Genomic DNA, 72,089 nt, shown 5'->3' with positions numbered 1-72,089 from the left:
AAGGCTATCGAATGGACAATAGCCGATATTCGTGGCATTAGTTTGTCTGTATGCATGCATGTAAACTGAAAAATATATAGGATTTTTCCTATATAATTCATCACCTTTTTACTTAAATTTGTTGTTAAAACCAAGTAATTGTTTAATAAATTAATGAAATATGTGACAATATGAAATTAGGACATGAAAATTATTAAAATGTGATTTTATGATTTATTATATAGGTTTCATGCATAAATGGCTTATTTTATATTAGTTTGAGCATATTATATTTTTAAGCTATAAAGTGGGTCATGCATGATTAAATTAAATAATAAAATATAAAGTTATATTTAATACTTCATTTTAAATATTTCATTAATAAATTGAGTTTTAATTAATTAAGTAAATTAATTAATTGAAGTGGTTAAAATTATATTATTTGGTCCTCTAAACTATCTACTATTTTTGGACAGGTCTGAGAGTTTTCTTCTAATTGCAAAACCGTCCAAATTGGGGACCAAGTCAACCCAATTTTTGACTGCACATGGTTGATCATAAATCAATTTTTGGTTTAATTACACAAGGCCCTTGAAGAGTTAAAGAAATCAGAGATTTTCCTGAAGATTTGTTGGTGACCGAGTCTTAGTCCTGAGTTGTGGTGGCACTCAAATTGACCAAGAATCAAACAGAATTAGCTACATTTACTCAATTCATGGCCGGCCATCCTTGGAAGAAGCTTCAAAAGATGGACACTCCTATTTTTAGCAAACTAGCTCCCTTGCCTCACCTATAAATAAGAGCTCATTTCTTACTTTTCAATCATCCCTCACTCATTCATCATTCTCTCCTCTCACAACTCTCTTAGCTATCTTTCCCCCTGACGCCTATGATCATCCTTGCATAAGGATTTTTAGCAAAATTAGCCTCTTAAAGAACCCTTGGTCGGCCACTTTGGAGAACCATCAGCAAAGAAGCAAAGCAAAGAAGCGAAGGAGCCTCGTCAGTCAAAGTCTTGGGTGACAGCCACTCTGAATTGGGTTTAATATTTCTTTTCTTTAATTTAATCTAAAGATGTTTTCTATGTGTTCTTTGTTCTTTTTTACAACAATGTTAGCTTAATTTTATTTAAGCTAGGATGATTGCTTTGATTAAAAAATATTTATTTGATTCATGCTTATAATGTTTGTGCCTCAATCGATCATGTTTTCAATTAAAATCAAGTCTGTATTTCGTTCATACGTAATTGGAATGCACCTAAATTAGCTGAGCGATCCTGACCAGACGACGGCTAATGAACACATAATTGAAATGTGCATGCTCAATTTAGACCCTGACCCGATTAAATTGTAGGTTGCATAACAACTCTGACCAAGCTCTATTATCTGCATAGTTTTTAGATTTGTGTGATTAAATTGTTTCAAACCTGACACGTCCCTGTTACTTCACACGAATAATAAGAAACCCTTAGTAAATAAGCATCAGTAAAATGCGTATTTACTAAGTAAAAGATTCTGAAAGGACCTAATATGGTTTCCAAACTCATGAAAGATCGAGTTGCCATGGAATTTTTTTCTGAATGTTATTAAACATGTTGATAATAAATTGAGTTTAATTAAAGTAATTGTCCTAGTTTATTTATGTTATAATTGTTGCAAAATTGTGTTTAATTTTACTAAAATATATTTCATTTAGTTTGCATACTTAGGATAATTTGCATTAGGGATCATTGCATTTAGTTTAATATATTTTAATCACCACTTTTCAACTATATTGTGTTTTTATTTACCAAATTATTAATATGATTTTACAAATTAAGTGACTTAGCACAAATACAATCCCTGTGGAGACGATAACTCGATACTTATTTATTACTTGATAACGACTGTGTACACTTGTACAAACCTACGTGTTACAATACATAAGATCATCCTGGAAGATGGCGAGAAAGGGACGATTGATGGAAAACGCAGACTGAACCCTATCATGAAGGACGTGGTAAAGAAAGAAATTATTAAGTGGTTAGATGCGGGTATAATTTACCCCATCTTAAACAGTTCATGGGTAAGTCTGGTCCAGTGCGTGCCAAAGAAAAGAGGTAGTACGGTCGTAGAGAAAGAAAAAAACGAGCTAATACCAACCAGAATGGTTGCGGGATGGAGAATTTGCCTAGATTACCTGAAGTTGAACAAGGCAACAAGGAAAGATCATTTTCCTTTACTGTTCTTAGACCAAATGCTGGATAAACTCGCGGGGTGAGACTATTACGGTTTTCTCAATGGATACTTGAGGTATAATCAGATTACAGTAGTGTTAGAAGATCAACACAAAACAAAATTCACATGCCCATACGGTACATTTGCATTTAGACGCATGCCATTTGGTTTATGTAATGCACCTGCTACATTTCAAAGATGTATGATGTCTATTTTTACTGGCATGGTCGAGAAGTATTTGGAAGTGTTTATAGATGATTTTTCAGTATTTAGAGATACATAGGATGATTTCTTAGAAAATCTTGCCAAGGTACTAAGGCGATGCGAAGAAACAAACCTCGTACTTAATTGGAAAAAGTGCCATTTCATGGTACAAGAATTTATTATTCTAGGGCATCGAATAACGAGACATGAAATTGAGCTAGATAAAACAAAGGTAGATGTTATTGAGAAACTCCCACCTCTAACATCTGTAAAGGGTGTTAGGAGCTTTTTGGGCCACGCCAGTTTCTATTGAAGATTTATCAAGGACTTCTCTAAAATTGCTAAACCTTTATGGAAATTATTGGAGAATTGGAGAAAGAATCATCGTCACATCGAACTGGAATTTGCCATTTGAACTGATGTGTGGCGCAAGTGACTTCGCAATAGGAGCTGTGATAGGCTAGCAAAGGAACAAATTTTTTCATCCCATTTACTACGCAAGTCAAATTCTAACGGGAGCTTAGTTGAATTCTACGGTAATAGAGAAAGAGTTACTTGCTATTTTGTTTTCTTTTGAGAAGTTTCAATATTATTTTATAGGTACCAAAGTGACTATTTATATGGATCATTTGACAATTAAGTATTTACTTGCCAAGAAAGATGCTAAGCCAAGATTGATCCAATGGGTACTTCTACTTCAAGAGTTTAATCTAGAAATTCAAGATCGAAAGGGAGTAGAAAACCAAGTAGCAGACCACTTGTCTAGATTGGAGCCGCAAGAAGGGAATTCTCCACTTATACCCATTCATAAGACATTCCTATATGAACATATATTGAAGGTAAATCATGTCCATAATGCCTCTTGGTTTGTTGATACTTCTAACTTTTTAGCTTGTGGTTTGATGCCGATTGATAAGACGTATCATAAAAAGAAAAAGTTTCTTCACGATGTGAAGTACTATTTCTGGGAAGAGCCATATTTGTTTAAGAAATGTGTAGATCAAATGATCAGGAGATGTGTGGCAGAAGATGAAGTACATAAGATTTTATATCATTGTCACACAGCTCTAACTGGGGGACACTTCGGAGGTACACGTACTGCGGCAAAAGTATTGCAAGCTGGATTCTTTTAGCCAACACTATTCAAAGACTCGTATGCTTACGTAAGGAGTCGTGATCGTATGCTTAAGTTTGTGATGTGAATTGATGAATATGAACAGAGATGATGTGTATTAAATTAGTAATTAAAATTGTGTAATTGTGGATACTTTGGCCCAGAGGTGCTCATGGGCCAGGCCCAAAAAAAAATTTTGGCCCGCGTCCTAGGCCCGGTCCTGGCCCGACCTGAAATATGGGCCTAAAATTTTGTTTAGGCCCTGTCCGAGAAAAAATTCCTAAGCCCGAACCCGGCCAGGCCCGGCCCATTTTTTTAATAAACACCAAAAATTTATTTTAAAAATAAAAAATAAAATAAAGTATTTTAAAAATATTTTAAAATTAAAAAAATAAAAAAGAAATATTTATTATATATTTGAGCCGGGCCGGGCCAGGCCTGGGCCAAAAAAGTGGTGCCTGGGGCCCGGCCCATTTTCTAAATGAGCCTCATTTTTTGACTAAACCCATATTTCGGGATATATTTTTACCCGAACCCTCTTATATTGCGGGTCGGTCGTCGGGCCTGGCTGGGCCGCCCGGCCCATGAACACTTCTACTTTGGCCTTCTGACCTTATGAGAGTGTTGGATATAGTTGGCATGCCATAGGAGTGTGAGTACTCACCTATATGTGTTTTGTGATTTGGGCATTGAGGCCTTGGGACATGTTTGGAGAGATAAGGGAATGTGAGCTAAGCTCTATTCAACGAGACATGTTTGGTATGTTGGAGAGTGTTAGCTTTATGCTTACTTTTTGGGATATGTTCAACTCTATGAGTCAATTGGTGTGTTGGAGAATGTTAGTTTTATGCTTCACTTATGGGACATGTTTGAATTTATGAGTCTATTTGCTGTGATGGAGATCCGTGTATCCGATGTGTGGTGATAGAGCCCACTTTTATGTTTCATAACCTCAAGAGCCAAACTATCATAAAATGTGAATGAATGTGATTGAATGTGATTAAATGTGATTTATATGTGCTGTGATATATGCTTAAATATTCATGTGATTAATGTGTAAAAGAATTCATGAAAGATGATTAAACGTGTGAAATATGATGTGTATCCGATGAGTGATGATAGAGCCCACTTTTATGTTTCATAGCCTCAAGTGCCAAATTATCTTAAAATGTTTATATGTGTAATGTGATGTATGCCTAAATGAAGATGTGGTTGGCATGACAATTTATTGTTTAAACATGATCTTATATTTTATGATAATACGACAAGAGATTGATGCTTTTTAATTGTGAATAATATGTTAAATGAGTTAAGTTACATGAAAATGTTAGTATGTTCTCATAGTAAATTGCGTATGTAATTGTGGATTGGGTTGTTTTCATATAACTTGTGAATGCCTGTGAATATATAAGTTAAGCTTGTGAGTTATTAAAGCTTGTATATGTTGTTTTAGTCTTGACGAATTATTGTTAAATGAATTAATGAATCATGAGCATATAACTTTGACTCGAATGGAATATGGTTGTGAATGTGTTGTAGTATGCTCTTGATTAACCTTTGATATTGTGTGTACATTGTGGTTACTTTGAGCATTCACTGAGCTTGTTAAGCTCACCCACTCTCTTTTTAAACTTTGCTGATAAGTTGTGTGCCGGTGTGGTTCTGAGGGGTGATCTAAGTAAGTCCATTTTCATTATTCGTAGGTGTTTTTTATTTGGTTACGTTTTGGGAATAAGGCAATGTGGTAGTCTTTGTGCTAGTATTGGATATGATATTCTGAGTTGTCTCCATTATTTAATTACTTTTAGAATTTTGGGATTTATTTCATAATATGTTGACTATTACTCGGATTTGCTTTTGATGCTTGAAACTATTATTATGGTCGTTTCGGTGTTTATTTGATGATGATATGATAGCATGTTGAACTGGTACGAGTTGGAATGACTTATATGCTTTAAAATGTTGTATTTTTCGAGTATGGAGTAGAGGTATTGATATTCGCATGTTAAAAATGATACCTCCAAAAATTTTGAAGTGCATGAGTCAGTCTTGCTAATCAGTATCGATACCTTGGCCAGAGTATCGATACTCGGGGGGTGAAATTAGTGATACTTTGGCAGTGGTACCGATATTTTTTGATAGTTGGGTTTTTGATTGAGAATCAGTAAGCAAATTTGGCATCGATTTTCCAAGCGGTATTGATACCTCTTGAGCAAAATATCGATACCATGTCTTTAGTATCGATACCTATGTTGATGTTTTGAGATTTTGCTAAAACGAACCATATGCATGTTTAATTATTATTTTAAGGATATTTGATATATGTTAGCATGTAACGATGATAACTAAAGCTTAAGATAGATTCCAAACCTGTACGAATGTTAAAATGGAAGACCTTTTGTTGAGAATGAGATTTTACTTGTTCTATTTGACATGAGACAGTGGTGTGACACCTTGGTATTCGGCTTGGTGACCAGGTTGGGTATGGGGTGTTACAGATAGAAAAGATGAATATGATGTGTAGAAGTCCTAAGAAGCCTTTGAAACCCGATGAATCCACAACCTCCTTCAAACGACTCTAATTTCCCTTCCAAGAAAGAAAACTTGGTAAGAAAAAGCTTGAAGATGATCCCCATAATCTGAAAAGATTGTTAAAACTATTCTAAAATAAAACTCAAGAGAATTATTAAAATGAAAACTCAAAGACGATTTTATTAACTCAAAGTGGATAATGAATAAAATGATTTTTGGGTACAATAAAAAGACCTTTATTTAGGCTAGCTAAGTAAAACCAAATAAAACTATTAAGTATAATGAAACTCTAATTAACCTAAATAAGAAGTAGTTTTAAACTAAACCTTTTGTTAACATAAAATTCCTAAATAACTTAAAATACTTAAAAATATAAAAAATCCAAATAAATAATAAAATAATAAAACTTAATAAATTCAATATTGGGCTCGTATATAATAAAAATTAAACACTGAAACATGAACTTAATATGATTTAAACTTGAATAAGAAGCCTAAAACTCGTAATTTTGTAATAATCCCGTCCAAAAATTTCGCTTCGACTAGTCTTGCAAACTCTAAATTATATAGGTTTTTATAATAGTTTTACCACTTTTTACTTAAAAATAATACTAATCACGAGTATTTGTTAATTAATTAAGTGAATTTTGCTTATATTCGACAATGGACATGAATTTATAAATATGCAAATTTGTTATTTATTATGTTAATTTTGTGCATAAATTAAATTATTTAATGTTATTTATTAATGTGCTATGTTTAATTAATGCAGTGGGACCATGAAGTTGATTTAATAAATAGCTTATTATAATTTATGAATGGACATGAGCAATTCTACCCTACTTGGATGGCAAAACCATACAAACTGGGTCATGAAGATGTTGGTTTTACCCAGTGAAAAATGGTGCTACATGGTGGACAAGTCTGACTATTAAATGGGTCACAAAACTGTCCAAATAAGGAGAAGAGAAGCCCAATTCGACAAGGATATTTGGGCAGCCAAAATTAGCATTTGGGATAATTATTTAGAGGTCCCTGCACTTGGAAAATTATTGAAAATCAGCACACGATGTTTGTTCAAGAAATTGTCCACCTTTTGCATGATTCAAGCATGATTTTATGCTTGAATCAAACAACCAACTCACCCTCCTTTCCACATATTACGGCCGGCCAAAGTGAGAGAAATCTAAGGGATCTTTGATGCCATATTTTGTAAACTCCTTCACCAACCTCAGGTATAAATACCCACTCCCAATCACATTTCAATCATCCCTCATTCATCATTCATTTAACTTTTTTCTTCCATTCTATCATTCTCTCGTTCCCTCTCTTCATTACCACACATAGCATCTCATATTTCCTTACTTTCTTAGCCAAAAAAACTTTGATAAGATCATCTCTTCGTTAGCCACCTTGAGGAGCCATTAGCAAAGGAGCAACATGAGGACGGGAGGAAACTTCTTCAATTGGAGTTCGCAAGGCTGCTGATTCAAACAGAGTTTATTCTTTCTTGATTTTAATCATGTTTGCAATGTGCTTAGTTATCTTTTCATCAACAATGGTAGTTTAAATCTATTTAGCTAGGATGATTGCATCAATTCAATGAAGTTTGTTTAAATCATGTTTATAGTGTTTGTGCCTCAAGCATGTATTTCATTCATACATGATTGGATTCATTGGAATTAGCTAAGTGATCCTAACCAGACGATGGCTAATGGACACAATAGTTGAAAATTGTATGCTTAATTTAGATCCTATCCCGACTAAATTAGAGGTTCATAATAACTTTAGCAAGCTCTATTATCTTGCAAAGTTTTTAAGTTTATGTGATTAAATTGTTTCAAACCTAACTCGTCCCTGTAACTTCACATGAGTTCTAAGAAACCCTTAGTTTAATATGATCAGTAAAATGCATGTTTTATAAGCAAAAGATTTCGAATAGACTTAATTTAGTTTCAAACTCATGAAAGATAGAGTTGCCATGGAATATTTTCTGAACATTGTTAAACATGAGAAAAATGAATTAAGTTGAATGATGTAATTATTCTAGCCTATTCGTGTTATTGATTGTTGAAGTTTGTGTTGTTGCTTCTAAATTCATCTTATACATTTTAGTTAATTATCATACTTAGATTAGAATCGCATTATGGAGCATCTTGCATCTAGATAATTCAATTTAGTTTAATCATCCATCACTTGGAATATTGTGTTCTTATCACCAATTTGTAAAATTTTAAATTTTCAATTGATTGATTAACATACACAATCCCTATGGAGACAATAACTTTTTTACTTACTTATTACTTGATAACGACTGTGTATACTTGCACAAACCTACGCATTACAAGTTTTTGGCGCCGTTGTCGAGGACTGTTGCCTTAATCATTTTTGTGAAATTATTCTTTGCAATTTAGTTTTTCTTTTATTTTTTATTTAATTTATAACATTAATAATTAATTAATTATTTTTTCTTTCTTTTATTTATTTCTAACTTTATTAATTAATTCTTTATTCTTTATTTTTTCTGATTTATTTCAGGAGTTTATGAGCATAGATCGAATTATCGATTTATTACCGATAGACCCTGAAATTGAGCAGAAATTTAGACAAAGAATACATGAACGATTAGCCCAGGGACAAGCTGAAATGGACCTTAGAAATCAAAATGATGGACAAGGAAATGGGGCCAATCATATTCGCAATCCCATCCTTTTTACTGATGATAGGGATCGTGCCATAAGACAGTACATTGTGACACTCTTTAATGAGTTAAATCTAGAAATTAGGAGGCTGGATATAGAGGCGCCCCAATTTGAATTGAAACCAGTGATGTTTCAAATGCTACAAATGATGGACCAGTTTAGTGGAATGCCCACAGAATATCGACACCTTCACCTTCGATTATTCATGGAGGTGAGTGATTCATTTAAAATAGTCGGTGTGACTGAAGATGCACTGAGGTTGAAGCTATTTCTATACTTGTTGTGAGTTCGAGCATGAGCATGACTCAATTTATTACCACTTAGCTCAATTTCTACTTTGCAAGAGTTAGCAGAAAGAATTTTTGTTAAGCATTTCCCACCTAGAAATAAATTTGATGATGAGTCCTTGTACGAGGCATGGGAGAGATTTAAAGAATTACTTCGTAAGTGTCTGTTGCATATGAATATGGTATGCGAGTTGTTAAAGTATACACGTCGGATCAAGTAATAAAGTGATAAGTGAGATCATCTCTATAGGGATCGGATTAGGTATACAAATCGTAAATTTATTATAATAAAGTTAGATTAATGTTATAGCAAAATAATGATAAGAGTGCAATGGTAAAAAAAAGGAATATTAATGTGAACAATATTTGTAACTGATGACTAATTGAAAATGTTATGGCAATGCAAGAGTAAAAATGCAATGGTAATTACGAAAATGTTTATATGAATAATATGTAACTAAACAAGTAAACAACTAAGGATGCGATGGCAAAGATAATACGGAAAAGGATACAGGATATATGATGTCGATTTGGAAGGTCGAGATTACTAAGAATCTACTTTCACTGTCAGTAATGTCTTGGAAAAATTGTAATCAATCTATTGCTCAGTAGAGTTCTAAAGTGGCCTGCTTCTTTCGAGCGCAGAAACCTCAAGTTACCTTACCCATGTCTATAGGCCTTTAATATGGCACCCTGGACTGTTTCCTTATGTATGAATGCTGCTATATGTCTATAGTCTACTACAAGTATCTATCGAGTACTTACTCGTATCATTCAATTTCGGTCTAGTGAATCCAACCTTTTCGGAATTAAATTAGTTTATGGGTATGTTGCACAGTCGTCTATGTCTAGGGACTGCACGCATAAAATTTAGAAATAAAAACAATTAAATGAAACAGTAAATTAATTCAAATCTATGCTTCAACCATTAAAGGAAATAAATGTTTCATCAAGTAATCCCAACCCTATGAGATTTAGCTCATGGGTTGGCAAATAAAATTCAAAACCAAAATATCATTCAACATCATTTTCATCAAATCAATTCACGGAGAAATAGTTAAGAAATAACAGAAGAACATCGGGAAAACAGCTTTCGCATGTCCAGTTCACACTCCAATGGCATAGTGTCCTGTGGTGGCTGAGAGGGAGTGCCTTCATCTTCCTCTCTCTGCCTCTACTCACCGCTACCCTCTAGTTTTGCCTATGGATCTCCACCCTTGTTCCTTTTTGGGTTTCCTCCTTTGGCTTTTTATAGGCTTTTCCCTAGGGTAAATCCAACAACCCAAGAAATATTCTCCTTTTTTTTTAGATTTTCTTTTGGGTTTAAAATCCCTTCCTTTAGGGTAAGTGGTTATCAGCCTATGATCTCATGATCCTTTTTCCTCTTTTTTAGATTAGTTTTTCTGGTACGAGTAGAGTTGGCTGAGACTTGGTATGCCTTGAGTGTTGACTCGGTCATCTTCTTGGAATTTTCATGGCTTATAAGTTGGAAAATTGTCTAACCTTTTGCCTCGGCAAACCTTCACTCCTTTATTTCTTTCTCCACATCCTTCATCTGCCAAACCACCAAACACAACCCTTCCACATGCAATTAAAAGTAACAAAAAAAGTAACAAATAATAATATTTAAGCACCGTCCAAGCTTCTTATGCAATGTTCTAAAAATGCTAAAATAATATCCTAAAATGTAACTAAGTTCACTTAAGTATAAACAGTTGACCCAGTCTAAAGACATGAATTATAACTCTTTTCAAGAGTTATCACACCCCTAAACCTGAGTTATTTCTTATCCTCAAGCAAGGTATGCATGAATGCATGAACGTAAGAATTGCCATAGCAAAATAGTTGCCTTTGCATTGTGAGACCCTTAAGAGAGCATTTTGTACTTTAGTTCTCAATGATTTTCTATGTCTAAAATTTGATCAAGTTTCATAAGCTTATTTAGCAAAGGCAGTGTAGAAAATATTGCCCTAAAAGAAAGAAAAATCCTAAGTATTCATACAATTTCCACTATAGCAAGTATCTCACAATTTACTTAGTTCATCTTTTAACTAACTCAGTTTTCTCTTATTTTTTTTATGTGGCCTTATACATACTCAATTACATACATATCCATTTATTGTGCCTATATTTTTTTACTAGAGGATTCAACTCGTCACATGATTCTTTGACTCAAAAATTACAATGAAGCATACACTAAATTGCCGAATACTCAACCATGTCATGATTTGAATACTTTGAAGCTAAGGCTTTTGACTAAAAAGATGGATAGAGCAAACAACTACCTCCTTAACTACTCAACTTGTTACTACAGATGAGTGCCTCTAATTTTCTTTTCTTTATTACACACTCTTACTTGGACTAACCGTTCTAGTCAACAGCACGATGGAGCAAACAAAGTGGTGCTAACTTACTTGACAATTCTAAGCATTGGAGTATTTATGGCATTTTTTAGATTTTTTCCTTTTGAATTTTCTTAAGCATTGCCACTTTATTCATTATTGAGTATTACCATTGTACTGAGTTTAGCTTCAAGAATCTCTAAGTTTATTAAAAGAAACTTACTATAGGTTAATTGTAATTGGAATTAGGACATCCTTATTTTAGGGATCAATTTACAAGCAAACTATCCTAAGCTAAAATCACCTAATCCACTGTCACAACTTTCTAAGTTTATAAAAGAACTAAGCTCCTCATCGAACATCGCAGACAAAAACATGCTCATCATAGTTTAAAAAATTCGTGGCAATTATGTATGCCATGGCAAAATGAATTCCAAATGAACCAAAAAAAAATACTAAAACAACATGCTCAACTAAATATCTAATGTAATCTAGATGCACAATACACCCCAAACCTAAAGGATGTATTGTTCTCAATACATGTACAAATATAAATCATGAATGCAAGAACATATATATATGTACATAATGAGATTTAATAAAGGGATAAAAACTTACCGAGCTTGGAACTAAATTGTGGTACTTTAATTGCGGCGAGTCATCTTTCGTGCACTTATCTTATAACGCATCAGCCTTTTAAGTAAATTGAGTGGTATATCCTCCTCTTCATTGTCAAATTTGGTGAGTTCATCAATAATCTGATCGATCTCACTATCCTGTTCAATCATCGGTTCAGTAGAAGGAGGTGGAACAACCGCAATGCTGTCCACTGGTGGTGCAATTGAGGGATTGCTTCCTCTTCAACCTCACGGTCAGTCTCAATGCTGATAGAATCGATTTTATCTGGTTCTTCCTGTGGTGCTTTGGGTGCATTCTCTTTATTGGAAGGATTCATTTTAATGGGCTCTATGTCACCGACCCCTTCCCCTCCTGTAGTTTATTAAATAAAAGAAATGAAATAATTAATACAAATTTAAATCAACAAAATGAAATAAAAATAAAAAGAATTTTTAAGATATTGAAGTTAAACATCTTGAAGATCAATGGACTATTTGTCTTGCTCTATATGAGCAGCCCAATAATGCTTCAAGCATTGTCCATTAACTTTAAATGTGGCCCCCGCTTTCATGTCTTTGACGTCAACAGCTCTATGCGAATACACATGAGCTACCAAGCATTGTTCATAAAAATTGAAATGTTTATTTTGCTCAAACAAAGTGCACAAAGGTCTTCGCTCAAATGAATTTTCGTCACTATCAGTTTTGCTGTGGAAAAATCTCATGAACTGTTCCTCGACTGTTGCTCCTATCAACTCAATGGCACGAAATTCTTGATTCTCATCAGCATGTTTTAGCGCATTAAATACATTGAACGTGACCTGCTAATTATTCATCCTCATGGTCAGGTCACCTTTCTGCACATCGATTAAAGTTTTACTTGTGGTAAGAAAAGGTCTTCCAAGAATAATCGGTACATCTTTGTCAGCTTCACATTCTAAAATAATAAAATCGGTAGGAAAAATAAACTTATTTACTCTTACCAATAGATTTTCGATTTTACCTTTCGAATGTGCGTAATTTCGATCATCTAGCTACAATGTGACTGTTATGGCTCTTGCCTTCCTAATTCCTAGCTTCTTGATAATAGACAGAGGCATTAGATTTATACTTACCCCTAAATCACATAAGCCTTACCAACATAATGAGTTCCAATTAAACATGGGATAGTAAAACTCCCTGTGTCCTTTAACTTTGGAGGTAATTTATTGGTCAACATTGCTGTGCACCCTTCAGTGAGAGTGACAGTCTCAAATTCTCCCAATCTGCGCTTTTTTTGACAATATATCTTTCATAATTTTCACATAGTTGGGCATCTGCTCTAAAGCTTCAACCAGTGGTATGTTGATGTGGAGTTGCTATAAAACATTTACAAACCTTTTAAACAAAATATCTTATTTAGAATTTTGGAATCGCTGAGGAAAAGGTAATGGTGGTCGTCCTTCAGGTTGTTGATATTGTTTTTCCATGGCATTTCTATTGACAATCTGATCTGATTCGGTCACAACATTTCTTTGTGTACCCTTTTTAGGTGCTATTTGTCATTCAGTAGGTTCTGTGATCTTTTCCTGATTGTGGCTGGATTTGTCTTCCTCTGCGTGGCATCTTGAACAACTTCATCCAATTGAGTCCCACTTCTAAGAGTGATGGCCTTCCACTACTCCTTTCCTTAGGTTTTTAAATTTTCAGTGTTACTTGGAAATGCTCCTTATGGCCTTGAGTTTAAAGCGCTCACTATTTGCCCCACTTGATTCTCAAGAGTTCGGAGAGACGCAGCTCGAATCTGAATCACGACATCATTTTTTGCCACATAGTCCTTCCACAAGGCTTCAATAGATGATGGTGATGATGAAGATAATGCTTGACCTTGCTGGACATTTTGCCTCGGCATAGGTTGAGTATAACCAAATGGTGCACTGTTGGCATTCTGTCTCACAACATTGTTTAGATTCCCCACACCTTGATTATTCAAACTAAAATTCGGATGCTGCTTCCACCCTGATTGTAGGTGATGGAATAGGGGTTATTATCCTGGTTAAAATTACCTATGTAGTACACATATGCTGGGTTTGATGTGCATCCATCAAGCACATGGTCTTTACCACAATAAACACATGCTAGCTTGACTACTTTCATTTCCTAAACTACAATTGGTCTCTTCATTGTCTTAATCATATTAGTTAAAGATGATACCTAAGCAGTCAATGAAGTGGTTATATCAAGCTCCATGGCACTAGCAACTCTCTTGTATGTCCCAACTCTTGTGGTAGGGAGCTGATAGTCATTGTTGGCAATCTTTTCCAAAATCTCATACGCTTTGTTGTAAGATTTATCCAGCAATTTACCATTGGCAGATGCATTAACTACCATTCTCGTATGTGCATTCAACCCATTATAGAATATTTCAATCTGAGCCCTGTGCTGAAATCTATGCTTCAGACATTTTCGAATTAAATTTTTAAATCATTCCCCAGCTTCATATAATGTTTCATCCTCTAACTGCCAAAAAGATGTGATGCCATTTTTAAGCTTGGTATTCATATTCGGTGGATTATATCGTAGCAAAAACCTCTAGCAAAGATCATTCCATGATGTCACTGTCCCCAACAGCAAAGCATTCAGTCATTCTCTCACATGACCTTTTAAAGAATATGGAAACAATTTAAGTCTTAGGGCGTCTTTAGGCATACCTTGTTCCCTAAACGAGTCACAAACCTCTAGAATAAGTCATAAATGCAATATTGGATCTTCAGTAGGTAGCCCACCAAACTGTCATACTGTTTGCAATATCTGAAACATTACCGATTTCAACTTAAATTGTTGAGCTTGTATTTGTCATAGCAATAATGTGCAAGCGTACACTGTCGATGCAAGTATAGTAGATAGATATGAGTCTGTCGAATATCAATCCCATGAGGATGATTGTCTTTTTTCTATCAATTTTAGTGCAATAAATAGATAAAAACAAGATAAATTGTGAGAGTAGTTGTCGAAGCAATTAATTGAAAATAATAAGATAAAATATGATAATGATAAACTGGGATCGCCAACGTGAACATTCGACAGAATACTAAGTGCTTACAACATATAAAAGGATAGGTGATTGTCGATGCATTAAATTACAATGAATATCTTACCAAGCTTAACTTTTATATTTAATCTAAGACTTAAACATGCACATTAGCCACACCTTTCGATGATGGAAGTGGAACACTGTTAAGAACAAGTGGATTAAATTCCTCTAATCCTCAAGCAACTTCCGTTGTCATTCTTGTTAGCTTGAACTGTCGCTGCACTTTCCAGTGTCAGTGACCGTAATAACACTTCCATACTAAAAACATTCAAACTCAAATATTAAACAAAAGAAGCAAGATTGAATAAAATAAAATTTAACCCAAAAATCATGTATACTTCTGTACAAACATAAAATAAAAATTAATCATCAATGTTTAGAAAAGAAATATAAAAGAAACAAGTGGAGAGTACTATTCCTAAAAAATCTCAACTTGATTCTTGTGTCGTACTCAGGGCTCCTCGTCAAGAGCTAATCTGCATCCCTTTCACGTTGATTCACTTGTAGGAGGCTTAAGTCGCCATAGCCAAAAAACTTCAAAAGATAGATTGAAGAAGATAATACCCCCAAAAAGCCTCATTTTTCTCTTTTTCACGTGAATATTTGTATTCTTCTAATTAGCACAGATTTCCTTTCATCAAAATCATGCTGCCTCTGTACGTACAAGTTGGTTATATCAGACTAAACAGCTCACACATTTTTGTTTTTATCCGTACAACTGTCAGGTGCGACGACAATTCTGGGCACAATTTGGAAATACTCATGCAGCGACATCAGTACCAAAACATGACAAAATTAAGGAAAAATAGGTTAAGATCCACTGAGTTATAAAATGCAATTTATTGAACTGAAAATGCTAAAATATGTGCTAAATATAACTAAATGGGGACAAATTAACCAATAAGTATGGAGAAAAAATATGTTCTTTCTAGTACTATCACCCCCAAACTTGAGTTTTTACTTGTCCTCAAGTAAAAAAGAAACTAGCAAGGTAACACAAGAATTCGCTAAGGCAAATGATCATTTTAGCAACTTGAATCACCTAAAATCCCAATGAATGAGTCAGATTGAAATGACATAATATTGCATTGACAATACATATGTGTGAATGAATAAGATTGCAACTTCATCAAAACCATCATCATGCTTTAAATCGTAAATTCTATCTACCAATACAACATTTATTATACAATATATGTCTCTTTTTTTGTGAATAAGGGATATTGTTGCATTAATTTACCTTGTTCCTGAGAAGTAACGATGGAGTGCAACAAACCCCCAAGGAGTACATAATTGCGTAGACACACACTCATGCAGCGACAACCTTTAGGCATATTCATTTTCTAACGCTTGCATTGGAGTGTTCCCTCTTTAACATTTCACAATACACCCACATTGAAGTTTCTCTTATTCATAACTATATAAATATATAAGCAGCTATAAAAGGCAGATGCATTCAAGATTCAAGGAATGCTACCAGTCATCTATTACTAATTCAACCTAAATCATTCATCAAAGGATTGAAGATACAACATTCAGTCAAATTTATCCAATCATTCATCAATAATTCACATGATTAAAGAATTAAGCATCGAATGCAACAAAAATTTTCAAACACATTTGTATTAACCACAAATAAACCTTGCATGCTTCATTAAACTCAAATTTTATTTTTGGAAATGTGTGTATTTCCAAACCACATACGCATTCCCCCAAACTTAAAGTTTGCATTGTCCCCATTGCACTAGCATTAAAATACAATGACAATAAAAATGCAACGACAATGTGCACTAACAAAATGAAAATTACAGCTACATGTAATGCATGAATACTACAACTAAAAATTAAAATAAACTAACTCAGTTTTCCTGGGCCATCAACGTGGCTGCACGATGTTTCTTCTTCCTCCTCTTTTTCTCCTCATTCTTGTGCTTTTTGTCTTTGGAGTGCTTTCTATTCTTTTCTTTGGGCTTTGCATGGTCCTTAGATCACTCCTCAATTTCTAGCGCTACCTTGGCATCATTGTCTGCTTCTTGTGTCGGAGGGGTCACCTTGAGTGGTCCAGTATAGACCATTATCGCTAATGAGTTATGGTGCTCCTCACTGGTCTAGCTCCATCTCGCTCCAGATTATTAGTATTTGCACCCACAAACTCAGATGCATTGACAATGTTCTCAGTAGATTCTTTCTCAGCAGCTTCTTTCTCAGTATTTTCTTCGTCGGCCTTCTCAGTCACAATTGTAACACAGACTTCCTCCTCTCTCACATCAAATTTGTCCTCAACAGCAGGTGCAGTTTGACCAGCAATGAAGTCACCCTCGACCGGGATATCAATCCTTCGCATGCACTCCTCAATGTCCCTTGAGTCATCTTCTTTCTCATCATCAGAAACCTACACACTGGAGATGATTCCACCGATCTGTCTCAGTCCCCTAAGTCATCTTCCTCGGATGAGGGTTTATAATCTCGGATGATCAGTGGGAACACTAGAAATTCTGGGAGTGGGGTTGGGCTTAACTAACTTAATGCGACTACAATAGAGTTGTTACAGGCCTTGGTATAAGCGTAGAAAAAATTTGTGATCTGTCCATATCCTCTATTGTACCGACAAGCTTGATCTGCTTATTGCTGATGGAATTGGCCAACTTCTCGATATCCTACATTTTGCGCAACAATGATGTCTCTGCAGTCATGTTTGTTCCCTTGCTTTCTACCTTGGTTTTTCCCTTCCTTGACTTGCTGGTCTCTGCCTCCTTCATTGTCAGTGTATTCTTGCCACGAGTCATTCATTTAATAAAGGCTTCATTTATCTGGCCCTTATTCTCTAAGACCTCTTAATCATCAGGGGGCACGGTCCCTTTTTGCTGACACAGTAGCATCACCAAAGATGGGAAAACCAAAATTCCAGTTTTTCTTGCAGCGCAGTCAGTAATTTCCTGGTAGAGTATTGTGCTGACATCAATCTTTCTGTCCTTGAAAATTGAATGTATTAGACACATTCTATCGAGGTTGACTGTGGTGCTGTGAGTAGAGGGCAATATTCTGCAGATGACAAAATGAAACCAGATTTTGTATTGCAGTGTCAGGAAGAGGCGGTGCATCGTATAATTCTTTTGATGTGAACTCATCCACAATACTCCTTCAACACATAAATCCTTTACCAACAGGTCCCTTTTTTCGTATGTGATATCCTCAATAAACTTGGAGTATTCATCTACATCCACTTTAGTGTTGTACAACTCATTGATTTTTTTAGCATCCAGTGAGATTAGGCCTTCTCGAACAAAAATAAACTCTAACTCATGGTCATAAAGGTTAGTGTAAAACTCATGTACCAATGGAGGCTTCCGGTTCACAAACTACAGATGTAGAGGATGACTGTTCTTCAACAGGCTTGGTGGCTTTCTTGACTGATCCTCTTGTTCTTGCCATATTTTGTTTGTTTTGTGGAGTGAAGATGGTTTAAAGTTGTAAAGGTACAAGCTTGGGAAGAGAAAGTGAATAAAAATGGTTGCTTTATATGTGTTATAGTTAGCACTGTGAAGGGGGTTTATAGCGAGTGAAAGAAGAAGATAGAAAGACGTGATTTTTTATGTGAAGAGATATATAGTTAGCGAGAATAATTGTGTCAAATGAGAATTGCGCCTGCTCAGACAAATCAGACGGCTAGGTCACTTTTGATCAAACGGTGGGATCTAAAAATTCTGATCTGCCTTCCATTCGTAGTAAGTTATACGTTACAGTACAATAGTACGAACTGTGTAGACAATAAAGGCCTAGTGCATTGACATTGGTATCTAATTATTCTACAAAAATAAAAAAAAGAGTAAAACAAACTTGAACAAAAACAAAAATAAAATAAAATAACATAATTATAAATTCCATAAAAATATAAAATTTTCGACCAATTTAATGGTCTCTGCCTGCTTTTGATCAATATTCCCAAAATAATGTTTCAATTGTTGGCCATTCACTTTGAATTAGTGTCCATCATGTAAATCTCTGATTGTGACCGCACCATGAGGAAATAATTTGGTCATTGATGTCACTGCAAACTCCTTAGAAGGATTATGCTTTGTTCATTGAATTCTTCCTTAGATCATCCACCACATCGACAGTATGACATTCTTCTTTATCCCTGTAGTGAATAGATTCGAAAACAATAAAGGTAACGTGCTCATCATTAAGTCTCATGGTCAGTTCACCTTTGTAAACATCAATAAGAGTTTGTCTGGTGGCTAAAAATGGTTACCCCAAGATTATGGGAACCTCCTGGTCTACCTCGCAGTCGAGTATGATAAAATCAGTCAGAAAAACGAATTTATCCACAGGAACTAAGATAACTTTGATTTGCCCTTCAGGTTGAGCCAATGATCGATTAGCTAGTTGCAATGTCACTACAGTAGGTTTCATATGACCAATTCCCAAGTCGCATAAAGCCTTGCCCAAATAATGGTTTCCAATTGAACATGGGATAGTGAAGCTCCCAGGATCTTTCATTTTGAGTGGTAACTTTTTTGTCAAAATAGCACTATAGCCTTCTGTCAGTGCAATAGTTTCCATATCACTGAGCTTATTCTTCTTGGACAAGTGTTCCTTCATAAATTTCCCATAATTCAGAATTTGCACAAGAGCATCTACTAAAGGAATATTGACCTGAAGTTGCTTCAGTGTGTTCAGGAACTGTTGGTACTACTTATCCTGCTCATTCTCACTAAATCTTTGTAGAAAAGGTAATGGTGGAGATACATCTGATTACGCCGACACCTTTGATTGCGTTGACAATTTTGAGGGTTAGACATTAGGCATATGAGTGAGAATTTGTGGAACTTCTTTGTCTAGTACATCGACAAGCTCTTCAGATTCAACCTTTTCACTAGGGATCACTTCACTAGTATCTTGAGGTGCAACAGACTCACCAATTTGTTTACCACTCTTGAGAGTGATAGCCTTGCAGTGTTATTTACCCTTTAGACTGGGATTTTCTGTGTCACTAGGTCATGTGCCCGGTGTTCGAGTATTCAGATTCGAAGCAAGTTGTCCTAATTATGCCTCCATTGCCCTAATAAAAGATAAATTCCCTTACACAATAGCTTCTATGCGAGTCATATGCTCCCACATTAAAACCTCAAGAGGTGCTAATGGGTCAGAAGGAGAAGCTTGAGTGTAATATTGTCGTCGATGTTCTTGAACATGCTGATTCAACATTAAAGAGTAATGTGGTTGCGTCTGATTTTGATGTGGATGCATCTGGATTTGTTGTGGATGCATCTGAGTGTGCTGATTGTAGTTCTACTATTGTTGATTGTAATTCCCTTGTCTTGAATTATAATTTACTTGAGTGAAAATATTCCCATATCGGAATGTCGCAGCATTTTGTCCAGCATTCTGAGTTCCCCAAGACCGTTGATTGCGTGCAGAATTATTATAAGAGGTGCCAGAAAAATTGTTGTGGATGTTACTGACATAAAAGGCATTCTCTGCATATTGTGGACAATCTTCATAGCTATGGTTGTCACTACAAATCTCACAACAAGAACATCAACTTGTTGAGTGACTTGTATAGGTGCAACGTCACTAGTCCCTTGCATATTTTTTTATCATATATACAAGAGAAGAAACTTGAGCACTAAGTGCAAATATTGCGTTCAATAACTCCTAGAGTAGCTTTTGCTTATTCAGATCTAGAGATAGGATATTGATAATCATTCTGAGAAATTCTCTCAAGAATTCCAATAGCATCATTATAAGTACAATCCAACAAAGGACCATTGGCTGATGCGTCGACAAGATTCCTCGTGTGTCAATTCAACCCATTATAGAAGATTTCAATTTGTGTTTCCTAGTGAATGCCATGTAGGGGACAATGTTGAAGCAAAGATTTATAACGTTCCCATGTGGTGTGAAGATTCTCATCATCCAACTGATGATAAGTAATGGATCCGGCAGGTAGCCCAAGGAACCAAGTACGAGCTTTTCCCTGCAAGGAATAAGGAAATAATTGCATCTTCAAAGCATCATCTGGAACACCTTGTTGACTAAAGGAAGCACAAATCAATAAAAATGATTTAAGATGTTCTCATGCATCTTCATGTGGCAGTCCAACATATTGCCCATTAGAATTCAACATTTGAAACATTACTGGCTTGAGTTCAAATTTTCCAGCCTGGATTGTTGGCCTAACAACTACCGGTTGTAACTCATCTAAAATAGGTACTACAAAATCTTATATAGTCTTGTTTTGTATTTGAGCATCTTGCTGCAAAGGTGGATCATTAGTATTTTGGTGCTACATCGGGGGTATGACTTCATAGTTTCTTATTAAAGCCATATTTCTTTGTTCTCGAAGTCTACTCCGAATTGTTCTTTCAATTTTTGGATCAAAATCGACAATAAACTCTGAATTTCTTTGGGTCATACAACACCTAAAATAAAATGTGAAAATAGTGGAAAAAAGAAAATAAGTTAGTAACAACTAAATATTATGAAATAAAAACAAACAAAAATAAACATAAAAAAATGTCATCCCTGGCAATGGCGCCAAAACTTGATCGACTGTTTAACGTCACAACAATAATGTGTAAGCGTACACTATTGATGCAGGTATGGTAGACAGATATGAGTCTGTCAGATATCGATCCCACGAGGATGGTTGTCTTTTGTCTACCAATGTCAGTGTAATAAATAGATAAAAACGAGATAAATTGTGAGAGTAATTGTCAAAGCAATAACTTGAAGACAATAAGATAAAATATGATAATGATAAATTGAGATCTCCAACGTAAACATTCAACAGAATACTAAGTGCTCACAACGTATAAAAGGATAGATGATTGTTGATGCATTAAATTGCAATGAATATCTTACTTGTCGATGCATTAAATTGCAATGAATATCTTACCAAGCTTAACTTCTATATTTAATCTAAGAATTAAACATGCACATTAGCCGCACCTTCTGATTATGACAGTGAAATACTATTAAGAACAAATAGATTAAATTTCTCTAATCCTTAAGCAACTTTTGTTGTCATGCTTGTTAGCTTGAACTACCACTGCACTTTCAAGTGTCAGTGACCGCAATAACACTTCCATGCTAAAAACATCCAAACAAAAAGATTAAACAGTAGAAGCAAGATTCAATAAAATAAAATTTAACCAATAAATCATATATACTTCCATACAAACATGAAATAGAAAGTAATCACCAGTGATTAGAAAAGAAATATAAAAGAAACAAGTGGAGAGTACTGTTACTAGAAAATCTTGACTTGATCTCTCAACTCCCTCTTGTGTCGCACTCAGGGCTCCTCGTCAAGAGCTAATCTGCATCCCTTTCACTTCGGTTCACCCGAAGGAGGCTTAAGCTGCCATAGCTAAAAAGCTTCAAAAGATAGGTTGAAGAAGATAATACCCCCAAAAAGCCTTATTTTTCTCTTTTTCACGTGAATATTTGTATTCTTCCAAATAACACAGATTTCCTTTCACCAGAATCATGCTACCTTTGCACGTAAAAGTTGTTTATACCAGACTGGATAGCTCACACATTTTTATTCTTATCCAGACAGCTGCCAGGTGCGGCGACAATTTTGGGCGCAATCTGGAAATACTCATGTAGCGATATCAGTACCAACATATGATGAAATTAAGGGAAAATAAGTTAAGATCCACTGAGTTATAGAATGCAATTTACTGAACTGAAAATATTAAAATATGTGCTAAAGATAACTAAATGAGGACAAATTAACTAATAAGCAAGGAGAAAACATATGTTCTTTCTAGTACTATCAAATGCCTCTTCTCATGCACTAATGGCAAACCTATAGAAATTAAGTTAAACTAAGTTAAATTAAACTAATGGAATTAAGTGCAATAACCAAGCCAAATTACACCAAATTGTTGATCTCCGGCAACAGCGCCAAAAACTTATCGTGTGTGAATATAATATGCGATTTGTACAAGTATACATGTTAGATCTAGTAATAAAGTGATAAATGAGATCATCTCCATAGGGATCAGATTAGGTATACAAATGGTAAAGTTATTATAATAAAGTTAGATTAATGTTATAGCAAAATAATGATAGGAATGCAGTGGTAAAAAAAAAGGAATATTAATGTGAACAATATGTGTAATTTATGAATAATTGAAAATGTTATGGTAATGTAAGAGTAAAAATGAAATGACAATTACGAAAATATTTATATGAATAATATGCACTGAACAAGTAAACAACCAAGGATGCGATGGCAAAGATAATGCGGCAAAGGATAAGGGATATACTATATAGATTTGGAAGGTCAGGATTACTAAGAATCTACCCTTACTGTCAGTAATGCCTCGACAAAATTGTAATCAATCTACTGCTTAGAAGAGTTCTAAAGTGGTCTGCTTTTTTCGAAAGTAGAAACCTTAAGTTACCTTGCCTATTTCTATAGGCCTTTAATACAGTACCCTACACTAATTCCTTCTGTATGAACAATGCTCTATGTCTAGAGTCTACTACAAGTATTTATCAAGTACTTCCTCATATCATTCAATTTTAGTCCAATTAATCTAACCTTTTCAGAATTAAATTAGTTTATGGGTATGCTGCATAGTCGTCTATGTCTAGGGACTGTACGCATAAAATTTAGAAATAAACCCTAAACCTAAACCCACTGTGTCTTGTAGTGGCTGAGAGGGTCTGCCTTCGTCTTCCTCTTTCTGTCTCTACTCAACCGTTACCCTTTAGTTTTGCCTATGGATCTCCACCCTTGTTCCTTTTAGGATTTCCTCCTTTGGCTTTCTATAGGCTCTTCCCTAGGGTAAATCCAACAACCCAAGATATATTATCCTCCTTTCTAGAGTTTATTTTTGGTTTAAAATCCCTTCCTTTAGGGCAGATGGTTATCAGCTCATGATCTTATGGTCATTTTTCCTCTTTTTTAGGTTGAGTTTTTTGGTACGAGTAGAGTTGGGTTGAGACTTGGTATGTGTTGAGTATTGACTCTGTCATCTTCTTGGAATTACCATGGCATACAAGTTGGGAAAGAGTCTAACATTTTGCCCCGACAAACCTTCACTCATTTATTTCTTTCTCCACATCTTGCACCTACGAAACCGCCAAACACAACCCTTCCACATGTAATTAAAATTAACAAATAATAATTTTTAATCACCGTCCAAGCTTCTTATGCAATGTTTTAAAAATGCTAAAATATTATCCTAAATGCAATTAAGCTCACTTAATTACAGATAATTGACCCAGTCTAAAGGCATGAATTATTGGTCTTTTCAAGAGTTATCAGTATCCTCAACATGGGATTCCACATTGCATCCAGTTGGAGACGTTTTATAACTATCTCAACGCACACATGAGATTGATGGTAGATGCTTTTACGATGGTGCTCTCTTGTCGAAGTCATATAATGAGGCTTACGAATTCATCGAGAGGACACTGATAACAACTATCAATGGCCAACAAATCGAGCAACATCAGGAAGACGTTTAGTCAGAGTTCTTGAAGTCGATGCCCTCACTTCAGTCTTAGCTCAGGTATTGTCTATCTCTTCAATGTTAAAATAGTTTACCACTAACGGTGTGAATAATTTTTCAGCTCAAACACCAAGTCAATTCGATGTAGTTTCCTACGTAGATTGTGGGGATGGCCATTCTTTCAAGAATTGTCCATCAAATCCTGAGTCAGTTTATTATGTAGGGAATCAACACAAAAATATAAGTGGACAAAGACCACAATCCAAGTTCTATAATCCTTCATGGTGAAACCATCCAAACTTTTCTTGGAGTAACCAAGGAAATGGACCGAACAACATCTACGTACAACATAGACCAAGCCAATCCCAAGGGTTTAATCAGCAAGTTCCTAAACCACCTTAAGCTGAATCATCTAACAGTGTAGAGAACTTGTTGAAGGCGTACATGGCAAAGAATGATGCCTTAATCTAGAGTCAATCAGAAACACTAAAAAATTTAGAGAAGCAAATAGGTTAATAAGCTATGGAGCTTCATAATAGACTGTAAGGAGCCTTGCCAATAGGCATAGAAAATCCAAGGAATTTGGGTAAGGAACCCAAGGAAGTTGTAGTTGAAGATGAACCTATTGAGAAGGAGGAAAGTCAACCAATAGTTGAAATTCCTGCACTAGAAGAGCCAGAACTTACAAAGTCTAATGAGGTAAAATCTAAACTAGTGAGTTCTAATAAGCTAACATCTTCTTTAGATGCAGATTGATCTCCTCAAAAAAGTTGTCCAATCCAATCCAAAGTTCCATCACCTCTGTATTCTAAAAAATTCCGACCACATAAGAAGAAATAGGAGGTAAAATTCAAAAAGTTTTTAGACATTCTAAAGAAAATTCACATCAATATAGTAGAGGCTTTAGAAAAAGTGACCAACTATGTCAAGTTCATGAAAAAAAGAAGAGGCTTAGTGAGTATGAAACTGTCGCTTTAACGAAGAAGTGCAGTGCATTCTTACAAAACATGCTACCTTCAAAATTGAAGGACCTTTGAAACTTTATTATACCTTTTAATATTGGAGAATCTTACTGTGGTAAAGCCTTGTGCAACTTAGGAGCAAGCATCAACTTAATGCCCAAATCTATTTTCAAGCTATTGGGAATAGGTGAAGTAAGACCCACGACTATGACATTGCAACTAGCAGATTGATCAAGGATGTTTTGGCAAGAGTTGATAAATTTATTTTTCCTATTGATTTCATTGTCTTAGTATTTGAAGCAGAGAAGGAACTGCTGGTCATCCTAGGACGACCTTTCCTAGCCACAGGAAGAACATTAATAGACGTGCAAAAAGGTAATCTCACCATGAGAGTTCAAGACGATCATGTAACATTTAACGTTCTTAAAGCGATGAAATTTCCTGATCTGACGGAAGAGTGTTCAGTGATGGAAGAGTTAGAAACTTTATTTTCTATAGAATGGAAGAACAATTTTGTAGAGGACCCATTGGAGAACACTTTAGGGTCTAAGCCACTAGAAGATGAAAAAGGTAACAACAGTATAGCTTTGATGGAAGCCAATCCGAGGGACTATGTTCAACTAGCATGGTTTGAACATTTGGATTCGGAAGCACGTGAAACACACAACCTAAGTTGTTAATTGAGGAAACGCCTAAACTTGAACTTAAGGTACTTCCTTCCCATTTGGAATACTTTTATTTAGGTAACAATTCTACTTTGCTTGTGATTATTTTAGTAGAACTAACAGAACACCAAGAGGAGCAACTAATTGTTGTTTTAAAGAAATTTAAAAGGGCAATCGATTGGACCATAGCTGATACTCGAGGAATAAGTCCTTCCTTTTGTATGCATAAGATTATTATAGAGAAGGCTGAAAGAGCAATAGTTGATGGGCAAAGGAGACTTAACCCTATCATGAAAGAGGTAGTGTGAAAGGAAGTGATCAAATGGTTAGATGTGGGAATTATCTACCCCATCTCAGATAGTTCATGGGTAAGTCCGGTACAATCTGTAACGAAGAAAAGTGGGATCATGATTGTTGAGAATGAACATAATGAGTTACTCCCGGTGAGAATTGTCACGGGCTAGAGAATCTTTATAAACTACAAAAAGTTGAACAAAGCTACTCAGAAGGGCCATTTCCTGTTGCCTTTTATAGATTAGATGTTAGATCGACTGGCAGGTAACAAATTTTACTGTTTCTTTGATGAATATTCAGGATATAACCAAATAGTTGTAGCCCCAGAAGATCAACACAAAATTACTTTTACTTGCCCGTACGGTATGTTTGCTTTTAGGTTAATGTCTTTCAGTTTATGTAATGCACCTGCAACATTTCAGCGATGCATGATGGTAATATTTATTGATATTGTTAAAAATTTTGTTGAGGTTTTCATGGATGATTTTTTCTGTTTTTGGTAATACTTACGATGTTTTTTTGAGTAATTTGGCTAAGGTACTGAAAAGATGCGATGAGACAAATCTCATCCTTAACTAAGAGAAATGCCACTTTATGGTTAATGAGAGAATTGTCTTAGGACACAAAATTTCCAGAAACGAGATCGAAGTTCATAAAGAGAAGGTGGATGTAATTGAAAAATTACCACCACCAATCACTGTTAAAGGAGTTCAGAGTTTCTTTGGCCATGTTTGGTTTTATCGAAGGTTTATAAAAGGTTTTTCAAAAATTTCTAAGCCTTTGTGTATGCTGTTAGAGAAAGATACTATTTTTGGGTTTGACAAAGCATGCTTGGAAGCTTTTGAAGAATTAAAAAGTTGGTTAATCTCAACCCTAATAATTGTTACACCTGATTAGGACTCTCCTTTTGAGTTAAAGTGTGATGCAAGTGATTTTGCTGTTGGAGCTGTTATGGGTCAAAGAAGGAACAAAGTATTTCACCCTATCTACTATCGAAGCAGAACTTTGACAGAAGCCCAACTCAATTACACGGTAACTGAAAAAGAACTCTTTGCTATAGTTTTTATTTTTGACAAGTTCCGTTCTGATCTTATAAGTACGAAAGTCACTATTTTTACTGACCATGGGACCCTTAAATACTTACTCATAAAGAAAGATGCTAAACCCAAGCTAATTCGATGGATACTTTTACTCCAAGGATTTGACCTTAAGATCTAAGACAGAAGAGGTGTTGAAAATCAAGTAGCTGATCATCTATCAAGGTTGGAACAAAATAAGGTAACTCATTCACTTGTTCCAATTAATGAAAATTTTCCAGATGAGCATATCTTTGAGATAAGCCGAATTCTTGAAATACCTTGGTTTGTCGATTATGCGAATTATTTAGCATATGGAATAATACCTCGAGAAATGACATACCAACAAAAGAAGAAATTCCTTCATGATAGTCAATATTATTTTTGGGAGGATCCGTTTTTGTTTAAACAATGTGGAGATAACATAATCAGGAAGTGCATAGCCAGAAGTGAAACTGATGAAATCTTGTACCACTGGGATTTATCTCCAAGTGGGGGACACTTTGGTGGTTCTCGCACTACAACGAAGATTTTACAAGCAGGATTCTTTTGGTTCAAAGAAGGTCAAAAAGTATTATTGTTTAATTCAAGGCTAAGGTTATTTCCTGGAAAGCTAAAATCCCAATGGAAAGGACCTTATAACATCCACAAATTTTATCCATATGGAGTTGTGGAATTCTATGACAACAGTGGAGGTATATTTAAAGTTAATGATAAACATCTCAAACACTATTGGGTCGGTGAAGTTGAGCGAATTGAAACATCGTTCAATTTAATAGACCATTAATTGTTCATGTTCTTACTTTTTAATAAATAGTTAGAAATTAATTTTCTTAAATTAGTACATTTAATTAATTCTGCCTAAGGAGATTGGAACTTAAGCGGGACCATTTCTGACCCCTCCAACCTTTCCTAGGAATTAATTTGATGTAATCTTTTGAGAAGAAATTTTCTAATTAACCTAGAAAATTTTTATTTTTATTTTTGTTTTTCATTTTAATTTTATTTTTTTATGTTTAATAAAGGGGTAAAATTGGCCCAAGTACTAATCAGTTTATTTTATCTAGAGCAGTTAATTTTTAAGTGCAGTTGGGCTTGATGCCCAAAAAACGAATAGGAGAAATTTACCCACTAATTGCAGTCTATAGGGTCCCTAAAATACCCTAATTTTGCTGCCACTTTCCTTCCCTCCTTACCTTGCTGCCCAAGCATCTCTTGTAGCTAAATTTTTACAAGTTCACCCTAATTTACTACTATATAAACCCCTCTCTACTATTATATTCCTCACACCATTCAAAGCAATTAGCTTCAAACCCTGGCCACCTATTTCTTTTTTCTTACCGTCTGCCTCAAATCTCGAAGAATCTCCCCAAAATCTCCCTTTTGTTGCAAAACCCTCCTATCACCGCAACAATCTTCTCGTTGAAGCAGCCCTATCGCCAGAGCGAACCTATTGTCGGAGCAACCCTATCGCCAAAGCAACCCTATTATTGAAACAACCCTATCGTCGATATAAGCTTATCGCCGCCGCAACCTCCTTGCTACCATCCATTTCTGATTTATTTTCCCTTCCTTTTGTCGAAATTTTGTCTATTTTTCGGGAAATATCACCATGTCTTGCAAAAGAACTAGATCTTCCAAGAGCTTTGCTAAAAATCCAATTGTGATTAAAGATGAGGAAGAAAAAGAAAGGTTTGATTCCATTTTCAAAAATCAACCCATGATGCTGGAAAAAAGTTTCAACTTGGAGAGTGATGACAAGATGGTTGTACCCTTGTCAATTCGAAAGACAATTGATGCTCTCAATCGAAACTATTTATGTGTTGCACGATCACCGCTTGAGGAATTAGTTCGAGAGTTCTATGCCAATTTAACTGTGTCAGATTCTACTGAAGTTCTTGTTCACAAAAAGAAGGTACCCCTTACATCTATGTCCATTATTGATTTGTTTAATCTGCTTGATGATGAAGAAGATGAGTACTTTGCCATAATGAGAAATATAAATTGAGATTTTCTTGAACAAATGCTTAACGTTGTTACAAATCCAGGATCCAACTAAGTGAACCAACCGAAGCAGAAAATGATAAGTCATCAAATAAATTTGAACCAGAAGCTGACTCAGTTGATGAGACAGAAGAAGCAGAATCTGAAGAAGAATCTTACAATCATGAACCGATAAAGGAACTAAACAACTTTGAACCAAGTGTGGAGCCAAATGCTAATGAGCTAGTTGAACCAAGTGTTGATCCTGAATTGTCTATTCCTATGCCCACTTCTTCAAATACTATGAAGAAATTGGAATTTTCAATTATAATGGATATGTGGAAATTTATGCATCACCAAAAACAGACTTATTGGAAATATGTGGAGATTAGAGATGATTCAATCAACAATACTTTTAAGAATATGTCTAACAGTTTTGTTCCTAAGTTCTCAGATAATATCTTTGAACCATGGAAGGAAGGGAACGATTATGCAAGTGAGAACGAGGATACAAAGGAGGAAGACAAGGGGGATAAGTCAGATAAATAAAAGGGGGAAATTTCTTGTCCTTAGTATTTATTTTTAGGAATCTTTTTTTTATTTCTTAGTCAGTATTTTGCTTTCACATAATAAATAGGAAATTTCTATCGCGTGTGAATATGATATGCGAATTGTGCAAGTATACACGTCAGATCAAATAATAATGTGATAAGTGAGATCGTCTCCACAGGGATCGAATTCAGTATAGAAATGGTCAAGTTATGATAATGATTAATGTTATGGCAAAACCAATTTAGGTATGCAGTGATAAATTAAAATAATAAGGATAAGTGCAAAATTTATACTGACTAATATTGGAAAATGCTAAGGTAAAGCAAGAGTAAAAATGTAGTGACAATTACAAGAATGATGACGTTACTATTAATAAGTATATGAACAAGCAAACAACTAAGTATGCTATAGCAAAGATTCACATGCGATGTTGAGTGGGAAGGTCGGGATTACTAGGAATGTACTTTTCCTGTTAGCAATGCCTTAAAAAAATAATTCTTAACCTACTGCTCAGAAGATTTCTAAAGTGGCCTGCTTCTTTCGAGAGCAGAAACCTCAAGTTACTTTGCCTTTGCATATAGGCCTTTAATATGGTACCCTGCACTGTTTCCTTCTGTATGAACGCTGATCTATGTCTAGAGTCTACTACAAGTATCTGTCGAGTACTTGCTAATATCATTCAACCACGGTCTAACTAATCTAACCTTTTCATAATTTAGATTAATTTAAGGGTATGCTGCGTAGTCATCTATGTCTAGGGATTGCTAACATACATTTTAAAGAAAAAACAATTGAATGAAACAGTAACATAGTTCAGATTTATACTACATCCATTACAAACAGTCAAAGTTTCATGAAAGTAATCCCAACCCTATGAGATCAAGCTCATAGATTGGCAAATAAAATTCAACTCAAACATCGTTTTCATCACTGTAATTCACGAAGGAATGATTAGACATAATGGAAGAGCATCAGAAAGACAATGTTCTCTTTCCATTCCATATTCCAGTTGCACAGTGTCCTGCAATGGCTGAGAGGGATTGCTTTCATCTTCCTATTTCTATCTCTACTTAACCGCTACCCTATATTTTTCCCTAAATATCTCATCCTTTCTTTGTACGTCCTTTAAGGTTTCCTTCTTTGGCTTTTTATAAGCTTTTTCCCTAGGGTAAATCCAACAACCCTAGTTTATCTTCTAATTTTTTAAATTCTTTTTTCAACAACCCAATATTATCTTCTCCTCTTTTTAAATTCTTTTTTCTAGGGTAAAAACCAATAGCCCAGGATTATCTTCTCTTATTATTTTAGACAGATTTTTTTGGTATAAGTATAGTTGAGCTGAAACTGGTATGCGTTGAGTGTTGACTCGGTCTTCTTGGAATTGCTACGACATTCATACTGACAAAATGTCCAACCTTTTACCCCGGAAAACCTTCACTCTTTTATTTCTTATTCCTTAACCTGCACCTGCCAAACCACCAAACCTAGCCCTACCACAAAAAACTAAAAGTACCTAATATTTAAACGCAGCTCAAGTTCTAATGCAATGCTAAGAATACTAATGAAATGACTCAACATGCAACTAGATGTACTTAAGTACAGACAATTAACTAGGTCCAAAGGCATGAAATATAACTCTTTTCAAGAGTTATCACACCCACAAACCTGAGTTATTGCTTGTCCTCAAGCAAAATATGCATGCATGCATAAATGCCAAGATTTTTCCAGCACAACAAACCAACTCATACTGCCAGGCTATTCAAAGAACAATAAGTACATCAGTTTTCAACAATCTCCTTTTTTCCTAAAACTTGTTCGAGTGTCAAAGGGTTGCTCAACAAAGGCAGTGAAAAAATTTCTCCCTAAACACAGAATCTCCTAAGTACTCATGTATTCTCTCTTTTGGCCTATAGCAACCATCTTCTAATTTACTTAGTTCATTTATTACCTAAACATAAATTACTTGCTTTAAGCCCACTTAGAATATATTAATCATATTTATGCTTCTTCTTTTTTTGAATGGTATTATTATTAGAGGATTTAGCATGTCACAAAATTCTTTGTGTCGAAACCATTTTTATTAGAAAAAGGGGATCGACTTTGAAAATGAAAAATGGGAGTCACCACTGATCTTTTATTGAGGTGTGATCAGATCACCTTGAAAATAATTTTAGGTCTACAAATCCTGAGAAACAGGTTCGGGAGTCGGTTACGCATGAGGAAGGGTTAGCGCCCTCGTGACGCCCAAAATTGGTACCGAATTGATTGTTAATAGAACTAAGAAAACAAATAAAAGGTTTAAATGCATTTTTAATGAAAGATTTATCTAAAAAATAAAAACTAAATGAAATAAAAGTGAATAACTTAAAATTAATACCTACATTTTGATTTATATAAATAAAATCTAGTATAAATAATAGCATATACATAATAATAATATATATAGAAATTAAAATAAAACAACAAATTTAAAAGGAATAAGTACATAAAAATATCATTTGAAATTAATAATGTATTATTATATATACATACGTATAGTAAGAAAAAAACATATTATATATATATAAATATAAAGCATTATTATTTGAAATTAACTTTCTATAAAAATATAAAGTTAATTATATATAAAAAAACAAATATATAAAAATAATAATACGATAACCAGAATAAGTATGATAATAAAAATAACAATAAGTTTCCTACTAAAAAAAACTAAATAACAAGAAGGATTAAATCACAAACAAAATCGAATTAACAGGGAACGACTGAGATTAAAGAAGAGTGGGGGACTAGGCTGCAACACGCGTATTACATGGGGGCTTGATTGGGAAATATTTCGATTCTCCAAAATGCAGTGTTGCAAGCTGGACTGAAATGGAACAAAAGCAGAATACGGGGCTGAATCGGAAAGAAAGAAGACCACCGATTCTAAAAAACACAGAAAAAGGATCGCGCAAATATCCCTCCCTACGCCAGAACACGCGGATCTAACCGCGTCTAGGTCAGGTCATCGGGTCGCGGCCTAAAACGGCACCGTTTCAGAGCCATTGAATCAGGCCCAAACGGTGACGTTTCATGATTTCCCTTTAAGCCAACATTAAAACTAACATTATTCTAAATAGAGAAGAAAAAAAAACCTAAAAAAAATCTAATCTCCTTTCACTCATAAGTTACGCCGCCTCAACCCTCTTTTCACCCGGTCCAAGCTCCGATTACGGCAGAGTGAACCAGGATCCGGCGTTCTCACCTCTAAGGTGAGTCTCTCTTCTCCTCTTTTCTACTTTCTTCTTACAATAATAAAAAATGGAAACGAAAATGGAAAAAGAAACAGGAAATATCACCAAAAAAAGAGAGAGATCACCTTTCGAACTCTTTTCTTTTCGATTTCTCTTAATATTTTTTGCATACAATATGCGTGTCTGATTTTTTGTCTCTATCCTCATTAAAAAGGCCTTGCCTTTTTGTTTTATAGGTCGAAAGAAAAATAAATAAAAAGAATACGATTTGCAGGTTCGGCGTACGGGGCTGGGGACGTGGCATGTACGGAGGCAAAGGCGCACGTGTACGGAGGCTCGTCACATGCAGAGAGCTTGGCTGCGGTGCCTGGATCCTTTAGGGTTTCCATGTGTCGTTTTGTGTTTTGGGCTGATTTGGGTCACTGGGTGTTTAGGCTAGTGGGCCGAATTGGGCTGGTAGTTTGGGACATTGTAATTGGGTTGTTTTTGGACTGTTATTTTATTTATTTAGTTATTTTTGAGCTATTGGGCCAATGTAAAAGGAGTTTAATAAATTTTGTATTTACTCTTATTGGGCCAGGCAAATTGGGTATTACAGCTGCCCCTCTTTGCTCGTTGTCGTGTAACGGGAACAGAGCAAAGACTTTAAAATGGCCAATTTTGCCCGGTCGTGCTGGGTTTTGGTGCTCTTCTTTTCAAGTAATCTCTTTCCATCCTGCTGCATCTTTAGAGTTATAGGAATCGTTTCGATCCATTCCGCCACAACGTTGGGGAAATAGGATTTGTAACTTGTAGTTTCTCAAAGAACAAATTTTGCTATATTTGGTCTGCCCCACTGCAACTCAAGGAGATAAGACTTGTAACTTCAACTTATTCTGCTACATCTTTAGAGAAAATTCTGATGCGACCTGCTCTACTGCAACTTCTGAGGGATAAGTTTTATCAGTTTAATCCACTCCACTGCAACTTCAGGGAGATAAGACTTGATGCGATTTGCTCTACTGCAACTTCAGAGAGATAAGATCTGTGGTTTTAAATCTACTCCACTGCAACTTCAGGGACATAGGATTGATTTTTTCTATCTGCTCCACTGCAACTTCAGGGAGATAAGACTTGATGCGATCTGCTCTACTGCAACTTCAGAGAGATAAGATTTGTGGTTTTAAATCCACTCCACTGCAACTTCAGGGAGATAGGATTAACTTTTTCAATCTGTTCTCTGGGGAACATGACCTGTAATATTTTTACATGGCCTATTTATGTCTAGTGATTAGGATGATATGATCGAAATGAATCAACATCTCCTAACCAAATGTGCATGCATGAATGCAAAATGCCATGAAAATGATATCTTAATGTTTGAGTTGTTATTGCCCGTTGTTCATTAAGGCCTCATTACCAACACGTCAAAACGTTATCTTTATTTTCCTGGTAACACACATATCTTACATAATCGGATTGCCCCCACTGTAATCTTCAAGGTTCAATCCACTGTAATCCTTAAGGTTTAATCTACTGTAGCCCTTGGGACATAAAATTTGAATTATCTTCTTCCTACTGTAATTTAGGAGTATAAGATCTGGCTCTTTCTCAATCTGTTCTCTGGGGAACATGACTTGTAATATTTTTACATGGCCTATTTATGTCTAGTGATTAGGATGTTATGATAGAAATGAATCAACATCTCCTAACCAAATGTGCATGCATGAATGCAAAAATGTCATGAAAATGATATCTTAATGTTTGAGTTGTTATTGCCCGTTGTTCATTAAGGCCTCATTACCAACACGTCAAAACGTTATCTTTATTTTCCTGGTAACACCCATATCTTACTTAATCCGATTGCCCCTACTGTAATCTTCAAGGTTCAATCCACTGTAATCCTCAAGGTTCAATCTACTGTAGCCCTTGGGACATAAAATTTGAATTATATTTTTCCTACTGTAATTTAGGAGTATAAGATCTGGCTCTTTCTCAATCTTCTCCTACCGCAATTCAAGGATACAAAATGTGAGTCTCTTTGCTTTTACACCATTCTCAAGGTGTCGTACCAAATGTTTCTACACGATTGTAGAACTTTCTTCTCCAAGAAAACCTCTTATCATTCGGTGATCATTGCTTGTTTGTTCATTAAAGCTTTATCACCAACAAAGCATTTTGTCATCTTGTTAAACAAATGTTTTGAAAACAAAATTCGAATGGATTGTCTTGATTTAGGCCTTTCCATTTTAGATATTTCAACCTTTAAACTTGGTGAGTTCTAAACAATAGTCCTGTTTCAGGTTCCTATATTATTTAGAAACTTTTTAGAGTAATCTGCAAAACTTCCCTTGTGAAAGTTTTATTAGTCCATTAATCATTATTCTAATGCAACACGTTTGCAAAAATAACAAAACAAAGAATAAAATAGTATTAATTTGAAAGCATAGCTCGAAATGAATACATTATCAAAGATATTGAGGCTAAAAGAGGAGTTGACTCGTATCTTTATAAAGAATGACGTGTTTAGGAGATCTACAGTACTCTGTTGATGCCCCAAGATGTCGCGTACCCTTTCTTACTGATTCAGGTGTATCAGGCTCACCGCATGCCCCATTTTGATCAACATTTGAATGACTTTGGTCACCTCATGCCTTATTTTGATCAATATTTGAGCTGCTCTTTTCAGGTTTTCCACTCAAAACCCCTTTGGTCTCAAGGCGCCCTTTGCGGGTTTTCACCTTGGCCTCTCCATCATTTTTTTAGGCGAAGTATTTCTTGACCAAATCTGAGTTCACAAGATTTGGCAGATTTTTACCATCCATCTCACTCAAAATCAAAGCTCCTCCGGAAAAGGCTTTATTTACAACGTAAGGACCTTCCCAATTTGGCATCCATTTCCCCCTAAAATCATTTTGTAGAGGAAGGATCTTTTTTAACACTAAGTCCCATTCATGAAATTCTCTGGGACGAACCTTTTTGTTATAAGCTCGCATCATTCGTTTCTGGTACATTTGACCGTGGCAAATAGCTCTTAACCTCTTTTCTTCTATTAGGTTCAACTGATCATGTCGAGATTGGACCCATTCGACTTCATCTAATTGTAGTTCAGATAACACTCGTAGAGAAGGGACCTCAACTTCAATGGGTAATATTGCCTCCATGTCGTAAACTAAAGAATAAGGCGTTGCCCCAGTAGAAGTCCTAACAGATGTTCGATAGGCAATGAGAGCAAGTGATAACTTCTCATGCCATTCCCTGTAAGTTTCAATCATCTTCCCCACAATTTTCTTAATATTTTTATTAGTCGCCTCCTCTGCACCATTCATTTTTGGGCGATACGGTGCCGAGTTATGATGTATGATCTTAAATTGGTCGCAAACCTCTGCTATTATACTATTGCTCAAATTCAACGCATTGTCGAATATTATTCTCTCAGATATTCCATATCGATAGATGATTTCCTTTTTCAAGAATTTGCCAACTGCCGACTTCGTGACATTTGCATATGAAGCGGCTTCCACCCACTTGGTGAAATAATCAATGCCCACGAAGATGAAGCGATGCCCATTAGAAGCCTTTGGTGATATTGGCCCAATAACATCCATTCCCCACATGGAGAATGGCCATGGAGAAGTCATAACGTGAAGAGGTGAAGGAGGTGCATGTATTTTGTTTGCGTAAATCTGGCATTTATGACACTTCTTGGCATAATTGATGCAATCTCTTTCCATGGTGGACTAGTAGTACCTGAACCTCATGATCTGTCTGGCCATTATGAAACCATTGACGTGCGTACCGCAGATACCCTCATGGACTTCTTCCAAAATTCTCTTGGCCTCGACAGCATCCATGTATCTCAATAGTACTTGATCCTTTCCTTTCTTATATAAAATCTCTCCATCTAAGACGTAGTCAATGGCGAGCCTCCTCAACGTCCTCTTATTATTCTCTGTTGCTTGATCAGGGTACTCACGATTCTTCACATACTGTAGTACACCTTGGTACCAAGGATGATCATCGTTTTCCCCTTTCTCAATACTGTAGTAGTGAGCCGGGGTCTCATAAATGCTGATTTGAATAGGCTCCATGTCTTCTAGTTTGTTCACCTGGATCATAGAGGCTAGGGTAGCCAAAGCATCAGCCATTTGATTTTCTTCTCGCGTAGGATAACAAAAAGTAATACTGTCAAACTCCTCGATCAACTCCAGAGCCAATCTCCGGTAACAAATTAATTTTGGGTCTCTAGTTTCCCATTCCCCCTTGAGTTGGTATATCACCAATGCTGAATCTCCATATACCTCTAGTACTTTAATTTTCTGCTCCATGGTAGCCCGTATACCCATAATGCAATCTTCATACTCGGCCATGTTATTAGTGCAATCAAACCCCAACTTACTGGTAAAAGGGTAATGATCTCCATTAGGGGATATAAGGACTGCCCCAATCCCATTACCTACAGCGCTTGATGCTCCGTCGAAGTTCAGCTTCCAAGGATGATTTTCTTGAGAATTCTCTTCAGCAGTTGCCACGTTCATCAAGTCCTCATTCGGGAAGTCGAAGTCTAAAGGCTCATAATCCTCTAGAGCTCTACTAGCCAAAAAGTCTGCTATTGCACTCCCTTTGACAGCCTTTTGATTTACATATACTATATCAAATTCAGAGAGTAAAATTTTCCATCTAGCCATCCTTCCATTCAGCACGGTTGACTCCATCATATATTTTAAAGGGTCTAACTTTGAAATTAGCCACGTCGTCTGGTAGAGCATATATTGTCTCAATCTCCGCGTTGTCCAGATTAGGGCACAACATAATTTTTCAATAGGCGAATATCTCATTTCACAATCAGTAAATTTCTTACTGAGATAATAGATGGCCTTCTCCCTTCGCCCCGTCTCATCATGCTGGCCCAACACGCATCTCATGGAGTGGTCAAACACTGTCAGATACAAGATCAACAGTTTATCCTGACTAGGAGGTGACAGTACTAGGGTATTGGATAAATACTGCTTCACTTTGTCAAAAGCTATCTGACAATCTTCATCCCATACACCTGGGTTATGCTTCTTAAGGAGACGGAATATAGGGTCACACTTCTCAGTTAATTTTGAAATGAACCGTGCTATATAATTTAGTCTCCCTAAAAACCCCTAACTTCTTTTTTAGTACGCGAGAGAGGCTATTCTTGAATAGCTTTGACTTTATCCGGGTCTATTTCAACCTCTTTTTCACTGACTACAAACCCCAAAAGCTTTCCTGATTTAGCCCCAAATATACATTTGGCCGGGTTGAGTTTGAGTTGAAACTCTCTTAACCTTAAGAATAACTTTCTCAGGACTTGCACGTGTTCTTCTTTCGTCTGGGATTTTGCAATCATGTCGTCAACATATACTTCAATTTCCTTATGCATCATATCGTGAAAGAGGGTCACCATGGCTCTCTGGTACGTGGCTCCCGCATTTTTCAACCCAAATGGCATTACCTTATAACAGAAAGTTCCCCATAGGGTTATGAACGTGGTTTTCCTCATATCCTAAGGATGCATCTTGATCTGGTTATACCCCGAAAAACCATCCATGAAGGAAACTAGCGAGTGCCTGCCATGTTGTCCATCAGGGTGTCGATGTGAGGCAAGGGAAAGTTATCTTTTGGGCTAGCCTTATTTAGATCTCTATAATCTACACACATTCGTACCTTCCCATCTTTCTTAGGGACGGGTACGATGTTCACCACCCATTCGGAGTATTTGACTACTTGTAGGAACCCCGCGTCAAACTGCTTTTGCACTTCCTCCTTTATTTTGAGTACAACATCAGGCCTTATTCTCCGGAGTTTTTGCTGAACTCACTTGCAACCCTATTTTATAGGAAGCTGATGTACTAAAATGTCAGTATTTAGCCCAGGCATATCCTGGTATGACCATACGAAGACATATCTAAATTCTCGAAGTAACTCGATGAAATCTCGCTTCGTTTCCTTAGTTATGCACGTTCCTATTTTTACTACTTTTCCCTCCTCTAGGGTCACAATCTCCACCATTTCCCTATGAGGTAGGATCTGCTTCTCCTCCTGTTCTACCATCCTTAACAAGTCTGGAGATAAGTTACAATCTATGTCATCCTCAGAGTCCTGAGATCCCTCTAAATACATGTCTCATTCAAAAGGATTTTTCGCGTCCCTAGCAGAGTCACTCACGTCGTTGATATCTAGGGACCTGTTATAGGTACCAAGGAATATACAAATGGAATATGAATTTTAAGAATATTTACTTATATGGTATGAATTAATGAAAGAATGATCTGGAAAGAAACGAAAGAATCCAAGATGATTATTCGAAAGAATCTTAAAAAATAATTGCAAAGGTGTATTTCATTAGAATAACGATATTCGAACATATGCCTGTTTCACAAAGAATTTCCTATTGTCTCTAGGCTAAAACAACAAGTATGTTCTGAATATTACTCTGAGAAAGCTCTAAAAACTTCAGGCATTTCTTCTTCAGTCCAATTGTTTAGAACACTCCCAGGTTCATAAGGACGGATATCTAACAGAACCCCCTCTTCACACGTGTCTTCATGTAGGGCATTGATATGCACATTTCCCAACATTTCTGAAATACTTTCTTCTCTGGACATTCTTCACTCAGGATGAATAAACCCCTCCGATACAAAGGTCTTAGATATGTGGAGAAAGGTCATAGGCTCCCACTTGACTTCTTTTCCGCTCAAACGTGCCCTTCTTCTCTCCTGCCTCTTTTCTATTTCCTTCTTTTGTTTCATATCTGGTCTGTAGCCCAGGCCAAAGTGATCAAACTTGTCCTTCAGTACTGGTGCCTCAATTCTTCCTTGCAGATGCCTTCCCAAGCCTCTTTCTGGCAAGGCTCCCATTCCTACCATCAACTGCAGACCCATCTTCGTGGTCTTGGATATTCTTGGTATCGAGATTCTATCTCCCTTGGTAATAAAATGTTGTGTTCACGAACTCTAAGGACCGGAAAGGACACTCCAGTGCCTCATCATCAGACTCCACATGCGGTGCATCATTAGTTACTGTCGCGATGATATCTTCTTCAGCACTTATCGTCACCAATCGACCTTCTGACTCTAACTTCAACTTCTGATGAAGTGATGACGGCACAGCCCCTACCAAGTGTATCCAAGGTATTCCCAACAAACAGTTGTAGAAAGGTTTGATATCCATTACCAAGAAGTCCACCTCATAAGTGGTTGGGCCAATTATCAATGGTACCTCAATTCTTCCCATAACTCTCCTTTCATTTCCTTCAAATGCCCTCATTATATTCTGACATGCCTTCATATGTGAGCTATCCACAGGTAGTCTATTTAGGGTGGACAGGGGCAATACATTCAATGCAGACCCATTATCAATCAAAACTCTCGGCAATGTGTACCCTTTACAACGGGTAGTAATGTGCAAAGCTTTAGTTGAGCCTCTACATCCAGAAGGTATTGCATCATCATTGAAGAAGATAAAATTGTCAGCACTTATATTGTTTACCAACCGATCCAACTTGCTGACTAAAATGTCATTAGCTACATACGTCTCATTTAATACTTTCATCAACGCACTTCGATGTGCCTCTGAACTCAAGAGCAAAGCTAACACCGATATACGTGTTGGTTGTTTATGCAGTTGCTCCACAACACTGTACTCACTTTGTTTCAGAAATTTTAAGAATTTCTTAGCTTTTTCTTCTTTTATTGGCTCATTGATCAATGGTTCAGGCTCAATTGCTTTTTCTCTCTTTTACTTTTCTGTCGAAGCTTCTTCTTTCGTTGGTTCTGCTCGAGGGTTTATCAAGTCGTAGTGCTTCCCACTACATGTATGAAAACCTATACCCTGATCTTTTTCTGCAGTACCAGTTGAAATGTCCTTTCCTGGGATGGTTGTGCTACACTCATATTTCCATGAGACTTTCCTGCTATCTTTGTAAGAGAAATTTGCAGGTTTCTGAATGATGACCTTTGGAGTCACCTGAACCCTAGCTTCATTATTCTTAGGGCACGAGATGATGACCACAGGATGATTTATTTTTGGGATTCTCGTTGCTGAGTCCCACGCGCATATGCTTCTTCTTTCCTCTGCTTCTTCGTAGAACTCCATCTCATTGTTATCCATCATGCTTTGGACCAGAGCTCTAAATTCTTCACATCTTTGGATTTCGTGTCCAGTTTCATGATGGAATTCACAGTAATTCTCAGTCTCCCAACCTTCTCAGAACCCAAAATGACTAACCCCCTTCTTGCCATTTCTTTCCAGACCCATTTCAACGGAGTTTTGACTTCAGCAACGTTGGTCTTGCTTCCTTCTCCCCTATTTTCACTCATCATATTCACTCCCTTATCAGTATGATTGGGTAGCGGATTTTCTGTGCTAGGTGAGTCATCAAGCTTGACAACACCCATGCTAATAAGTCTTTCAACTAGCTTCTTGAAGGCAGTACAATTTTCTATTGAGTGCCCTGTAATTCCCGCATGGTAGTCACATTGTGCGCTTGCATCATGCCATTTAGGATACGGGGGTTGTAAAGGGTTCAAGTAATAAGGAGAAACAAGTAATAAGAAGCTCCATCTTTGTGCGTACTACCTGAAACTCTCACTCGGTTTCTTCTCCAAGTTTTGTAATGTAATTCTATCGGGGGTCATATCCGTTACATGGCTGTACTGTTTCATAAATGCCTGTGCTAGGTCTTTCCATGAACCAATCTTGGTACGACTCAATTGATTGTACCATTTAAACGCTGCCCCTACGAAACTGTCTTGGAAGTAGTTTATTAGCAGCTGATCATTGTTAACGTAGCCAGTCTTCCTTCTACAGAACATGGTGATGCGGGCTTCGGGGCAGCTAGTTCCATTGTATTTTTCAAAATCAGGCATCTTGAATTTGGGAGGAAGTACTAAGTTTGGGACTAAGCTTAGATCTTTAGCGTCGATTCCCTGATTACTATCAGCACTTTCCAAGGCTTTGAATTTTTCCTCCAACTATTTATACCTATCTTCCCACTGTTTTGGCAATTCCACGTTCGTCTTTCCTTCTTCGGCTGCTTCATCAAAATCGGGAATGATAGGATTAATTGGGTTATCTCCCGCGTTCAAACTTGATCCTCTCTGGAAAATCATGGGGATCATGACACCAGTTTGTAATTGTTGCGGCCTAATTGTGACAGACGGTCTTCTTGGGTATATTTTAGCTTGGGTTTGTACATTTGATAGAGTAAAATCTGGAGGATATAACAGATCCTCATTACCTTCTCCAGGATTGGCCATAGGGTCCTTTCCCTTATCTACTCCTCCCGTCAGCAGATGGGTCAATTCAGCCATCGCATCTTTTTGAGCTTTGATCAATTTTTCCATCATGTCTTCCTGGATTTTATCTAGCCACTCTTGCATTTGCACTTGTAACCGTTCTTGCATATCCTTTTGCATTTGCTCCAGTTTCTCTAATCTTTGGTCCATTTCCTTAGTTTTTCGACAAGTACCGTATTGATGCTTAATTGGTGAGCTTTTGTCAGTTTCCAGATTAACTGTAATGATTTTAACCGATTAGGGTCTTTCGGTGGACTTTAATGCATATGATGCAATGTAATGCAGTGCATGAATGCAAAAAGGCGTCGATTCTAATTCAATTCCATTTAGAAAGCTTCATTTAGAAAACAAAATTCTTTACATAAAATAGATTATATATACAGTTTTTCCCTAATGCTCAGAACTTTAATTTTTCTAAATAGCGAAGCGAGCTCTTTTCCCCGGTCTGATTCCAACTCGTATTTTACGCTCAGAGTGTCAGCTTGTACTGCCAAGGTCTGCAAGTAATCGGCTACCTCCTAAATCTGGGCCCCGACTTCTCCCATAACGTGATCTCTATCTCTAACTTGGCTCTGATAATAGTGAAGCTGCTCTTTAAGACGTTCTTCATTCGCTTCAAAAAATTCAACCCGCATCTCATAGTCTTGTAATGTCACCTCTAATTCTTCTACTCTTTTCTTTATTTCCTCAATCTTGCTCAAACTCGCTCTTAGCTCCACCGCTGTATTACGATTTCGGTAACGATGAAGAGACCTTTCAAGTTCAGCTATTCTTTCCTTCAATTCATCTGTTTCACTCCGACTTTCTAACAGATTCCTCTCCAATGCCTCGTTTTGCAATTGCGTTTCTTGGCATTTCTTTTCCCATCTATCAGCCTTGCCCTTTTCTTCCCGAATCTCTTATCGCCACTATTTTGAAGTCTTCCCTAGCCGAGCGGTTCTCATTGATAAACGCAACTTCTTATAATCCGTTTTTAAGCTATTCAAGTCCTCCTCGACTTTACTATTTCCCTTTCTTAATTTTTCAGCCTCTAATTTTTGAACATCAGCATCTAACCTCAAATGCATCTTTTCTTCTTCCAACCGCTCTATCTTCTTTTCGAGCTCTAAATTACTCTTTTCAAAATCTTGTTTTATAATCTCCAACTCTGATGGGATCACTTGTAGGTACTCTTCCATTGGTCAAACACCATCTAAGTTTAACTCCAGAACGTTATCATTAATTCTCTTACTTCTCCACTCACCGTACTTTGGAGTTGTCATCAAACTCGCAGCTACCCTTTTCATCCTATGAACCTGATTCCAAGCCTGAGAAATTTCTTTTACCTTTTTCTTAAAATTGTCTCCTCGATACGAGAACTCACATTGAGCTAAACCATGCGTTGCTGGCACAAACTGTCTTGAATTCTATTACCTTAGTACCAACAAAGGTGCATACCCGATGGCTCCCCAAATTTCGAGCAACGAAACCCAATCAAAGCCCCCGCAACGGTACAGAATTCTGTTAGGAATCAACCAAGGAGCTCTCTACTCTACATCCTTTTCTTGAAGATTTTGAAGAATCGCTATCCAATTTTCTTCCGATATGTCATCCCTTCTTGGTGTAGCCACTATCTCTTTTAACAGGGAGTAATGCTCAGAGAAAACTCGATACGAAATCTTGTCAACCCTCCAGAAATGACTATGGAACCAAGCTAGCAACAATTGCGCACAGCCTATAAACCTGCCTTCACCAGCTCGCCTACATGCATTCAAAGATCTAAACGTTTCAGCCAAAATCGCAAGAACAGGCGTGACCCCTTTACCTAACTGGTCAAAGAGATCTGAAACTGCTTCGTCAACATGCCCTAGTGCTCTAGGGAAGATCACCAACCCATAAATACTCAAAGCAAACACATCGACCTTCTTTTTCCCATCCGGATGCGCTAGAATCAAGTCTCACAAATTCTTTCATGGAATACATTTACACTTCCCCTTCTGCTTGATCCTAGCCGTGATCCACTGCTCGCTCATGCCAGTAATATTCATCAATTTCTTCCAAAATGCCGGGACGTACGCGGCTCTAGAATATGCTTTATCCACCTGAAGCCTTAGACAATGTAGTAAAGCCGTATATTCCTCCACCGTAGGCACCAGATCTACTTTGCCAAAAGTGAAACAGCTATATGTAGGGTTCCAATATTGAGCTAGGGCTCGAAACAATTGCTCATCCACCTTGATGTCCAATAAATACTTCAAGTCTCCATAATTAGAGTAGAACAACTGCTTGGTCTCATCATTCCACTTATCTCATATCTCTTTTAGCTCCTGAAGGCTATTTTGCGTCACACTGATACGGGTGTAGTCCCATAATTCTGGCGTGTACCCCCGAGCTAGACTATCTCCCTTCTCTAATTGTATTCCTTCTAACCATATACGGACAACGGCATTGTCCTCCACCTTATCAAGAAAGTCGTTCTCCATGACAAACTTCCTAATTTAGCAATCGAACTTGAATCGACACTCTTTCGAATATGAAATGACATGGAAACATAGCAATAAAACACCATAAGTCAGTATAACATATAAACAAAATTCGCAGCAAATACGAGAGAACCAAACATTTATACGGGAAATTCCTAGGGTTTGGGGGAGTTCAACCTAGGTTGGGTTCCTAGGTTGTCTATATGTGGTTTGGTTCTAATAGTTGAGGTACCCGAACCAGCAGATTCCCCGATCCTCACCCATTATAGGCTCATATAGACCGAGTTCGGTTCAGGGGAATACATTTCCCTATGGCTCAACGGAGATGAAAATCTCACGAAGACATAGGTACGGATGTATCCCGAAAGTGTTCCACTATCCTGCACGGAGGTGAAAACCTCACGAAGGAGTAGCTTCTCACTTCCACTTAAAAGGGTAAGACTAAACAGTCTTTATGCAATATGATGCCAAGATATAAAACTCAATTTACAGTAGATAAACAAACACATGCAAAGAGAGGATCGTAGTTTTCAAAATTAATTTTCAATTTTTGACAAAAGGACAAAAAGCAATCAATTTTACGGCTTGCCTCTCTAAGGGTCCCTAGCGGAGTCGCCAAGCTGTCGAAACCATTTTTATTAGAAAACAGGGATCGACTTTGAAAATGAAAAATGGGAGTCGCCACCAATCTTTTATTAAGGTGTGATCGGATCACCTTGAAAATAATTTTAGGTCTGCAAATCCTGAGAAACAGGTTCGGGAGTCGGTTACGTACGAGGAAGGGTTAGCGCCTTCGTGACGCCCAAAATTGGTACCGAATTGATTGTTTTGTCCTTGAGTGGAAATTTTGAAAAGATTTTAAAAATACGATCCTTTTAAATTTTAAATTTGAATAAACCAAATTGAATAGTAAGATGTACTCATTTCGCAGAAATAAATTGCCACACTCAGTGAGTTAAGGTGCAACAATTCAATCTTCGAAATTAGATTTGTCCCCTTCTTAAGAAAATCATATGTTTTAAGAAGGATATTTAATTATTTAAGTCAATCGAGAGATCCGAATCCAGTAAGTTAGGGTTCAATATCTCGAAATTCTTAAACATCAAACATTGCCTCTATTTCGAAATCGAGATAACAAAATGTTGTATCCAGTAAGTCAGGATCAAACGTTTTGAAATCTTAAGAACTTTATTTAATAATTGCATAGTTTTAATAAAATGGGCGCTTGATTATCTAAATTCATCGAGAAGAATCGTAGCCCAGTAAGTTAGGGCACAATTCTCTCGAGAACCTATGAACGCCAAGCCCTTTTTTAAGGATTATGAAATAAAACGATTATGAAGCTTTAATAAAATTTGACTCTTACAAAAGGAACATGATTAAATAACGATACATGTAATGTAAAAGATAAATAACAATTCAAACTTAAACTAGAGGCAATTTAACAAATAATAGGCAAATACAAACATTGACTTTAATCATATTATACAAACATCCATGTTAAAAATTAAGCAACCCATAAATTCATAATCAATTAAAAACAAAAAAGGACAATAATAACAATAAATAATACAAATATTTTATACAATTTTGTAATAGAACTAAGAAAACAAATAAAAGGTTTAAATGAATTTTTAATGAAAGATTTATCGAAAAATAAAAACTAAATGAAATAAAAGTGAATAACTTAAAATTAATACCTACATTTTGATTTATATAAATAAAATCTAGTATAAATAATAGCATATACATCATAATAATATATATAGAAATTAAAATAAAACAACAAATTTAAAAGGAATAAAGGCGTCCATACATAAAAATATCATTTGAAATTAATAATGTATTATTATATGTACATACGTATAGTAAAAAAACATATTATATATATATATAAATATAAAGTATTATTATTTGAAATTAACTTTCTATAAAAATATAAAGTTAATTATATATATAAAAAAACAAATATATAAAAAAATAATGCGATATCCAGAATAAGTATGATAATAAAAATAACAATAAATTTCCTACTAAAAAAACTAAATAACAAGAAGGATTAAATCACAAACAAAATCGAATTAACAGGGAACGATTGAGATTAAAGAAAAGTGGGGGACCAGGCTGTAACACGCGTATTACATGGGGGCTTGATTGGGAAATATTTCGATTCTCCAAAACGCAGTGTTGCAAGATGGACTGAAATGGAACAAAAGCATAATACAGGGCTAAATCGGAAAGAAATAAGACCACTGATTCTAAAAAAAACAGAAAAGGGATGGACTGGTTGCGCAAATATCCCTCCCTACTCCAGAACACGCGGATCTAACCGCGTCTGGGCGGGTCATCGGGTCGCGGCCTAAAACGGCACCGTTTCAGAGCCATTGAATCAGGCCCAAACGGTGACGTTTTATGATTTCCCTTTAAGCCAACATTAAAACTAACATTACTCTAAACCGAAAAGAAAAAAAAACCTAAAAAAAATCTAATCTCCTTTCACTCATAAGTTGCGCCGCCTCAGCCTCTTTACACCCGGTCCAAGCTCCGATTACGGCAGAGTGAACCAGGATCCGGCGTTTCCACCTCTAAGGTGAGTCTCTCTTCTCCTCTTTTCTACTTTCTTCTTACAAAAATAAAAAATGGAAACAAAAATGGAAAAAGAAACAGGAAATATCACAAAAAAAAAAGAGAATCACCTTTTGAACTCTTTTCTTTTTGATTTCTCTCTATATTTTTTGTATACAATATGCATGTCTGATTTTTTGTCTCTATCCTTGTTACAAAGGCCTTGCCTTTTTGTTTTACAGGCCGAAAGAAAAATAAATAAAAAGAATACGATTTTTCTGTTTTCTCTGCTGCGTTTTCTTCCCATTTGCAAGTACGGCGTGCGGGGCTGGGGACGTGGCATGTACGGAGGCGAAGGCGCACGTGTACGGAGGCTCGTCACGTGTGGAGAGTTTGGTTGTGGCGCCTGGATCCTTTAGGGTTTCCATGTGTCGTTTTGTGTTTTGGGCTTATTTGGGTCATTGGGTGTTTAGGCTAGTGGGCCGAATTGGGCTGGTAGTTTGGGCCATTGTAATTGGGTTGTTTTTGGACTGTTATTTTATTTATTTTTTTGAGCTATTGGGCCAATATAAATGGACTTTAATAAATTTTGTATTTACTCTTATTGGGCCGGGGAAATTGGGTATTACACTTTGACTTGACAATCATATTGGAGCATACAAAGAATTGTCGAGTACCCACTCATGTCACAATTTAAACCAAAAGTCACCCATAAAGCTCAAAATTTTGACTAAAAAGATGGATAGAGCATACAACTACCTTCTTAGCTACTCAGTCCTTTTTGCTACAGTGGAGTGCCCCTAATTTTATTTCCATGAAACACACTCTTGCTTAGACTCACCTTTCTAATCAATAGCACGATGGAGCAAACAAAGTGACGCTGACCTACTTGACAATTCTAAACATTAGAATGCCTACTGTCCTTTATTTAAATAATGTTGTGGCAATATAACTAATGATTGGCTTTAAAAATCCCTAAGTTCATTAAAAGTACTTACTATATCACAAAAAAACACATTAAGTATAAGAAATCCTATTTTTAAGAATTAATTTTCAAGCATCTTAACCTAAGTTAAATTCACCCAATCCACTATGACATTTTCTAGGTATATCAAAAAATGTAAACTCATCATCGAATATCATAAGTATAAATTGTCCTTCTTATAGACAAAACAATATTTCGATTGTTACAATGCAATGGCAAAACATCTATATTATATAAAGTGAAACCTAAATGCACAATACACCCCCAAACCTAATGGATGCATTATCCTCAATGCATGTGCATGCAACAAAAATATAGTTTTGGACTGAAAAATGTCATGGAAAATTGAAATGAAATGCATCATCATCAAAAGAAAGAAACTTATCTGGCTTAGACTGTATTGTAGGTACTTTATTCAATTCTTTGTGTGCACTTGCGGGCACTGACCTTGTACCTCATCTTCCTTTTCATGGGGTTTACATATTCACCTTCTTTCTCGGTCTCCATGGGATCATCAATCAACTGATCAATTGTACAATCTTGTGCAATCACAGAGGCTGGTGGAGATCATGGTACAGGAGTTTTCGCTTTTGTGGTGGCAGGAGTTGTAGTAGTAAGGTCATTTTGTCCTTCCTTTCCTTCTTCTTTATCCTTCCTAGGCTCAACGGATGTTGACTTCTCAGTTTCCTCATCAGTTTGTCCAACATTAACATTGGTCTCTTTGTTTACTGAGTCAACTCCTACAGTAGTTAGAGCTTTTTCAGCTTTAGTCTCAGCAGATGGAAGCAAAGTTGTGGGGAAGACAGGAAATTTTGGCATTGGCTTCGAGAAATTCTTTTGCAAAGATCGCTTAACTGCCAAATCCTCATCCCTCACATATGACCAATATTGAGCTTGCTGCTCTTTAGCCTGGGCCAACTCTTCAGGTAGTTGGTACTGCTGACTTTCAAATAGGGACATCCTTTGCTCTAGCTACTTCAGGGAATTCAATATTTGCCGGTCGAATGAGCCCCGAGTGGCTGAAGGTGTAACTATAGGAATGCACGTAGTAAAAGCCTGACTCTGTTGAGTTGTCAAGGCAGTATTAAAGCCTTGGAGCTTGGCAAAAATTGCCTTTGTTAGTCCACCCTTATTAAGGGTAATATCCTCAGCATCAGTAAAAGGAACATTACCAGTCTTGCATGATGCAGTAATGAGAGAAGGAAAATTTCAATTTCCAACATTCTTCTCAGCACAACGATAGACATCTTAAAAAATGATCCACCCCACATCAATCGTTCTTCCTTTTATAATAGAATGCAACAAAATCATCCTTTCCTTGGAAAATGTGATATTGTTCGTGGATGGCATAAGCCAACTTTTCAGGAAATGATACCACACTTTCCTAATTGGTTTTAGTGAAGCCCTTTCAACAGTGTAGCATTCCTGACTAGAAAAAATCCATTCTGTGCCTTCGACACATAAATCCTTCAAAACTTATGTCAAACCCTCAGTTGTGACATTATCTGCAAACTCGGTATGTTCATGTTGTACCTCCCTAAGGCCAAACTGGGCATTTATATGGTCCTCATCAAACTGTACAGAAGTGCCCCGTACATAGATGAATGGAGAATTAGGGGAGTTCACATGGGCATAGAACTCCCTAACTACTCTGGCCAAGATATCCTCTAGGTGCAAAAAAAAATGCCCCACCATGCTACTCTACTATCGATGATACAGACTCGTCATATCCCATGTAGGGTTAGTCTTTAAACAATAATCCCTGCTCAAAACAAAAGGGACGCTTTAGAATATTATTTGAGTACCTTGTGGCCGCAGTAGAGTTGAAGAATGTCTTTGGTTGGGAAATGCCAGTGTGCAATGATTCATCAGTTTTAAAAAGTATTGTTGACGTGAGCCATTAAGAAAGAATAAAGAGAAATATTTGAGAGATGTAGTGTAAAGAAAATTGAGTAGAGGTTTAAGACAAAGAAATAGTAAAGGTGGGAGCTTTATGAGAAACATAAAACGTGAACAGTTACAGAGAGGGCAATAAGGGGGTTAATGATGACAGTTTTAAAGAAGATGAAACGTGCTAGGAAAGTTAGTAACGTGGTGAGAAGAAAAGAAATAAATTTTTAAGGAGAAAAGATAAAATGACCTAGCCCTACAATATAGGTTGTCTTCCTAAAGCTTCCCAAAAAAATTATTAAGTTAATCTGCTCAAGGAATCTCTTCTTTGGACTTTCCTACCCAGTCAACCCTTGATAATTTGTCACGACATAATGCTCCCCTATAATGCTACGATAATCATCCTCCCAGTACACACTAATAAGTTTGGCCTTTTATCCTACCTTTGAAAAACTACACTTATGTATAAAATTTAGAAATGAAATGACATGAAATAAAAATTTAGCACATAACCGAAGAACAGAAATGACTAAAAAAATGAATTCAAAGTAACACAAATAAATAAAATAAAATAAAAAATTACTAACCCAAGCATTTTGGAGGTCAATGCTTTGCTTGTCACACTCCACATGAGCACCCCAATATTGCTTCAAGCGTTGTCCATTAACTTTGAATGTAAAACTTGTTTTCATGTCTTTAATAATAATAGCTCCGTGTGAGAATACTTGAACTACTTCAAAAGGACCTAACCAGCGAGATTTCAATTTACCAGGGAACAATTTGAGTCTAAAATTAATTAGTAATACATGTTGTTCTGGTTCAAATTGTCTTGGCATAATTTTGTTATCATGCCATCATTTGGTCTTTTCCTTGTATAGTTTAGCATTTTCATATGCTTGTGCCCAACACTCTTCCATTCCATTCAACTCTAACAACCTTTTATTGCCAACAGCAACACAGTCCATGTTTAGCTTCTTGATACCCTAAAATGCTTTGTTCTCAAGCTCAAGAAGTAAGTTACATGGCTTCCCATAAAAAAATTTCAAAGGAAACATCCTTAATGGTGTTTTAAACACAGTCTGATAGGCCCACAAAGCTTTATCCAGTCTGGTGAACCAATCCTTACGAGATGGGTTCACTACTTTTTCCAAAATTTGTTGAATTTCTCTATTAGAAATCTCAACTTGTCCATTTTTCTGGGAATGATATGCCATAACAATCTTATGATTCACCCCATACCTGTGCAAGGCATTGGCCACCGGTTTACAATCAAAATGGGATCCTTCATCGTTGATAATGACTCTAGGTGTACCAAATTTTGTAAAGATGTTCTTATGTAGGAACATCAGTACTGACTTAGCATCATTAGTAGCTAAGGCTACCACTTCTACCCATTTAAAAACATAATCTATCATCAAAAGTATGTACAATTTGTCTACTGATAGTGGAAATGGACCCATAAAGTCTATTCCCCTTACATCAAATAACTTAACCTCCAGTATACTTTGTAGCGGCATTTCATGTCTCCTAGATAGATTCCCCGTTCTCTAACAAAAATCACACGATTGACAGAATTCATGAGCATCTTTGAATAGATTTGACCAATAGAATCCCGACTAAAGTACTTTAGCGGCAGTTCTCATTCCTCCAAAACGTCCTCCACAAGGAGCTGAATCATAATGCTACAAAATACAGTGTATTTCACCATCAAAGACACACTTTCGAATTATTTGATTAGCACAATGTTTAAATAAGAAGGGTTCATCCCAATAATAGTGCTTAGCATCATGAAGAAATTTTCGCCTTTTGTGGGTGTTTAAATCAGGAGGCATCACACCACTTACTATTAAATTCACTGTATCGGCATAACAAGGTAATGCCTTGGCAACTAACAATCGTTTGTCTAGAAAATCTTCTTTAATGAAGTTATCACTGCCATCTTCATTACCCGATTCTAACATTAACAAATGATCAGCCACTTGGTTTTTAGTTCCCTTTCGATCTTGAATTTCCAAGTCAAACTCTTGTAGTAACAGTATCCAACTAATCAATCTCGGCTTGGCATCTTTCTTACCCATCAAGTACTTAATGGTCGAGTGATCTGTGTAAACCGTAACCTTGGTACCCATTAGATAAGGACAAAATTTATCGAACACAAACACCACAACTAACAACTCTTTTTTTGTGGTGGTATAATTAAGTTGTGCATCTATCAGAGTTCTGCTAGCATAATATATTGCACATAATATTTTGTCTTTCCTTTGCCCCAACACTACCCCCACGGCATAGTCGCTGGCATCGTACATGAGTTCAAAGAGCAAGGTCCATTCTGGAGCCACTACAATTGGTGCTACTACCAGTATTTTCTTTAATTCCTCAAAAGCAACTAGGCAGTGTTCATCAAAATTGAAGGATCTATTTTGCTCCAATAGTGTGCACAAGGGTTTAGATATCTTTGAAAAATCCTTAATGAATCTTCTACAAAATCTTGCATGAACTAGAAAACTTTTAACACCCTTGAAACTGGTGGGAGGTGGCAATTTTCTACTACTTCAATTTTTGCTCTGTCTATTTCAATTCCTCGCTGTGATATCCTATGCCCTAAGACAATTCCTTCATGAACCATGAAGTGACATTTTTCCCAGTTCAAGACAAGATTTGTTTCTTCACGGTGGCACAAAATCAACTCCAGATTTTTCAAACAATCTTCAAAATTGTTGCCAAATACAGAGAAATTCTCCACCATATCTGAGAATATGACCATCATAAAATGCTGAAAAATTGCCAGGGCATTACATAATCTGAACAGCATCTATTTAATCGCAAAAGTACCATATGGACAAGTGAAAGTTGTCTTCTCTTGGTCATTGTGAGCTACGAAAATCTGATTATACCCTGAATAACCATCCAAAAAATAGTAGAAATCTTTCCCTTCTAACCTATCCAACATCTGATCAATAAACGACAAGGGGAAATGGTCTTTCCTAGTTTCCTTGTTAAGCTTCTGATAATCCATACACACTCTGCATCCTATGACCATGCGAGTTGGTATAAGCTCATTATTGTCATTGCTAACCACTGTGACACCTCCTTTCTTGGGGACACATTGTAAAGGGCTTACCCATGAGCTGTTTGAGACTAGGTAATAATGTCAGTATCAATCCACTTGATAATCTCTTTCTTGACAACTTTTTTCATTATAGGATTCAATCTTCTCCACTGCTCAATAGACTTGCTGTGGCAATCCTCTAACTAGATTTTGTGCATACAAAACACAGGACTAATTCCCTTTATATCAGTAAGGGTCTATCCTAATGCTTGTTTAAATCGTCTTAAGACTTCCAACAACTTGACCTCTTGTTCGGATGTCAATTCTACAGAAATCAAAAACAGCAAGGCGCTGTTATCTCCCAAGTATTCATATTTTAAATGTTGTGGTAGAGGTTTTAAATCCAGTGTAGAAGGTTCCTCTATAGAAGGTTTAGGAAGCTTGAATGAATGCTTCAATAAATCCACAGAGTTAAACTTTTTCCCTAGTCTCCCCACTATCATTTTGGCTTCCATGAATTCATCAAGTTCTTATAAACTTACTTCATCAATCATTTCTAATGAGTCTTCGTTACTATCAGAATTGTTGTGGCAAAGTCTGGTTAATTCCTCTACTATTATTTGTATCAAACCAATGGCGTGGCATTCTCCATTTTCGTCTGCGCATTTCAAATCATCAAAAACATTAAAAGTAACATGTTGATCATTTAGCCTCATGGTCAGTTCACCTTTCTATATGTCAATTAGAATTCTGCCTGTAGCAATAAAAGGTCTTCCAAGAATAATAGGCACATTTTGATTAGCTTCAAATACTAAAATAAGGAAATCAACAGGAAATATTGTAACAAACCTAACCCGTATCCGTCATTGGATTAGGGTTACAGAGTATTACCGATCAACTAAAAACCTTTCCTTTACATCATTGCTCACACGAGCTGTGGGTCAGAATGTAAGCTACACGATGCTACTCACATGAACTGTGGAGTATCCACAACTAATATAGGACCACAGCCATCGGTCGGATATTCAAAACCAACACCCGAAACATGAAATCCCTAATGACATGTCATTTGTATCCTAAAAATTCTGAAGGTTCAACCGGGACTCAATATCCGTCAATTCGTCATAGTATTGACACGTTTATATATATCGATCCATTTACGCTAAACATAACATAGTAAACACTCAATTTAAATAACATTAACACAATTATCGTTCATACGAACTTACCTCGATAACTAAGGCGTGGAAGTTACATCAAACTAATCCGAAGCTTTAGCTTTTCCTCGATCTAAGTCTGAACGGGGTTTATCTTGATCTAAATAGATAATTTTAATCAATCAAGTACTTCTAGAATTCAATTTAATCCATAATTCAATTTTATACAAAATTATTATTTGCCCCTAACATTTTAACTTTTCACAATTTAGTCCTTAAGTACATATCTTACAATTTAACCGTTTTAACCTAAATCCATGTTAACCATAAATACAAGGGAATTTGGAACAACCCATATCAACCATCATTTCACAATAAAACCCTAGAATTTACAACTTTAACAAATTAATCCTTAATTTCCATTTTCATCAAAAATCACTTAACAAAACTTGTTTATTTTTCAACCAAGATTCATATTCTTTCAACTAACATCAAAAATCATTCAAAAAATTCATGGAACAACCCTCAATCTTTAATAGTTTTACAAATTAACCCCCAAGCTAGCTAGATTAAGCTAAAACAAACTCAAAAGCATAAAAATAATTAAAAACGGGGCTTGAAATCAGTTACATGCACCAAAGAGAGCTTGGCTGAACCTAACCCTATCCTTCAATGGTGATTTTCGATGGTGTAGTGTGAAATGAAGAAGATGAACATAATTTCTTAGTTATTTTAGCTTTATTTACTCATTTACCATTTTAACCTTTAAAATGTATCATAATTTCATCAAAACCATATCCATAACTATCCACTAATTCATCAAATGGTTTCATTACCATTTAAATCGATTTGATTTCCTTTCCATAGTCTTTTAGCCCTTTTAACTATTAGAATTCAACTTTTACACTTTTTATGATTTAGTCTTTTTTCACTTAATTAACCATGTAAGCATCCAAATTTCTTCACGAAACTTTAATACGACCTTAATAAGTCCTATAATAAATAATAAAATAATAATTTACTCATCAAAATTATGGGTTATTACAAAGATAAATTTATCTACTCTTACTAGCACGTCCTCAATTTTACCTCCCTGATGGGCGTAAGATCGATTAGCTAATTGCAAAGTCACTGTAGTAGGTCTTGCTTTCCCAATTCCTAGCTTCCTGAAAATAGACATAGGCATTAGATTTATACTCGCTCCTAAATCACATAACGCCTTACCAGCATAAGGATTTTTAATTGAACAAGGGATAGTGAAACTCCCTAGATCCTTCAGCTTCGAAGATAGTTTATTCATTAACGTTGTTGTGCACCCTTCAATGAGAGAAATAGTCTCAAACTCTCCCAATCTATGCTTCTTTAACGGTATATCTTTCATGAATTTCACATAATTGGGCATCTGCTCCAAAGCTTCCACTAACGTTATGTTGATATGGAGTTGCTTCAAAAAATCTAAAAACCTTTTAAACTGAATATCTTGTTTAGAATTCTGGAACCACTGAGGAAAAGGTAAAGGTGGTTTTCATTCAGGTTATTGATATTTTTTGTTGTGGTATTTTTGTTGGCAACATGATCTGATTCTGTCACAACATTTCTCTGTGTGCCCTTTTTAGGTGCTATCTGATGTTGAGATCTTTTCCTGGTTGTGATTGGATTTTTCTTCCTCTATCGTGGCATCTTGAACAACTTCACTAAAGCCTTAACTCTTTAACTTCCCGAGCTAAAATTCTGATCAGTTCTTCAATGTACGACATATTTGGCTAAATCTCGACATCAACAAGTGAAATCACATGAAAAGGTTTTGATCGGTATTATCGTAACCCCAATACATGAAACACATTATGGATTTTCTCTAATTTCGACAGTAATGCCAACTGATAAGCCACTGTTCTTATCCTCTCAATAATTTCATACGGTTCGATGAATCATGGGCTAAGCTTCACTTTTCAGCCAAAACAGAGAATTTTTCTCCAATGTGATACTTTTAGAAATACTTTGCCACCAACTTGAAACTCTATATCTCTCCTTTTCAAATCTGTATAGGATTTCTGATGATCAGAAGTAGCTTTCAAACTATCTCGTATTACTTTAACAATTTTTTGGTTTTTTTCTTAAATCAACACCAAAAAAGCTTTTTCTAGCTCAGCTCAGTCCAATATAATAGAGTTCGAAATTTTTGACCATACAAAGCTTCGTATGGTGCCATCTTAATGCTCATTTGATAACTGTTATTGTATGCAAATTCAAGCAACGGAAGAAATTTCTCCCAGTTACCTTCGAACTCTAAAACACAACATCGTAGCATATATTTGAGTATCTGAATCACTCACTCAGATTGACCATCAGTCTGTGGATGAAATGTTGTAATGAAATGCAGTCGAGTACCTAGAGCTTCATGCAATTTACTCCAGAATTGAGAAGTAAATCGTGGATCCCTATCACAGATAATAGACATCGGCACACCATGCAGTCTCACAATCTCAGAAACATACAACTTTGCCAGCTTTTCAAGTGAATAATCCGTGCGTACTAAAATAAAATGCGCAGATTTCGTCAAACGATCCACAATGACACATATAGCACCTTTCTTTCTCAGAGATAAAGGCAATCCCAATACGAAATCTATAGTAACTCGTCCCATTTTCACTCTAGAATCATCACAGCCTGTAATAAATCAGAAGGTACCTGATGTTCGACTTTAACTTACTAACAGATCAAACACCTCGATACAAACTCTGAAATCTCTTGTTTCATACCTAGCCACCAGTATATCTATTTAAAATCACCGTACATTTTATTACTACCAGGATGAATCAATAAGCTACTGCTATGAGCTTCTTGTAAAATCTTCTAAATGAGATCAGAATTCATTAGAACAAAAATCTATTTCCGTTTAGCGATCAATTCAATGTCACTTTTCTGAGCTTCACAAATCTGTTGCAAAAACGACTGTCTAACTTTTAACTCAGCTAAAATAGAACTATCATTAATCAATGTCAACCGTGTGTTCAAAGCTCATAAAACAAAAAAAAAAGATTTTCTACTTAAGGTATCAACAATGACATTAGCTTTTCCTGGGTGATAATCAATGATCAAACCGTAATCTTTCAATAATTCAAGCCATCTATGTTGTCTTAAGTTCAAATCTTTCTATGACATTAAATATTTCAAGCTTTTGTGATCCGTGAAGATATGACATTTTTCTCCGTACAAATGGTGTCGCCAAATCTTTAAAGCAAATACAATAGTTGCCAGCTCTAAATCGTGAGACAGGTAATTTTTCTCATGTGCTTTCAACTGTCGGGACGCATAAGCTACCACTTTTCCTTCTTACATTAAAACATAACCCAAACCATTCAATAAAGCATCGCTATAAATCAAAAATTCTTTACCAGACTCTGGCTGAACCAATACAGGGGCTTCGGTTAACAACGCTTTCAACTGTTCAAAACTTTGCTGACACCTTTCAGACCATTCAAATTTAACATCTTTTTGAAGCAGTTTCGATAACGGCATAGCAATCATAAAAAATCTTTTAACGAATCTCTGATAGTATCCGACTAAACCCAGAAAACTTTTAACTTCTGAAACATTTCTCGAAGACTTCCAGTCAACAATGGCTGATATTTTATTCAGATCAACCCTAATACCATCTATCGATTCCACTTGTACTAAAAATCCATCTTCTTAGAGCCAGAACTCACACTTACTAAACTTAGCGAACAACTATTTTTCACGCAAAGTTTGCAAAACGATTCTTAAATGCTGGGCATGTTCTATCTCATCTCGTGAATAAATCAGTATGTCATTAATGAACACAACAAAAAATCTGTCTAGATATGGCCTCAATATTATGTTCGTTAAATCCATAACACAGTAGGTACATTAGTCAAACCAAATCGCATAACAAGAAATTCATAATGACCGTACCTGGTTCTAAAAGCAGTCTTTGGCACATCTGAATCTTTAACCATAACTGAAATAACCAGAATGAAAATCAATTTTTGAAAATACTATCACGCCTTTCAGCTAATCAAACAAATCATTGATACATGGCAATGGATACTTACTCTTGATCGTAACTTTGTTGAGTTGTCGATAGTCAATACACAATCGCATTGACCCGTCCTTTTTCTTGACAAATAACACAAGAGCACCTCAGGGAGAAAAATTAGGCTGAACAAAACCTCTGTCTATCAACTTTTGCAACTGTGCTTTTAATTCTTTCAACTCAGTAGGTGTCATTCTATACGGAGCTATCGATATCGGAGATGTCCCTAGCACTAACTCAATAGCGAAGTCAACCTCTCTGACCGGCAGTAAACCTGGTAACTTTTTTGGGAAAACATCTATGAACTCACAAATAGTCGAAACCGATTCTAATTTCAATTCTGAAACCCTGGAATCAAATATGTAAGCTAGATATGTCTCACAACCCTTTCAAACATATTTTTGTGCTGTCATAACTGAAATCACATTAGCTATACTGTCATTTTTATCTGATTCAACTCAAATCACTTCACTATTCTGACATTTCAATTCAATTAGCTTTCATTTATAGTTCACAACAGCATCATGCAGTGTTAACCAGTCCATACCCAGAATCATATCAAACTCATCAAATGGTAAAAACATCAAATCAGCTGGTAAGTTGCAATCCCGAATCATCAAAGGACAATTTTTACAGACTTCATCAACTAATACATACTGACCTAAAGGATTCGTTACTTTGACCACAAACTCAATAGACTCAAAAGGTTTTTTCTTATTTGACACAAAAGTTGTGCATACATATGAGTGCATTAACCCCGGGTCAATTAAAGCATTAACATTAGTATCAAAGATAGAAAATGTACCAATGATCACATCATGTGCTGAAGCTTTCTCTCAAGCACGAATCGCATAAGCCTTAGCTAGTGTTTATGCCTCAGATCTAACATCAAAATACTTCATTCCACTCCGACTGTTACTTGCATTTCCAGTATTTCAGGGTGGTCTCCCTCTCCTATTCATATTACTCAAATAAGTATTCTGAGCTTTCTCTTTATTTGATCTTTCAGGTAATCTTTGAGGAAATGATCTTAAGAGCCATATTTAAAACATGACCCGTCTTTCAATCTACACTCTCCGAAGTGTCATCTGTTGCATTATTAACATTTAGGCTTGTTGTTCCTGACACTACCCATGCTCGCTATAGATGTAGCTTGAGATCTTGAACTTGAATGTGGCTTCTCTTTATCTCTTCTCTAAAATCCTACTAAAGCTGACGAACGACTATGAAACTCCTTTAATTTCTTCGATGGAGATGAGAATGATTTTTTGACAGTTTATTTTCTCGTACCACGAGTCTCAGATTCTGCTTTTCTTTTGGCTTTATTGAGTTGTCCAACCCTGTGTGCCCTATCAACCAAAACCACGAATTTCTTTAATTTTAGAATCTTAACTAATAGTTTTATATCCTCATTTAAATTGTCTTCAAACCGGGTACACATAGCAACCTCTACTGGTACACACACTCGAGCATATTAGTTGAGTCACACAAACTCTCTCTCATACTCAGCTATTGTCATACGGCCTTGCTTCAATTTTAAAAATTCTTTGTGTTTCTTGTCGAGAACTTGCTGGTTAACATATTTATTTCAGAACTCTGTTTGGAAAAATTTCCAATTCACACAGTCTTTAGGTACTACCACGATCAATGTATTCCACCACTGATACACTGAGTCTCTCAACAGAGAAACATCACACTTTAAACATTCAATAGGTGTATAAGATAATTCATCGAAAACTCTCACTGTGTTTTCCAACTAGAACTTGGATTTCTCTGAATCGTTTTTGGCTGTACCACGAAATGTTTCATCCTCATATTTTTGGATTTTATCAACTAGAGGCTTTCTTACACGTATTGGTTCCAAACCCTGAGGAATAACGGGTACAGGTTGGGGTACGGGTGGGGGTGTAGGTCATTGAGGCAATGGGTTCAGTCTTATGAACTCTGAAAACCACTTAGGCATAAACTGGAAGAAGGCTTCTTTAGCCTCACCTCTTTGACCCTCGGTTATAGGCCTACTACCACTAGAAGTTACTCTATGAACGGAGGCTTGCGCGTTACTTTCAACCCCATCAGAATTGGCTAGGTTGGATGACATATTATCTATATGAAAACATAGTTCAATTTGAGTCACGAGTTATCACACTATCATAAGTTATAAAATTACATATATTTCCAAAACCTACTGAACGGCAGATAGTACCTGAAAAGGGTACACAGAGAAATTTTGTGACAGAATCAAATCATGTTGCCAACAAAATGCCACAGCAAAAAAATATCAACAACCTAAAGGATAACCACCTTTACCTTTTCCTCAACGGTTCGAGAATTCTAAACAAGATATTCAATTTAAAAGATTTTTAGATTTTTTAAAACAACTCGACATAAACATATCGTTAGTGGAAGCTTTGGAACAGATGCCCAATTATGTAAAATTTATGAAAGACATACTGTCAAAGAAGCGCAGATTGGGAGAGTTTGAGATTGTTGCTCTCACCAAAACATGCACAGAAATGCTGATGAATAAACTACCTCCGAAGCTGAAGGATCCAGGGAGTTTCACTATCCCCTGTTAAATTGGAAATCATTATGCTGGTAAGTTATTATGTTACTTAGGAGTGAGTATAAATCTAATGCCTATGTTTATTTTTAAAAAGATAGGAATTAGGAAAGTAAGACCTACTGCGATAACTTTTCAATTAGCTGATCGATCCTACGTCCATCTTTATGTAATAGCCAGTTCCATAAATTTATTTTGTAACAGCCAGTTTTCTGTGTTGTCAAAAATAGTAGCTTTGGGACCACAATTCTAGCGAGAAAATTATTATTTTATTATTTATTATAGGTCTACGAGATATTATTAAGGTCGTATTAAAGTTTCATAAAGAAATTTGGATGCTTAAATGGCTAATTAAATGAAAAGGACTAAATCATAAAAAGTATAAAAGTTAAGTTCTAGTAGTTGAAAGGGCTAAAAGACTATGGAAAGGAAATCAAATTGATTTAAATGGTAACTAAACCATTTCATGAATTATTGGATAGTTTTGGATACCGTTTTGATGAAATTATGATAAATTCTAAAGGTTAAAATGGTAAATGAGTAAATAAAGCTAAAATAACAAAGAAATCATGTTTATCTTCTCCATTTTCACACTACACCATCGAGAATCACCAATGGAGGATAGGGTTAGGTTCAGCCAGGCTCTCTTTGGTACATGTAAGTGATTTTAAGCCATATTTTAATGATTTTTATGCTTTTGAGTTCATTTTAGCTTAATCTAGCTAGCCTGGGGCTAATTTGTAAAACTATTAAAGATTGAGGGTTGTGCCATGAATGTTTTTGAATGATTTTTTATGTTAGTTGAAAGATTATGAATCTTGGTAGAAAAATAAACAAGTTTTGTTAAGTGATTTTTAATGAAAATGGCAATTAGGGATTAATTTGTTAAAGGTGTAAATTATAGGGTTTTATTGTGAAATGATTGTTGATATGGGTTGTTTCAAAGTCCTTTGTATTTGTGCTTAACATGGATTTAGGTTAAAACGATTAAATTGCAAGATATGAACTTAAGGACTAAATTGTGAAAAGTTAAAATGTTAGGGGAAAATTCATAATTTTGTATAAAAGTGAATTATGGATTAAATTGAATTCTAGAAGCACTTGATTGACTGAAATTATCTATTTAGATCAAGATAAACCCTGTTCGGACTTAAATCGAGGAAAAGCTAAAGCTTCGAGTTAGTTCGATCTAACTTCTATGCCCTAGTTATTGAGGTAAGTTTGTATGAACGGTAATTGTGTTAATGTTATTTAAATTGAGTATTTACTATGTTATGTTTAGCATAACTGGATCGATATATATAAATGTCTCAATGCTATGACAAATTGACGGATATTGGGTCCCGGTTGAACCTTAGGAATTCTTAGGATATGAATGACATGTCATTAGGGATTTCATGTTTCGGGTGCTGGTCATAAATGTCCTACCGATGGCTGAGGTCCTGCATTTGTGACGGATACTCCACAAGTCGTGTAAGCAGCATCGTGCAGCTTACATTTTGATCCACAGCTCGTGTGAGCAGGCCTATTTCACAGCTCGTGCGAGCAATAAAGTAAAGGAAAGGTTTCCAGTTGATCGGTAATATTCTGTAACCTTAATCCAGTGATGGATAATGGTATGAGAGCTACGATTTAGTCGGTTCTCAAACTTAACGTAGCATGTATAGAACTCTCGGTTCAATAAGAACAAACAGAGAAGGAGGAGCGGAGCAAGCTAGTCAAGCTTCGGAGAAACACCAGATTTAATTCTAGTTTCTTATCCTTTAATTTTTATTGCTCATGTTATGAACATTTCTATAAATATTTGTTTTGTTTTTATTCTAAATTTAATTAACATGGCTTAAATTTATTTTGTGTTAGGTTGATTGCATTTCGTTCACCTAATTTATTAAAATTACGTTCGTGTTGTTATAGGTCTTGGTAAAATATTTGGTTAAGTAAAACCATGATTAGGTTATTCTTGCATTACAATTTTTAGGTAACTAATGAATTAATTATTAATTGTGTTGAAATTGTAATTAATTGACACAATACTTAATCAGTGCATGTTTAATCTTCTAAGGTAGTTGAGGGTTAAATTAGCGACGGTATTAAATGGTACATTAGCCTTGCATAACTTGCAAGATTATTGTGATTAAACTGTTTCAATGTAGGAATATATTGTTACCTCACCTAATATTTTACTTGCTTATTTAAATCGATTAATTGTTTGAATTGGCATAGTGATATGTTCAAAAGATTAGTTAATTTAGTAAGTCTATATGTGCTATAGTTAACAAATTACTAAGTTGCCGTGAATTTATTCGTAACAACATGAACATTGTTTTAGTAATATTAAGTTAATAAATGTAATTGACCTAACACAATTATGTCATATTGATTAAACTCTTTTTTTCAGAAATCGTGCATTGGACTTTTTACCTTTTTAATTTTCTTAGTTAATTTACTTAGTTAAAATCTAGTTTTATTAAACCCTTTTTCAAAACAAACGCTTTTCCTTCACCCAAGTGTTTTTAATTGCATTTCATAAATATTTCTTTGCACAGTCTCTGTGGGTAGATAACTTGTCATTTACTTATCACTTGATTACTTGTTGCAATTGTGTACACTTGCACATTTCCATCGTTCCATCACTGTCAATAAATGACTGTGATAAATTATTTGTTCGAGAACAAGCAACCCGTGGCCACATTCCATATTTATCAATCATTACAATGCCAATGAGATGATATCATTAACTCTTTAATTGAGCTATGAATTCCATTGTTGCTAGTAAAGCCACGCCATACATAAGTCATGTACCCAACATACCGACTATAGGCTCCATCATCTTTAAAGCATAAGCATCCACTTATATCAAAGCACATGAGTTGCATACGCATGGTCAGTGACTAACTCAGGATTTAGGTAAATCACACCATGAACATCACAAGTGAATTAATTCACAAATGGATTCAGAATTAATTCATCTTGGGTCTAGTTCAATGTATCATTCTACTAATGAATACATCTATGTCTCTACTCGTGAAGTTAACTACTCCGATAGCCAAGACTAGTCATCTCCTCAATTGGAATTATAGATGACATAATAATCCTTCTCAGCATTTGAATAAAATGCTCACTTTGATTCTTTTACGGGATTACGGGCTCATTTAGATTATCTACTAAAGTTTTCTTTCTCGCAATGAAAATGTTCTTACAATGCCACTTATCAATGAGCTAATATTTGCTTGTCACAATTTCGCTATGCATGCAAAATATAAAAGACATAAGTACAAAATACATATTAGTGAAATATGAAATTAACTTTATTTATTTATTTATCATTCAAATAAATAGAAAATAGTTACATGTTTACTACAATATGGGCACATTTCACAACATATATCTATAAGTGAACATGTCAATTTGTAATATAGTTTTGTGTTACAACGAAACATCAATAAGAATTCGAGGATCATACCTAGGGATTACAAATTGGAGAAACTATTATTAAATTAATTACTAAAATAATTACTAATCTAATCTAGTTACGAATTAGTAGTATGTATCCAAATTAAAGTATTTACTAAACTAATTAACCTAAATTAACCTAATGGAATTTCTTATTCCTAATATCAATTAAGCGAGCTTTAGCCTAAGATTGGTTAACAGGAAGAAGATTAACTTATATTAATGGTTGTAATTAAACTCAGAACTCGGGTTTTAATGATGAATTAGTTATTACCTCTCAGCCTCTCCTAATTAATTAATCGACCATTACACGCTTATCTCTCAACCTTGTTTATCCTAGATTACTTCCTAGGGTCGTCAATCCTAATGTGTAAAAACACATGAATTTTTACCAACTAACTTGTATGGGAAACCCTCATCTTCTGCTAATGACTCCCAAATCTGCTTGTTAAACTACTTAATCAATTAATCAATTCCATAACTGAAACAAGTTAGATATAAATAAAGAATGATTAATAAAGTAGAGATTGTTTTCCATCCATCCATTACAGATTAAAGAACGATTTATGCGAATAGCAATCCCTTTATTGAATGTCACGATATAACCGTCATAAAATAAACATGCTAAAAAAATTAAATTCCTCTTAGAATGAGGTACATAAAATAAGTTCTTTAAAACAATCTTCCTAAATTTATCAAAGTGTAAAATAACTTCTCCCACTGCTTCGGCTGAAACATAGCTCCTATCACACAGACTTCTCGTTTCACTGAACCCCTGTAAAGAAACACACACATGGTTAGTGACTCCAAAATCAATAACCCAGTTGTCAATTGGTTCTTCCATTAAGCAAGCTTAAACCACAAAGAGTTTCATACATTTTCCCTTTTCGACTAGTAATCCAAATACTCCTTACAGTTTGATTTGAAATGCCCTTTTTTCTGTTGCAGAAGAAACATTTGATCTTTTTAGGATCTTTTGACTTCTTAGCCTTCTTCCTATCTACACGAGGTGGAACCGAAGACTTAGTCGGTTTCTTCTTTCCATTAGCTTTCTATTCTCCTTAGGGGATGAAGGGCCCACAACTAAGTTTGCCTCAAGTTTCTCCTGAACCGACTTACCACCATTGAGCATCAACTCATAGGATTGTAATTCTTTCATGAGCTGAGTAAAGGTAAGCTCATTGTTACCCAAGTTTCAAGTGGCCTTAAAACTAGCAAACTCATTGGTTAAGAATTTGAACACTATTTCAATTTAAGTGTTCACGTCTAGTTCAAACTCATTGTCATCTGCTTTCCCAAAGAATCCATAAACTTAAGCATATTTTCTTTGACCATAGTGTCGATTTTCTGTTGAGAATTCATCAAATTTGTAATAGTAGATTGTCGAGCCAATGCGACCTAGCCTCTGAGCAAATCCTCCAAATTTGTCATGATCTCTTTCGTAGTACGAAAATTCTCGTGTTACTTTTGTAACACACTACTCTTGCTCGCTAACATATAAGATCGAGTAATCGAGTTAGAACCACTCCAGTGATTTTTTGCTTTAAGCTAAGCTTCAGGAGGGCACGTTTCGTCAAGAACGAATGTGTGTTTCTCACAATTGAGAACTATTAGCAAGTTTCATTTTAATTCTTGAAAGTTATCCCCATTTAATTTATTCTCAATAAGAATGCTAATAAGAGAAGTAGGAGACATATTTAAACAGAAAAAAAGAAAGATTTCACTAATTACTATCTTTGTATTAAGCAAATGTTTTTCATTTCAACAACATATCAAGAATGCAGTATGACGCATGCATCTTGTATTAAAACCTTGAAAAAAAATTTCGTTGCTACAATCATTCTCACACCCATCAACCATGTCGCTTTGGGGTCCCAGGATTAACTAGTAAGAACATGAATTACATCCAATCAGTTCGTGAATCTTAATTCTCAAGACTCTACAGGAACTAATGATCGTTTAACGTTTGGCCATCATCTCTAGCTTAAATATCGTTTCTTGAGAAACTATATAGTAAAAGATGATCTTGAGTGTGTAACCATTGACTCAACACTCATCATGAACATGCTAACATTTGTGAGTCATCTTGGGACAATCTCTCTGAAAGTCATGTATGACTAGTTGTCTTTAAAAGGAAATCTTATCTAGTGAACTCACATGACAAAGTTTACCTTAGGGTGCGGCCAAGGTAGGAACCGGGTCAAAACTTTATCATGCTATTACTTAAGGACCATCAATAGAGGCTGTAGGTCTTGTTCAAGGACCTTCTCCCACTCAATATTTTAAAAACATGCAAGGTTTTTTTATCCCAAATTTCAAGAATGATCATGCAATAGTCCTAGTGGCATTCTTACCTAATCTAAATGACATGCTTTCAATATATGCATAGGATGCTATGGCAATTTTATAATATTCACATTCATTCGCAAGAATCAATCAATCATAAAAACAAACAATTTTGATTCTCCATAGTTTTTCTTTTAAGGAAAAAATTGAAGAAGTGAATGCGAACCATACACTAGGTAGGGTCATAGGAAAGGGAGGTAAGTCAAATTTGATCGCTTAAAAACTAAGTCTTTCCTAGCCAGAGCCAATTCTAGACATACATCCTCTCATTACCACACTTCTCACAGTTATCAAATAACCTAAAGAAGTGAATCGAACAAAACAACACATGAATTTTCTCATTATCACACTTCTTATTTTAAATCGATCAACAATGGATCATCTCATATATATATCACAATTATAACATTACATAATATAAATATTATAAACAATTATAAAATAGATATATAATGATATAGGTAATTAAAATAAAATTGCCAACTAAGGTTTCTATAGTTCTATTTCTAGAAAATAAATAGAAAAATAAAATTATATAATTTTTCACCACAAGGCATTCCTTAGGTCTTCAATCGCTATCACTTCTTTTCCTCGTCATGGACTCCTTTTGGAAAAATTACATTTAAGTCATATGTCCATTTTCAGCTCACAAGAATTTTTTGAATTTTAGAAAAATATATAGCCCTACATGGAAATGATAGTCCATGGTCTATTTCCTAAGAACTACAACCTTAGCAAAAAACAATTATATAACAAATATATAATATTGCATTCATTCCCATATATACCTCAAAACATGCATAAAATCTAAACAATGTCATTTTCTATGTAACCAAATCATTCAAGAAAAAGAGAAATTTATTTTGATTATCTGTTTATACTTATAGATAGAACACAACCTGACTCATGATACCAATTATTGGAAAAACGAGTTTGAAAAACACAACGGAAAATAAATTTATGGAAAAAATCAAAGTTTTCAATTTTTTTCAAAAATAAGATCTTGGTTGTGATATCTAAATTAATAAGCATTTAATCAAAATTGAACCTCTTTTATTCATCTAAGATGAGCGCTTTGACGGAGTAGTCTTATCTGCTATCCTCAAGCTCACGTCTGCCTTATCTGCTATCCTCAAGCTCACGTCTGCCGAGTGTGGGCTCGCTTTGAATAAGAAAAATTTTCACAAAAATTTCTAGTGGGGTAATTTTGTAATTTCTCTAAGTTTTTGGGTCAAGTTGTAAATCAGAAAAATATCTCTAGAAATTCTCTGGAATAATCTCTTCAGAGAATTTTTTCTCTACAACTTTCTCTTAAATTAAAGTGTTTGTAAATAATGACCCAAGGCTCCCTTCATATATAGAGAGAGTTTAGATAGTTCAGTTATTATTAAAATTAATCACTTTAATATTAAATTAATATAATATTTATCAAGTTAGATTAAATTTAATATTAAATTTTATTAAAATAATAAAATACTTATCCATAAGATAAACATTAAATTTAATTTAATATTAAGATAATCACTTTCATATAAATTAATAAAATACAATTAAGATAAGTATTAAATATAATTTAATATTAAACTATTAAAATAACATTATTTTTGGATCAAATTCCCTGGTAGAGTCCTTGTAGGAGTGTAACCCTTCCACTGCTCAACCACTGATTACCAACCGCCGTCGGCCACCGGAACGCCGTCGTCGCAGCCACTGGCACTATCGTATCCAATGATACAGGTACGACACTCTGAGTGGTTCAACTACTGTCGGTTCAATCCGGGTCAATGACAATCCGACCAGTCCGGTCTAGTCACCGGTTAGACCGTCAGCCTAATTTCACATACCGAGCTCAGTTTGACCAATTTTTGGGTCTTGGTCTCGGTTTTGGACTCATGTGCCCAATTTACGATCTCTAGTCCAATTTTCAAGTTCAATTACTCATTGAGCCAATTGTCTGACTTGAAAATTAATTTCCAAAAATATTATATTACTTTTAATTAATTTGATCAATTTAATTTTACTTGATCAAAATAATTTTTTCCAGAAATCAATTAGATTTTCCAAATTAATTTTTCAAAAAAATTCTTTAAACAAATTCTCTAGTTGAACAATTCTTACGACCACCTAATTTAATTCCACATCAAATAAATTGACTCAATTAAATTATTCCCAAAGTCCTACAATTTCTAATTCAAATGTAATCTGATTGAGCTTTTGTTGAGCAAGCGGAAGGACTTATCAAACATATACAATTAGGCTCTAGTGATTACAATTATGTCCAAAAGCATCGTTCCGATAATTCGCAATTACTTATTCATGGAGTCCCACAAGAAGTCCCATGATTGAAAACTCCTTATTGTATATTCTTTACGAAAGTAATTCATCCAACTACTTTGCCCAATGACCTCGTCATGTGTGTGTTACTCTCATATGATATCCTTGATTCCTTTGAGTTAAATTCGTTCACTCAATACAATCCTATTTTATCTCATTGTCACCATTGTGTCTTCTTAAGTGATTAATATGGTCACTGTCAACAAATGACTGTGATAAATTGTTTGTTCGAGAACAAGCAACCCGTGGCCACATTCCATATTTATCAATCCTCACAATACCAATGAGATGATATCATTAACTCTTTAATTGAGCTATGAATTCCATTGTTGCTAGTAAAGCCACGCCATACACAAGTCATGTACCCAACATACCAACTATAGGCTCCATCATCTTTAAAGCATAAGCATCCACTTATATCAAAGCACATGAGTTGCATACACATGGTCAGTGACTAACTCAGGATTTAGGTAAATCACACCATTAACATTACAAGTGAATTAATTCACAAATGGATTTAGAATTAATTCATCTTGGGTCTAGTTCAATGTATCATTCTACCAATGAATACATCTATGTCTCTACTCGTGAAGTTAACTACTCCGATAGCCAAGACTAGTCATCTCCCCAATTGGAATTATAGATGACATAATAATTTTTTTCAGCATTTGAATAAAATGCTCACTTTGATTCTTTTACGGGATTACGGGCTCATTTAGATTATCTACTAAAGTAAGTCATCTTTCCCACAATGTAAACGTTCTTTACAATAGCACTTATCTTCAGTTTGAACTTTAGACAATTAATGAGCTAATATGTTCTTGTCACAATTTCGCTATGCATGCAAAATATAAAAGACAGAAAATAAAAAAAGATATAATAGTAAAATGTGAAATTAACTTTATTTATTTATTCATCGTTCAAATAAATAGAAAATAGTTACATGTTTACTACAATATGGGTACATTTCCCAACAAATAGTGTGGCATACCTAAATCCTGAGTGGATGGTGGATTATGTATGTAACTCGTACACTTTAATGTAAGTAAAAGCCTGAGTTCAAATAGATAAGGGACCGAAAGCTGGTGCGTTGGGTTTACGACTTCTATAGTATGTAGCGTCATTCATTATAATGGAATTTCATAGCTTAAAACATGGGTAAATGATATCCTCTCATTGACATTACATGGTTGGTGAAAAATAAATGTGGCCACAGGTCGTCCGTCTTTGTGATGGATGACTTGATCACTATTTGATAATAATTGACTTTTCGTGAAGGAAGATGTAATGGTTACCATGAGATAAAAAAAATAAATCATATTGGGAGAACATATATTATCCCAAAGAGATCAAGGATATTTTATAAGGGTAACACACTTATGACAAGGTCATTAGACGAGCACTGAGTAGTTGCTTTCGTAATGGCATGTCGTTGGAGAGAGCTCAGTCATGATACTATAGTGGAAAGACTTCGTGATTAAATGAGTTTATAATTAATAGGCAAAATGTTGGAACTTAATTATAAATCATTTCAGCCTTAACTACATATGTCTAACCGGTCCCTCCGCTAGCTTGTTGAAACCAGAAATGAATTGCGTGTTTGAATAGAAATGAATGGAATGAATAGGAAAAGAGAAATAGGAAAAATTCAGGAATGATTATGGTTTTCTCCGAAATGGAGAAATTGAATCATTTGGAAATGAAAATGAAAATGTAAATGGTCCATTTGCAATCCTATATGAATTACTTAAAACATGATCGGAAAAATGAGTTTATGTTTTTGGACTATTGTAAAACCCAAAAATGAAAACAAACCATTCAATTATAGTGAACATGTTGAGTGTTGAAATATTGAACATATTTTCTCAAAATTTTAACAGGTGCAAAATCGTCAAAAATTTTACTAAGTTAAAATCATCAAAATTTTGCTAGGGGCAAAATAGGGATGAGAAAATTATTTTATATATAAATATTAAATTTTATTTTTGGAAATAGAAAAGCTGAATCGGGTTGATCACATGACAGAGTATTGGGTCAAAAAGGCTCTAGAAGTACTCGTAATTAGACTCGATGTGAGAGAGACCCAAAAACCCCTCATGGGCATGAAGGGGGCGGCAACCCTAGTAGGAATACTAGGGTGTGTCGTCCACCCTAGTCCTATTCTAAGTAGAATGTTGTTTGTCTATTTGAAAAAAACCACTACAACTCAACAAGGGTTCTACCTTATCTTCCTATAAATAGATGGCACCGGTAGAATGATTAACACAATTTTGAAAGATTCTTATTCTGCCTAAAAATAGAGAGAATTTATTCTCAACTATTACTTATATTTTTCCAGAATAACAATTTCTCGATTCCTATTAAGAAGAGAGAATTTTTGTTTTCACCCCAAAAGGAGAGAAAAAACTTTTTCTATTTTGTGCTTCCGCTTAATTGGTTTAAGCCTACACTCAAAGTAATTCATGGTACGAGAATAGCTGAGAAGATCATTTGGTTGAAAGTCGAGAACAACAAACGTCTGCTAAGCCGAAAACACAAGTACGAATTCGGTTAATGTTTATTGCTATAAATATCACAAACCGGGTCAGTTTTTAAAATTTTAATTTTTTACTATGCAATA

At 35.5% G+C, this 72,089-nt stretch overlaps 3 protein-coding genes and 1 non-coding gene across 4 annotated transcripts; 1 reads left to right on the top strand and 3 right to left on the bottom strand.

Moving 5' to 3' along the window:
- Nucleotides 1–14,417: 14,417 nt before the first annotated feature.
- LOC128032766 (small nucleolar RNA R71) lies at nt 14,418–14,524 on the top strand. Its single transcript, XR_008189082.1, has one exon. It is a non-coding gene; the product is annotated as a small nucleolar RNA R71 (small nucleolar RNA).
- Nucleotides 14,525–19,133: 4,609 nt separating this feature from the next.
- Nucleotides 19,134–19,667, bottom strand: LOC105786877 (uncharacterized). The gene is made up of 2 exons (XM_012613351.1): nt 19,318–19,667; nt 19,134–19,203 (listed from the first exon to the last, which is right to left on the bottom strand). The coding sequence occupies exons 1-2, from the start codon at nt 19,665–19,667 to the stop codon at nt 19,134–19,136; spliced, it is 420 nt and encodes a 139-aa protein (XP_012468805.1).
- A 17,361-nt stretch (nt 19,668–37,028) lies between these two features.
- Nucleotides 37,029–38,003, bottom strand: LOC105786876 (uncharacterized). Its single transcript, XM_012613350.1, has one exon. The coding sequence runs from the start codon at nt 38,001–38,003 to the stop codon at nt 37,029–37,031; it is 975 nt and encodes a 324-aa protein (XP_012468804.1).
- A 5,129-nt stretch (nt 38,004–43,132) lies between these two features.
- LOC105786875 (uncharacterized) lies at nt 43,133–43,792 on the bottom strand. Its single transcript, XM_012613349.1, has 2 exons — nt 43,618–43,792; nt 43,133–43,512 (listed from the first exon to the last, which is right to left on the bottom strand). Exons 1-2 carry the CDS (start codon nt 43,790–43,792, stop codon nt 43,133–43,135), a joined length of 555 nt encoding a protein of 184 aa, XP_012468803.1.
- Nucleotides 43,793–72,089: the final 28,297 nt, after the last annotated feature.

This window comes from Gossypium raimondii, chromosome 1 (assembly GCF_025698545.1).
Source record: "Gossypium raimondii isolate GPD5lz chromosome 1, ASM2569854v1, whole genome shotgun sequence".
Classification (NCBI taxonomy): Eukaryota; Viridiplantae; Streptophyta; class Magnoliopsida; order Malvales; family Malvaceae; genus Gossypium; species Gossypium raimondii.
This window is presented reverse-complemented; position numbering and strand designations above follow the sequence as displayed.

Excerpts from the sequence above, each read along its gene's own strand:
- LOC105786877 (XM_012613351.1), bottom strand. The coding sequence starts at position 19,667 with ATGAAGGAACACTTGTCCAAGAAGAATAAGCTCAGTGATATGGAAACT. Across the intron at positions 19,204-19,317 it reads GAGGTTCCCATAATCTTGGG|GGATAAAGAAGAATGTCATA; the intron begins GTAACCATTTTT and ends TATTCACTACAG.
- LOC105786876 (XM_012613350.1), bottom strand. The coding sequence starts at position 38,003 with ATGGAGTCAACCGTGCTGAATGGAAGGATGGCTAGATGGAAAATTTTA.
- LOC105786875 (XM_012613349.1), bottom strand. The coding sequence starts at position 43,792 with ATGGAAGAGTACCTACAAGTGATCCCATCAGAGTTGGAGATTATAAAA. Across the intron at positions 43,513-43,617 it reads AAAATTAAGAAAGGGAAATA|AGATTCGGGAAGAAAAGGGC; the intron begins GTAAAGTCGAGG and ends AGTGGCGATAAG.